Raw genomic sequence first — 72089 nt, forward strand, 5'->3', positions numbered from 1 at the left:
AAACGTATTCTCCTGTTATGGATGCAATTACGTTTCGATATTTGATTAGTTTGGTCGTGTCTGAAAATTTGGAAATGTGTCTTATGGATGTTGTTACAGCTTACTTATACGGATCACTTGATAGTGATATATACATGAAAATCCCTGAAGGATTTAAGATGTCTGAAACACAAAGTTCAAAACCCAGAGAATTTTATTCTGTAAAATTGCAAAGATCATTATATGGGTTGAAGCAATCCAGCCGAATGTGGTATAATCGGCTAAGTGAGCACTTGATGAAAAAGAGATATGTAAATGATCCAATATGCCCTTTTGTTTTCATCAAGAAAACAATATCCGGATGTGTAATTATTGTTGTATATGTTGATGATTTAAATATCATTGGAACGAATAAAGAAATTCAAGAAGTTATGATGTACTTGAAAGAAGAATTCGAAATGAAAGATCTTGGGAAAACAAAGTATTGCTTGGGTTTGCAAATTGAACAAAAAGAATGTGGAATTTTTGTTCACCAGGCAAATTATACAGAAAAGATCCTTAAACGTTTTAATATGGATAAATCAAATCCATTAAGTACTCCAATGGTTGTAAGATCATTAAACATAGAAAAGGATCCATTTCGTCCATGTGAAGATGATGAAGTTATTCTTGGTCCAGAAGTACCATATCTAAGTGTCATTGGTGCCCTTATGTATCTTGCAAATTGCACTAGACCTGATATATCTTTTGCTGTAAATTTATTAGCAAGATTCAGTTCATATCCAACAAAGAGGCACTGGAATGGAATTAAACATATATTCCGTTATCTACGAGGAACGACAGATTTGGAACTTTTGTACTCAAAAAACACCAATCAAAGTATCATTGGTTATGCTAATGCTGGATATTTATCTGATCCACATAAGACACGTTCCCAAATCGGATATGTATTTACTCGTGGAGGCACAACAATTTCTTGGCGTTCACAGAAACAAACAATAGTAACAACTTCATCAAATCACGCCGAGATTATTGCGCTACATGAAGCAAGTCGTGAATGTGTTTGGCTAAAATCAATGACACAACATATCCAAACTTCTTGTGGATTGTCAGTAAACAAGAATCCTGTGACGCTGTATGAAGATAATGCTGCATGTATTGCTCAAATGAAAGAAGGATACATCAAAAGTGACAGAACCAAACATATCCCCCCAAAGTTCTTTGCCTACACTCAAGAGCTTGAGAAGAATAAAGATATTGATATCTGTTACATTCAATCAAGTGAGAACTCATCAGATCTCTTCACAAAGGCGCTTCCTACGGCAATATTCAGAAAGCATATATATAATATTGGGATGCGAAATCTACAGCGTATGTGAAGAATCGATCGTATTAACATGAGGGAGAGTTTACGTGGCTGCACTCTTTTTTCCTTGCTATGGTTTTTATCCCACTGGGTTTTTCCTAGTAAGGTTTTTAACGAGGCAGTATACAAACACGTAATATCACGATCATCATCACAAGGGGGAGTATTGGAAATTATATATTAAAATTAGATTGAAAATTATTATGATGGTGATGTGATGATATTTTAATTTTTGATTATGTAATGGATGACATATTTATTTTTGGAAATTTCTCAATTGAGGATCTATAAATAGACCTCAACATTTGTGAAGAAATTACACAAGTTTAGAGAGAAGATTTTATAAGTGTTTGGTTTGATATATATTTTGAGTTTTAGAGTTTTTAGTTTTTACCATAAATTTTTACTTTTCACAACATACATATATATATATATATATATATATATATATATATATATATATATATATATATATATATTGTTATGTATATTGATTAATTAAATAAAGTCAAGTCAAGTACAACATTATATTGATGAAATTAGTCATTCATCAATCGATTTTTTTACAATATTAATTTTTTCATCACGAAAAGCTGATGTGATGTTGCTGACGTGAGAGCCATGTTGGATAAAAAAAAAACAATTGCAAAAAACAAAGAGATAGCCTATTAAAACTACTTGCTGTTCTGGAGGGGTGAAACTCGTTTATGTTAAAAACTTTCAAGATGTTTAGGTTGCTACGGATTTCTTATTAGCAGTGTAGACAGTCACAGCAAGTCAGGAAGATCTAGGATACCCAGGAGCATGTGCCACAGAGATCAAGAAAGGATGTGTAGAGTTAATATGTTGACTCATATTTGTTGACTAAATTGGAGGGGCTAGGATTATATCACAAGTTTTAGGCTCATCGAACGACATACATACAGTTTTAAATATATAGTAAGCATTGGCAGTTAGGTGAGTTGGTTAAGGGTGATTAAATTCCAGCCACTCGGTTATCTCTCTAATTCACTCATCTGATAATCAAGAAAGAAATCAAATATTCTGTGATTGGGAAAATTTGGAGATCCTCTGAGCTTGAAGAATGAAGATCTTGATACATACAGGCTCAAGAAGACATTGAAGAAAGCGGTTCAAGCTTGTACCTTCTTTTAATTTTGTTGATGAGTGTTTGTATTGGTTTGAATCCCAAAGAGGATTGATATGATTGTATAAAATTCTTGGTGATAGTAGATTCGATCCCTTGGGTGACATCCAAGAACCAAGTAAAGTCGACGTCTGGTGTTCTTCATAGCATTTTATTATTTATTATTGCAATTGGTTTTATTCTCAACAGGATGCAGGAGACTGCTATCTCGGATTTTTTCATGTGTATCGATCAGCTAATTTTGTAGCGCATCATATTGCTTGTTTTGCTTCTTTCCTCCCACACATCTTTTATTTAGATAAATAACGAGTTTTCCTCGTGGTTTGTTAAGCTTTTAACAGATGATTATCTATTATCTATTTCTATTATGTATAAAAAAAGTGGCACTTTAGTTGTGAATTTACATTTTTATCCTCATTTTATGTCATTTAATGGTTAATGTTTTTGTCATTTCCAAGACTTTTTGAGGGTTTTTATGTCATTTTATATCTTTATTCAATAAATATTTAATTTGTGAATATTTATTTATTCTAGATAAAATTAATTGCTAATATTTAATTCATGTCCTAAAATTAAAGTTTTATTTTTATTCTCAATTTATTTCATTTAATGGTTAATTTTTTGTCATTTCCAAAACTTTTTGAGGTTTTTTATGTCATTTTGTAGTAGTTTTATTCAATGAGTATTTAATTTATGACTATTTATTTATTTTAGGTAAAATTAATTGCTAATATTTAATTCATGTCGTAAAATCAATTTTTATTTATATCCTTAATTTATTTCATTTAATGGTTAATTTTTTGATATTTTCAAGGTTTTTTGAGGTTTTTATTTTTGTCATTTTGCAACTTTATTCAGTGAGTGTTTAATTTGTGTCTATTTATTTATTTCAAATAAATTTAATTGCTAATATTTAATTTATGTCCTAAAATTAAAGTTTTATTAATTGAAGGCTATATTAAAAATTTTTCTCTACATCAAAGAAATTTATTAATTTTGTGAAATTACTTTCAACATTTCTCTTCAACTCTATGTTTTTAGTCTTCATTCTTCTAAATTTTTTAACATAATATTTTGATTATTAAACTTTTAAAAACAACAAAAAATTAAATTGAATCATTAATTTTAATCATCTTATTCAAGACAAGTAAAATCATATCATAATCATAAATCGACATTATATTCCACTTATATAAGAAATGTATTCTCCTCTTCAATCAATTCGTTTATTTTTTGGAATTTGATAATTTAACTAAAATTTTTTGTATTCCAGTTTTTATGAAGGATAACTATAAAACTAGTAATGCCTAACTAAGTAATATTTTTTAAAATTTTTAGGGACAAAAAATATTTTAGTGATGAACTAAAAGTGTAATCAACAACATTTATACTTTTTTTTATTTTATCGAATGTAAACAAATATATGATTATAAGTAAGTTTAATATTGATGTTTGAACTACAAGATAATATATACTTACTTAAAATAATATATATATATATATATATATATATATATATATATAACTGACAATTTATCTATATCTATATGCATATCTATATAAAAGTAGCACTTTATTTATGAATTTACAGCTTTGTTTTCATTTAATAATTAGTTTTGTTATTTTTAATGTTTTTTGAGGTTTTTTTATTCATTGTATAGTTTTGTTCAATGAGTATTTAATTTGTGTCTATGTATTTATTGTAGGTAAAATTAATTGCTAATATTTAATCCATGTTCTAAACAAAAGTTTTATTAATTGAAATCTATATTTTTTCTTTGTCTATAAATCTAAAAAATTTATTAATTTTTTTAACTTACTTTCAAACTTTATCATCATCGCTATGTTTTAGGCTTTTAAATTTTTTAACATAATTTAGCATTAAACTTTTAGAAAATAAAAAATTCAATCGAGTTATTAACTTTTACCGTCTTGTTCAAGAAATAGAATCATATCATAAATCGATATTTTATTTCACTTATATAAGAAATGCATTCCCCTCTTTTATTCAATCAATTCGTTTATTTTTATTTTTTTGAATTTGATAATCTAACAAAAAAAAATTTGGTATTCCATTTTTTAAGGAGGACTAATGACTAATACTATGTAATATTTTCAAAAAATTTAGGGATTAAAAATATTTTAGTGTTGAACTAAAAGTGTAATCAACATTGATATTTTTTTGTCCAAGTTAAAAAAAAATATAATTATAAGTTATAACTAACTTTCATGTTGATGTTTTAACTACATTATAATATAATCTTTATCTATATAAAAGTGGTCATTTAGTTATGAATTTACAGTTTTGTCCTTATTTTATTTCATTTAATGATTAATCTAAAAAATATATTAATTTGTGAACTTACTTTTTAACCTTTATCTGTATCGCTATGTTTTAGTCTTCTAAACTTTTTAACATAATATTTTGGTTATTATACTTTCACAAAAAAAATAAATTGAATCATTAACTTAGCCATCTAGTTCGAGACAAGTAAAATCATATCATAAATAATCGAGACTAAATTTCGCATATATAAGAAAGATATTCTCCTCTTTAATTTATTCAATCAATTCATTTCAATTCGTTTATTTTAAAATTTAGTAATCTAACTAAAATTTTTGGTATTCCAAAATTTAGGAATAATGATTATAAAACTAATGGTGATGAGTATGTAATATAACTATGATAGTTTACTGAAAAAAAAATATTACAAGATTTGAACAAATAAAATTATAAAGAAAAAATTTACCTTGATTGTTGCATTTTTCCAAAAAAAGGAAGAGAGAGAGAGAGAGAGAGATTTTTACTAAATATTAATATTTTAGATTTTAAAATAAGATTATGACAAACTTATGAAATAATTATGTTTATCATTAATTAAATAAATAATTGTATGACTAAATTAATTTTTTGGCATAAATTTGTTAATACTTAAACATCAGAGCTTATATTAGAAAAATCTATTTTTGTATTTTATTTTTATTAGGACATTAATTATTTTATATGTTAAATTATTATTCAATGTATATTAAAATATTTGATCTTCAAAGCTAACGAAACAAAGTCATTCAATACGCTAGAAAATATACGCAAGAAAATTTTAATGTATTATGCATGAGCAAGATACTTGAGAATCAAAGCAAGTCATATGGTCAACATGTTTTATCAGACGTTAAATAAAATATGCTTTAGATACACTTTATAAATAAAAGATCAAATTTTATCTCCAACTGAAACTTTTGATAAAAAAAAATTATTAGTTTTCACTAACTTGCTTAATTTTAGGTTTTGGCCACTAATTTTTAAAAGTTTGTTTTTTGTACGCTAAATTTTATTTTCAGCTATTTAGACCTATGGTGACACTGGAGATTAAATGTTTTATTTTGCATCGAAAAATGCTGCCATAAGCATAATAATGATGATTCGAAATCAAAAATTATTGACCTGTCAGATGTCACGTCAGCAATTGGACTAAAAATAGTCGAAATTAAAATTCAGTGTATCAAAAATAAAATTTGACAAATCAATTGACTAAAAATCAAAATGTGATGAGTTAATGACCTAAAAAAATTTATTTTCTCTCAAATAAATTACAGTTTTAACTTACAAATCAATAGAAGTAAAATTATTATTTAACATATTGCTTTTTCTTAAGTGCGTAACTATTCATACCGAGTAGAACAATCAAAACATGATGTTAAATACAACATAGTTTAAAATATTGGATTAGTATTGTTACCAATGACTATAATTTTTTGAAAAAGCAATAAGCATTCGGTCATACAATTTGTATCAAAGTGAAGGTTATGAGTGCGATTCACATTGATTGAACCATAATTATTGAGAAGGAGATTATTGGGTACAATAATTAGCTTTTTGCTATGTAGAACAATCAAAATGTAGTGTTTGAACTCTTACATAGATTAAAATATTTGAATTGCATAATTATATATCATTAGCTTTTAGTAAAATGCAAAATGCGCAGTCCTACGGTTTATAACAAAAATCAATGTATTTTTTTTACATTTCTCGACAAATATATAACATATGTTATTGTTTTAAAGTCGTTGGTTAAAAAAATAAATTAAATCCAATGTATAAAACATAAAAGCATTGATTAGATATCACAAATCGATTGCAAAAGAGAAAAATTAATGACATAATGTTCTCACTTCAATAACTAATTAGATATCAAATCATTATAACTGAAATTTGAAATTGATAATAAAATATAGTAATTAAAAAAGCTAAAAAAAATATATAATATGATTACTTCGGTTTCATCTAATAAAATTATTGTCACGTGCAACGCACTTGCAATTTTTTAGTATGCAATAAATTTACAAGTTTTACCTCAAAAAAATCTGAAATTTGACAAAATAGACGACCAAATTTAGCTGTGTTTGAAATATTTATTCGCATATCACGTATGAATTATGTTAAGATTTTCGTCCAAGAGTTGCAAATTTTTTACGAAGTGCTGAAATGTGGATGAAGTATTGATGCATGTAAATACACTAGTGATCAGTTAGAATATATCAGAGAAGGTAGTGGAGAAGATCGATAACATATAAAATGTAGAAAAAAGCATTATTTTTTTTTTTTTACAGTTAAAAAAAGGCATTACTTTTTACAAAAACCATATCAATATCGTGCATCCAAATATTTACATCTGAATCGTTCAAATCACACAATCCAATGAGTGGGGCAGATAAATATATATCAATCTTTTTTAGAATCAAAACAAACCATGCATAACCAGAAATAAGAAACAATTACACCACAAATCGATTAAGGAAGGTGAAAGAATGATTCGGCCTTCCCGAAACATCAGTCTCAACTAATTATATATAAGCAGCTTGATTTCCTGATCGACGAACAAAAACAAAAGAACATGAGTGTATGTCACGCCTCGGAACCTGGTCTAGTTGACATCGGTGTTGTTTAACAATTTAACATTGAAACAACAAGTCTCGTAGTACAAATCTTTCCAAAAACCAGTCTATTTCATAAACCATAACTGTTTTTTTTACAGTGAAAAACACAAGTGCGGAAGCAATTAACGTAGTAAGAAATAAGACTAAAATAAATTCTTGAATTTTCATATCTTGAACTTGATCACCAACCCCAAAATGCGTGTTGTTCATCATCTTCCATCTCATCTTCGCCCACATCTGGGGAGGGAAGTAAGGGGGTGAGTGTTTTGGAAAACACTCGCAAGTGGAGGCCAATCGTACACACAAACATCGAATATATATAGATGATACGAATTCAATAGGAGTCAAGACAGGATACAAACAGAATACGAAACAAAGAATCAAGACATATCATAAATGAATCATAACTTATACATAGCACTGTTATTCATCTCGTTAATCCTGGCTACTGATCAGTCCCTAATTGTTACTTCTCTAAGGGGACGAGGCCTTAAACGGTTATTATAGCTCACCGCATCAAGGCCTTATAATATCATGTTTTCGGAATTTCCTTACCATTTCTTAAGTCCAATCCTAACAGTGCATTTCAAGATCTCATAGCATAACAGAGGAATCATACCGAATGACACATGAAACGAAATCAAAGGACATGAAATGAGGAATGTACGATCGATTTTTCAAAACAGGAACATCATTCTTTTAAAACATATATATATTCATATCTTATCATAATGACCATGGGCTTTTACTGGTTTTGGGCTCCCTCTGGGGCATTTTCCTATAAACGGGCTCCCTCTGGGGCCTTTTCCCACGCACGGGCTCCCTCTGGGGCCTTTTCCCACGCATGGGCTCCCTCTGGGGCCTTTTCCCATAGACAGGCTCCCTCTGGGACTTTTTCCCTCACAGGCTTTTCCCAATGCGCCATTATTCAAATCAGAATCATCACAAACGAACATATCACATGAGTATCAATTGGAACGAAAAGAACATAATGAATCTGAACAAATGCTTAGCAAAGGAATGCATAAAGAATCATAAGGTATTTCAAAATGAAGCATAACAAAGGATTCATGTGGAACGAAAAATATAAGGAATCAAAGGACATAAAACAAAAAAGTATACGATCAAAACTTGAAACGGATACTTGGTGATTTCAAACAAGAATAAGCCCAAACAAAGATTTCGATGGTTTCTTAGAATAATGCTTAGAGAATCAAAATGAACAAAAAGAGTCCAATAAAAACAAGACTCAATGATTTCCATCGAATTGAAACAAATATGGCTTAAAGAAACAAAAAACCCATTTACCTTATTTTCGGATTTGTATGCAACAAAATTTAGTCAACTTGCAGAAGTATTTTTGGAATATTAATCCGTCGGATCGACCTCAAATTTGGTCAGCGCGTTCATAAGGATGTGAAAAATATTATGAACGGTGAGATTGGCTTTGAAGGTCATTTGATACTGTTTCTGGTCGACGAACTGGAGTCGCTCCCTTCTCGCCTAGAATCTGCCACTTATTATTGCAAAGGTCTTTTACGTAAATCTAACCGTTGGATTGGGTTGAAACTTGGACATAACATTTATACCATAAAAAGGTATATTGTGAACGGTGGAGATTGGATTTACAACTCATATGGGGTGACGACAAAAATCAGTACAATGGACTTAGAAATGCTTCTTGGTTGTCATTTTTCACTCAACCTTTGGGAGTATTTATAGGCAAATTAGATCAGCTGAATGGTCATGGTTTAAGGCCATTATATCCCATTTTAATCTCATTATCAGCCATGAATTGAGCTGTTATAAACCTTGATCATGACTCTTCAATTTCTAAATTGATGTTGGCCTTTCAACTCCTTGTAATGTTACTAAAAAAAAAACTGAATCTTCACAGTGTAGATCTCCAGCCAAGATTCTACAATCTTCTAAAATCAAATCCAAACTAGATATATCAATTATTTATGTGATTTATTTGGCACCAAATTGATATGCATATATCTTAATGCATGTAGATTCAAGGAAAAACTTCAATAATAGAAACATATATATGCTAATGTAGGAGAAATGTTGTAGCGACTGAAGCCAACATTAAGAAACAACTTCTCCCATTCTTTCTCACTTTTTTCTTTTCCATTCATATAGGCCATCATCAGAATATCGAGGAAGAGTTTATTTTCTTTCAACGTATCATTTTGTTCGCCAAACCCCAAAACTATATCGATTACTATCACCTTTCCTCTCTTTTCTTTGCTGCAGGGAATTGCATCTTTGCACTTGTTCAATATTTTGATGCAGTCTTCATCGTTCCAATTGTGTAGCATGCCCTTTTCGATCATATAATATATTGCATGTTTGCGCCACATGAATGAATATTGTCAAAATATATAAGACACATCATTGAGAAAAAAAGAGAGAGAAAAAAAATATATACAGCATCAATCGTGCATAGCCTTTGAATTGATATATGTTTTGCATATGATTTCAACTGAAATTGCAAATTTGGTTTTGTATGTTTGTCACTTTGCAATTTTGGTCCCCTAATATTTTGACTTGACGCTGATGTTGTTTAATTTCTTTGTGAAAGCATCAGCCCCACCAGCTCTGCTACACCATGTGGACTTTCTTGCAGACAGGTACTACAAGTGTCGTACCAGCAGACAGGTACTATATATGTCGACCGACAATCCACTCGCCATTTGGCAGATATTCTCTCTGTCCCTATTATATTGTCTATGTTTCCTTTTTTATTTGTCCCAAATATATAGTCATATACCATATTTAGTAATATTTTTTTACACTTCTTTATTAATATATCTCTATTAACTACACCTTGAAAATTATGCATTCATTTTTTAATACATTAAATAGGGATAAAATAGGAATTTTATATAAAATTTGTTTTTTCAATATATTTTTCTTAATCCGTGTGAAAATTCAAAGAAGACAATATATATGACGGAGGGAATATAACATTTACCTTATGGCTTGTTCGAGGCTGCTAACAAGTTGTGGCCCTAATTAAATGTTGTGGTTGGATCGATGCATGGGTTTTTTTTTTAAAAGTCTTTTGCTTTGTTTTGATTTACATAACTCCAGTGTATTTCGAATTGATTCAATATCAAATTATACAATTTCAAATATTATTTACGTTGGATTTCATATAACTCTCTCTAGATCAACTCCATCGAATATCCAAACCTAATTTATATGAGTATGCTAACCAGTACTTCATCGATTTAAACGTAATTTATACGAGTATGCTAACCAGTATTTGTAGTGATCAGTACCGTGATCATCTACTCATTATAATCTTAAACATGCAATAATATTTTTTCCTATATATAAATAATTTCTCTCTTAGACACCATTTTTGTTTTGCCAAAATTGCCCTTATGTGATATCTTTCGTTATATATAAATAATCTTCCCCTTAGACATCATCTTTTGTTTTGCCAAAATTGATCTTATGTGATATAGATATTACCCTTTTGTTTTGTTTTATTTATTTTTTATATTTCAATATTTTAAATTACAGATTAGTCCCTAAATAATTTTTACAATTATGATATTTCTCCTATTTGAATATAAATCAAATTAATTACAAAAATATTATACACGTGTGCACCAATATACTAGTCTTAATTAAACATAATCAGATAAAACACAACGAACTAAAATAGTTATACAACCCAATTTAATAAATCTGCAATTACTAAATTACAACCAAATCGAACAATTACAATATCTAAAAACAAGTTTAATCTATAACCTCTGTTAACGAGCCCTGATAACCAAACAATCCCAAGTCCACGATAAACCACCTGCAACTGCGCCATCGAATGAGGTGTCCAATAAAACACAAAAACAGGGCGTGAGCGAACTACAAATACTATATGAGCATGAATGCAAATGTCTGGGATATCAAGGGTCAATCAAGAAACTTTGTTAAAATAGACTAAAGCCCAAGATATGTAACACCCTACGCAGAAACGGAGCTAGAGGGCAGGGGGGGCAGTGGGGGCGTCGCCCCCCCTCAAAATTTTTCAATTTTTTTTTGTATATATATATATCATGATATAATTAATTAAATAAACAACAATTAAAAATGAGTTTTTTTTATATTTGTAAGATCAATGTATATTTTTCATTAATGTCGCTAAAACAAACTTTGATACAAAAATTCGCATAATATGAATTATATTTAATTGAAAAAATATTGAAACAAATTAAATGTATTCGATGATTTAATAAATAAAAAACAGTTATCTATAAATAAACATATATATTTTTTAATTTGACTTTTTATACAATCATCAAATTTTGAATGTATCAAGCTACTAAAATTATAATTACTATTCTAAAAAACTGAAAAATAATTAGTATGTCATGGATATATTAATTAGATTAATTTAACTATTTCAGTTTTCATTGGGCGTGGATTTTTAGGTGTTAAAGTAATTAAACATGAGTTTATTAAATAAATTAGAAGATTTATGTTTTAACATGCATCTATTCATTGATATTACACTTATATATGCATTTTTTGTTCAAAATTTCATAATAAATTTAATCACTACTTAGTTTGAAATTGTATAAAAAATCGAGTATAATAATTTATCAAATATAATATACATGACTACATCTAAATAAAAAAATTATATATTATTTAAATTTTTAATCTATATGTTAAATATTTTCTTTGCAGTGATTAAAATTTTAATTTTAGTATTTTAAATATTGAAAAACTTTTTTTTAAGCTACTATTGAAAAACTTTAAAATAGTTGTTTTTAACTTTTACATAATTTAATATGAAACTACATGTTTAATTTTTTATTTTAAATTTCATTATAAGAAATTCAGTTTTTTTTTCAAAATTTAAATTTTTCCCAATGATACGAATAAAAAATTATTTATTTATATTATTATGTATTATATATATTTTAAATTTTTTAATAATCAATAATTATATAATACTAAATTCGCCCCCCTCACATCAAAATCCTAGCTCCGTCCCTGACCCCACGCCGTCGCACCAAGAGATGGTTCTCATACCAAACAGTGGATATGGGTGACCCGATCACGAGTCCACGTGTCCAACCATCCACTAACGCATAGGGTAAACACCATACTACAAGCTATCTTAAAAGATAAAAGCTCAATATGATAATGCATGTAGCGTAATATCATGTCATAATGTGCAGATAAATAATGCAACACATAATACACGCACACTCAGTTAGAGTATCTTGAACAGTACTTTCGTACCTTAACAATTGTCCAAGATGTCCAATCATCTACAGTCCAATCATTACAAGTCAATATAATATGCATGCATCACTAAGACTGATCTAAAAGTTATAACTAAGCTAATAGATACTCCCAAACTATTTATAGAAACTGGAGTATACCTCTGTCCGTCGTTAGCCCGTTGATGTTGAGAGTCTCACCTCGAAGGCAAAGCTCTTCAACAACTTCAATAGCACCTCCCTATCTCCCGACCCTCGATAACTAATGCTAAAAAGACCCTAAACCACTCAAGAAATGAGAGAGATTTGTAGTGAATTGGCAAAGAAAATGAATCTCAGATTATAGGCGGAGGTCGGACAACACATCGTACACCTCGCTGCTAGAGATCGGATCGTCCGATCTCTCCCAGACACTCTGTACTCAAAACCTAGCTTCCGAGTTTTTCGGACCCTCCGATATTTGGGTTCGGACCATCCGATCTACATGACAACTTGAAACCCTCTAGTCCATTTTCGAACGTTCTGAATTCAATTTTTCATTCTATTAACTCAATTGGAATTTCTTTAATCATTTAATCATAATAAATCAAATCTTGTAAAATGAGACTGAGTTACTACAGTATTCCGTCATACTTACGGAGTGTTTGTAATCTCTAAAAATAAGTTCTCATAGATTATTTATTTAAAAATTTGTTAAGAAAGTTTATCTTAGATTACTTAAGTTGTGTATAAGTTGAGAATACAATCAATCTAGTTAACTGCACCTAGATAGCGATGGGAAACCCCAATTTTTTTTTGTCGGTTGCATAAATAGATTGGTCACTGGTCAGCTGCTAGCTGCACCATGTGTCCATTAAATGCTATAACATAATTATCCTATGGTTAGGTTGAGTTGAATTAATGGATTAAAATATTTTAAATGCTATAAAATTTACCCTTTGGACAATCAATCTAATTATTTTGATTTACAAAATTCACGTGTATTTCAAAATGACTCAATATCAAGAGGATAATAATAATTTTAGTCTTATTATTTGTATTTTTTCACTTGTGTTTTTTGGACGTGAAAACTCGTAACCGCTACGTTTCGGGGCCGCACTGGAAAAAATCCCGTATTAATGCAATAGCTTGCAAAATACGCTACTCAAATAAACCGCACTAGGAAAGTCTTGTGCGATATGCTAGTCTAACCAAGTATTCACCTACTCCAACAACTATATTTTTGGTCCTTTTATTTTTTTATTTTTTTTTTTTTTTTGCACTTTTGGTCATATTAACGGTGAATTTATATTTTCAATCATGTAACTTGCATTTTTTTTTCATTTTTGGTCCTGTTATAGTGAATTTTCATTTTTAGTAATGTAATTTGTGTATTGTTTTCATTTTTTATCATTTAATTAATTGTGTTTTCTTTCAATTTCGATCATTTTATGACCGATAAAAAAAAAGATCAAATTAAGATAAAAAATCATTTAATTAATTGTGTTTTCTTTCAATTTCGATCATTTTATGACCGATAAAAAAAAAAGATCAAATTAAGATAAAAATAACTGTAAGTTAAAGGACAAAAACAATATACAAGTTACATCACTAAAAATGAAAATTTAATGTAACAGATCCAAAAATAAAAAATATATATAAGTTACATGACTGAAAATACAAATTCACCGTTAAGATAACCACATATATATATATATATAGTGCAAATAATATGACCAAAAAATGTCTTTCTCCCCAATATTAAGTTCTAAAATTTTAATAATAATTGTGAGCTATAAATTGAAAAAAGCGTGGGATCATATTAAACCTAGGTCAAATTACAAATCTAGCCTATAAAAATACTTATTCATCTCTAATTACAAAAGGCAAAAAATGTAGAAATCAAAATTATATTCACTCTCCTATCTTATAGAATTTATTATCACCTCTAATTTAAAATTTAAATCAACTTATTTCCACTCCATATGTTTTTTATTCATATTCTTCCACAATTTTTTATCTACGTAGTTTTTATTTATTATATTACACATGCATCACGTATACCTCGGTCACTGATTGCTTTAAAGTCGTGATATGCCTGGAAAATTGCCTATTAATTATTATCGCTTCTATTTCTTTTTCTAACATATTTAATTTGAAAATATATATTTCTCTCAAATTTGCAATAAACAGTTTTATAAAAGCAACTGTTGTGGTGCAATAATTGTCTCTGTTGAGCACATCGATCGAATCATGATGCTTGGACTGTTGTACGATTTAAAAGTTTGAGTTTCACCATTAATTATCACCAACTATAGGTTTTGGTAAAACGACAATCTTACAATTAATATCAAAATCAAGATCATGTGTTCGATTTTCATTGATTGCAAAGAATCCAATTATTTGTTTTGTTTTTATACTCGGCCTAAGCTTTTATTTATCAAATTTTGCAGCATGTATATCAGGTATACAGAACCCGCAAGAGTTAGGGTGGGCTTTAACCGAGCGTCACCCTAGGCCTATTATGGATGTATAATATGTAGTTGGACTACATACACAAATACAAATTCATAAATTGTAGTGGGCTAATATTTAATTCGTACATATAATGCACTCTTTTTGGTAACTATGTCCAAATTGATTTCACAATTTTTTAACAACAGTTTGGCCCTGCAGATTACCACCCAATCAGTTTATGTAATGTGATTTCAAAGATTGTGGCAAAGGCAATAGCTAATCGTCTCAAGCCTTGTCTTCATGTCATTATTGACCCGGAACAAATTTCATCTATCCAAAATCGGCTTATCTCCAATAATATTATGGTGGCATTTGAATGTCTCCATACCTTGCGAAGAAGAACTCGAGGTAGAAAGGGCCTCATGGCAGTAAATATAGATATGAATAAGGCCTATGATCGAGTAGAATGAGATTTTCTAGCCTCCATCATGAGTCGAATGAGATTTTCTAATCAATGTGTTGGCAGGGTTATGGATTTTGTTCGAAGTACTTGATTTTCAGTATTAATTAATGGGCAAACATATTTCAACGATCTCGGGCCTTAGACAAGGTTGTCCCCTATCACCTTATCTATTTTTGCTATGTGCCCAAGGACTTTCTTCGATCATCAAACGAAGGGTCAATGCTAGAGAGTTGACAGGAATCCATTGTCACCGAATTGCGCCTAATGTATCACATCTATTTTTCGCCGATGATACCCTTCTGTTTGGAAATCTTGACAAGGCTAATTGTGAAACTCTTAGAGAAAATCTCCAGCAATATAAAGAGGCATCAGGCCAACTCATCAATCTCAACAAGTCTAGCATCACTTTTAGTCCTAACTGCTCATCTCATATGAAAGATATGGCCTTCACCGTCTTGGGTATGCAACGAAATATCTCCCATGAAGTTTATCTAGGCCTTCCAGCATTCACAGGGCGTAACAAACAAAGGTTATCCGAAGGGATAAAGGAAAGAGTATGGTCTATATTGCAAGGTTGGAAAAGCAAGTTGTTCTCTAGTGGTTCAATAGATATTATAATGTATAGATAAAGTATATTGGGATTATTGAATTAATAGGATATGATTGAAATAAATAATGAAATGTTTGATTTGAATGATTAATATCAGGATTGAAATAATTCTCTGTCAACTTCCTCTAATTCTCTGTCAGCGTCTCCAAAGCATGATATAACCAATTTCTTGTGGGGTGCGAATAAGGAGAAAAGAAGAATTCATTGGCGTAAATGGCATTTCATGTGTTATCCCAAGTCCCAAGGTGGATTGGGATTCAGAGATCTCAATAAATTCAACCAAGATTTGTTAGCCAAACAAGCTTGGCGGCTTCTAACCCATCCAGATTCACTCGCAGAAAAACTATATAAAGCCAAGTACTTTCCCCGAGGCACTTTCTTGGATGCAAAAATAGGGCATAACCCCTCCTATGTTTGGCGAAGTGTATTATGGGGTAGAGAGCTCATGATGAAGGGCCTACGTTGGAGAATTAACAAAGAATCAAATGTTTCAGTCTTTCGGGATCCCTGGCTAATGCGTCCAAAGCTATTTGAACCTAGCTATTACAGCCCCAAACCCAAGTCAATCCAACTTGAAGGTTGTTGATCTTATGACTACTCATGGGACTTGGGATTGGAGTTAAGTGAATAACCATTTTTGGGCTGTAGACTGAAGCGTATTCCAATAAGCCGTGGATGCGAACCAGACAAACTTATTTGGCACTAAACTCCAAAACGCGAATACACGGTTAAATCTGGATATTTTCATCGCACTACATGCTCGCAAGTTATGGAAGATGACACATTTGTAGCCTGTTCCCAAAGGTTTTGATAGGGGATCTTTTGGTGATTTATTCTCGCATATTGTCGAACAGGATCATATCAAAGATCTCGAATCTTTTGCATTTTTTGGTGGACTTTATGGGGCTCTCGTAATATGATGACATTTCAAGGTAATTTTAAGCGTGAGTCTTATGATGCTATTCTTGCGCATGGGGAAAGAATGAGATCTACTTGTGGCCTCTTAATGCACATAACCAATTGCCTGAAATTCCAAAGACAGTACCTCATTCTCAATGGAAGCCTCCTCCATCTAATGCTCTTAAAATCAATGTAAATGCTGTCGTAATTGCAAGCAAGGATTATTTTGGTGTTGGGATAGTAGGCCGAGACTCATCAGGAATTGTTCACTTCGCAAAAGGATGTTGCTTTCCTGGAAATTTCACACCACTTTTAGCCGAAATCATTGCGATAAAGGAAAGAGTGGCAAAAGCTTTAAATTCGGGATGGACGGAATGAATTCTTGAAACTGATGCTCTCAATGCTCTTGCTGCAATAACAAAATCAGCTCCATTCGCAATGGAAGAGCCCATATCAGAAGTTATTCGGCACAGCTAGCTCGTATTAGCATCACCAGGGGTACTAACTTTGTGTATTCAAAAGCTATTCCAGTGTTTTTGAAATATGTTGTAAACATTGACTTGTTGACTGCTTAAATATATTAGTTTATGTTTTAAAAAAAAAAGAAAGAAAGAAAGAAATCTCATCGCTTTTTAATTTGTATAAAATTTAAAAGTTTTCAGTTAATTACCACTTCTTAATTTTTAGATGTTACAGTGATTTGTAATTTTTTTTTTTTTTTTATCTTTTTGCAAACTTTATTTGTATGGGCGTACCATGTGATATAATGCATATTCATTATGTATACATGCATCTTGACATATTGATTTTTTTTTTTTAATGACATGTAAAACCGACCGTTGTTCCTTTAGATAAGTATTTAGTAAAATTCCGGATTAACGTAATAACATGTAAATCATGCATGGAAGTCGGATAAACTGCATTGAGCAAACTCTGTAACAACAATTAGTTCGTTCGAGAAAGTTTTGGATCCTAAAGGAAAATCGAATTTATTATTATCCTTAATCAAACGTTCACATATTCTACTAATTCGAACATCAATATATCTCTCAAGGAAATTGATTTTCTTAATTATCGATAGATTTTTTTCACTTCAATTTTATGATTTGAAAATGGAATGTCAAATATGAAATCAAATTTTCGTCAAAGGGTTCCAAATCACGAAGAAGTGTTTGTTATATAAGAGTTGTTAATTAATTTAAGAGATAAGTTAAATTTTATCCAAGGAAACATGAAAGCCATCCAATTTTGAGTTTTGGTGTATTAAGTTTTCAAATTTTGGCTTTGAAACTAATTTTTAATTTTATGCTATTTTGATTCAATTAATGTTGACATGACATCTTACATATAAACAATTTTCAATTTTATGTCAACATTTTTCAATCTCATATCAGTTAATTAATTTAACCAAAATACCCAAATTTAAAAGTTAATATATCAATTTCAAAATTTGAAAACTTATTAAACCAAACTTAAAATTGAACAAGTAAATAGAAAAAAACCGTATACGAAATAAAAACATCATCACATTTAACACAGAGAACCATCCAACGAATCAAAGTTGCATGCGGCATATTAAATTGGAACTATGAGCCGACAAATATATATTACTTATTTATGCATGTACTTAGATTCAGGGAAAAACTTCAATAATAGATCTCACTCCTAATGTAGGAGTAATTTTGTAACTACTGAATCCAGCATCAAGAAACAATTTCTCCCACTCTTTCTCGCTTCTTTCTTTTCCATTCACAAAAACCATCATCGCGATGTCGTAGAAGATTTGATCTTCCTTTACTGTATCGTCTTCGTCTTCTTCGTTATATCCCAAAACTATGTCGATGACGATTACTTTTCCTCCCTTTTTCTTCTCAGGGATCACTTCTCTGCAATTCCTTAGTATTTTGATGCAATCTTCGTCTTTCCAATCGTGTAGTATCCACTGTTAATTGTTGTCGTAACACATGAATATTGTCGAAATATACATGACTATTCGGTCTAATATTCTTTAAAAAAAAAAACAGAAATCGAAGGGAATGTGATGTTTTAATTTGGTCCTGTTCGTCACATGTTGCACTTATAAACATTAGAAAACAGAAGATGTACAACACAAAATTCATCAGGGTATTAATTAATTTTAGCCTTTTAAATCATCAGTACTACTCGCTTTCATTTCTAGCCATATTTATTGATTGAGATCTCATCCAATCATTTGTAATTTTGATGATACCCCGCATGTTTGTTTTCAAATGAGATATTCGTCTGAACATCTGTTACGGACACTCTCATATTTATAATAGTATTGGCACATACCTTTAGTAAAACAACATCAGCAGCAGGAATCGCCTCGAACATGTCTCCCCCAACGTAGTTCAAGTTACTGCAGGACCCCTCCAAGCCAGAAACAACATGTGGAAGATCAAGAACCGTGCACTTCATCTCAGGGAATGCATCAGCAATAGCTTTAGCCATCATCCCCGTTCCGCCTCCTACATCGACCAAAGACTCGACTCCCTCAAACAACTTGTCACAATCTTTAAGCACCAAACCGCTCACGAACCGTGCATCACCAGCCATGGCTTCATTGAACAGCTCATTCAGGCTGGTAACTGTCTTCGCTTTCTCCCAGAACGTCACCCCGTGAGCCGTTTCAAATGCCGTTATGCGATCATCGGCCAACCACTCACTTATATTATTGCATGGATTCATCAGAACTGGGTCGAGTACGAGTAGCACAAGAGGTGCAACACACAAGGGTGAATCTTTGAGGAGGAGATTAGAGGAAGGTGTTAGCCAATAACCCTCGTTTCGTTCGTTTTCGCCCTCGATGTAAACTTTGTTAAAGAATTTAGAATGGACCAAAACACGCATTAAACGATGAATGTAATGGGATTTGGCCTTGTTGATGGGGAGAACACCGATTAATTCAGAAAGGGTCATTGGCTTGCCATGATTTTTGATGATATCTGGTATATTTAATTCGATCGCACATTTTAGGGACATGGGCAATATGAATTTGAAGATTTGATTCCAAACTTGAGCATGAGCATTAAGAAGCTCGTGTGTGGAGTACTCTTCTTCACAGGGCAAAGCCATTTTAGATATACTACTAATTGGTAAGGTCGTGTGTATTAGCTAGGGAGGATACATAGACTATATATAGTAATGTGAGTTCTAGGGATGTAAATGAGTCGAGCCAAACAGCATCAGGCTCAGGTTCGGGCTCGGCTCGTTTGATATATAGCAAGCTCGCTTTTAGGCTCATTAAGCATACAACGGAGCTTGAGTTTGAGTTTTTTTCGATTATAATTTCTCAATAAAATTGACTATAACTTGATTTAAAATTTTACCATGATCTAAAACTTTAACTTCCAACTCAGCTCAATTTCGAAAAAAAATCCACCGATTTCATTAATCAAAGTTTTCGATCTTTATGAATTCAACATCATTACTAACTGCTCAAGTCATAATATATCCTGAAATCTCTGAATTTATCTGAATTCACATATCAAATTCTAGATACAAATTAGCCTTAAATCTTCGAGTACTGCCTCCAAGTTACAAGTTCAAGGAGCACTCTTCTAAACGAAGCAAATTCGGGCTTGCAAGTTATATAAATTAAATGAACATATTCGTGAGTCACCTAAATGAGCCGAGCTCGAGATCGAGCTTGCGAGCCTCCTAAAAGAGCCGAGCCCGAGCTTGAGTTCCCGAGCCTATTAACGAACATGTTCGCAAGCTCACGAACCTAACATCCTTAAGCTCAAGTTCGGCTCGTGAAAATTGTCGAGCTCGAAATCAAGCTCAGGCTCAGCTCGATAAAATTAACGAACGAGCTTTTTACCGAGCTGAGTTCCGAATAGCTCGCGATTCGCAAACAGTTCGGTTTGTTTACGTCTCTATAAATAATGTCATGTAGAATATGCTAATTTATATTTGCTTACAATTCATATGTTTAATACTATAATAGTAATATTAATCATTTATTTTAACACTGTTTTTGTATTTGTGGAATCCCACGTGATGGATGTGGTTTTGTCCGGTTTCTGAAGTGTTGCTACTACTTGACATGTTAAGTTCATGAGGTCTCGAGTTGCTACGTTGTAATATCGCATATGGCAGTAGAATATGGTGGCAACTGGAATAAATTAAGGGAAAATGATTTTTTTTTTGGTTATTTAATTTGTCCATTTTTTTGTTTTGATCCATAATTTTTAAAAGTTTGGTTTTAATAAACTAACTTTTTTATTTTTTGTTATTTTGGTTTAATTGCTGACGTGACCGTTTGACATGTCATTATTTTCCAATATCACGTCAACATTTTCCGGTTTCACGTCATCTGTTGGACCAAAATAGCCAAAAATAAAAATTTAATGTACCAAAACTAAACTTTGAAAAGATAATTGAGTAAATCCAAAAAAAAAAAAAAATAGACAATTTAAGTCAAAATAAAATTCCCATAAATTTATATGGTTATGACAGAGTATTAGGGTATGCCGCCAATTAGGGTTTAGTTATATTTGTAAAATAATAATAGATATAAAATTTATAAGTTTTCTTCGTATCTCAACCACCCAGATATTCCTTGCTTAATATATATACTAGTGATCCTTACTATATATATATACTTGGTATTATTTGATATGCGTTACGTGTATATATTAAAAAAATTTGTGTTTGATAAATGATAAGTTTGTGTAAGAAATATTATTATTTTATTAAGATATGATATTTATGGTTTATATATTATTTTTTTAGAGATTGTGTGAACTTTGGGATATAAGAGAGAAGTTGGAGAAAAAATCGTAAGAAAAAAAATATGCATATATGTATGAAAATTACTAATAGCAAAGTCGGTTTGTATGAGGTGTTCAAGTTTAATAATATACTAATGTATTGGTGCACGCGATGCGTGCTTGTATATTGTTTTTTATTAATGTGATATAAAAATTATCGAGAGACTAAAATGCGATTTAAAATATTGAAATTTTAAAAAAAATAAATAAAGAAAGGGTAATTTTGATAAAACAAAAGATTGTGTCTAAGAAGGAGATTCTTTATATATAAAGAATAACATATTTAATAATATAATTTTATATTATTAGATTAATGAATGAACAAGCTAAGTTTCATTCTTGCACGGATAATGTGGGTTTAATTACTGATGTGGTATATTAAAAAAATATTGACATGGTATCACGTGTGTCAACAATTTGATCAAATTATAACCAGAAATTAAAAATTAGTGTACTACAACTAAAAACTGAAAACTTAATGAACCAAAACTAAAAATTGTGCAAATTAATAGGAAAAATGAAGTCATTTTCCTTAACACGAAGGAGATATAATTGTTATAAGGGTGTATTTCGAATTCTGAAAACTTATACGACAAACAACAACAAAAAACAGCAACTAGTCGAGGCGAGAGAATCTCTCTATTCGCAAGACGAAATTGTCCATTTAACAGTGCTCAACGTTGGCGGCAATCGTCTCTAAGATACAACGACTAACGATCGTGATATAGCAGCACTACAAATATTACGAACTTCAGCGAACGAAAATAAGTTGATACTTTTCTTTTCTTTTGAGAAAGTGATGGAGAGATTTTGCAGAAATCTGATGTATATGTTATCAGATGATTTTCTATCTTAATATACGTTATAACTGATCATATATATAGCCTAAGACTTCAAACAATACGTCTTATGGCCTAAGGATGCAACCCGTGACAGAAAAAGCTCAAAAACAGACACAAATTTTCGGAGCCCAGAAGGCGCGCTCGATCGGTCAAATTCAACCGCCCAGGCGCCCTACTTTGGCCACTCGGGCGCCCAACTTTTCTGAAGCTCGCTGTCTCGCAAGGTGAGGGCTGCGCTCGGTCGGTCATATGACCGCTCGGGCGCACTAAAAATAATAATAAATATTTATTATTTTTTTTTAAATTAAATTCTATCCAAAAATAATAATTGAAAATAAGATCTCGCCGAGCCGGCCGTGCGCGTGTGTTTGTTGCGTCTTGCCCCTTTACAAAACATTGGTGCCCTAAGCCCTAAGGGGTCAATCCCATAAACCAATATGTATTATTTAAGGTGAGCAACAAATTGGAGTTGCTCCAATATGGGACAATCAATTCCCTATTTTTCTCCAATTTATTTCACCAAATTCAAATTATTTGCAACACTTAGAACAAAGTTTTCAAGCATCCTTTCAAGCCCTTTCAAACTCATTTCTTCCAACAATCACAATTCATTTAATATTTCCAACAATAAATATGTTAAAATAGTCCAAATGTTTGAAGCCGTGTGATTGGTCTCTCAAATTGAGAACAATAATAATAGTTTTGCTTTGCAGTGTTTAATTTTCTTTCTTTAGTTTAAGAGATTCGCGAAATCTATCGAGGGAGTAAAATAATGATAAAATGGCAGACACGATTATTGCATAGCGATTTATAGCAATTTGACGATAGCACCATGAAAATAATGTTTTTTTATATGATCTATTATATTTCCCACTGATGACCAGTTGTGATCCATGATATATAGTACGTTGCTTTGTTCAAATAAAAAATATTAATTAATTTTAACGTGAAAAATTAAAACAAAGTCAATATGTTATATATATATATATATATATATATATATATGGTGTACCTCAAGTATTTTTATTTGGAAAATTTGTAATTTTATAGTTCCGTTAGTTGATATGTTTTGGGTTTTGATCATCTAGCTAACTTGTTATGTTTGGTTTTCATTCAATAATTCGAATCTTTTTTTTAAGTTTTGGTCTTTTTTTTTTACTAAAAAACTACAAACCACATTGAATATTGTTATTTGACACGCATGCTCTTCTATGTATGTCAGTATGTAGCTCCTATAGCAAGAATAAACATGTGCATTAAAATGAATCTAAAAAAAAATAAAGATGTAGCTCCTGTAGCAAGAATAAACATGTGCATTAAGCATTAAAATGAATCTAAAAAAAATAAAGATGTAGCTCCTGTAATCTAAACAAAAATAAAGGAGAAAATAAAGCAAATGATCCCTAATATTTCAAAATGAGATGAAAAAACTGGTGGTTTTCTTTTAGTTTTGCAGTTTTGCTTAGATATATTTTAATATGTATAGTATATGTTCTATTCTCCATATCTGACTCATGAAGGATAACATCGGTATTAAATAAGCAATATTTGATATTTTGATATATTTAATGGCTTTGAACGGAAAAAAAGACCGAAATAAAAAAATTCAAATTATTGGATGAAAACTTGTGTGTCGAGCTCCAAGTCGAATTTCTAAATTTCCTATAATGGGAGTCTGGGATGCATTATATTAGTATTTGGACATACAATTGTATGATATGATATAATTCACCGACGCATGCACGTATAAAAATATTTTAAGACGTATAAATAATAATATGATTAATTATGTGAATGAGTAGCACTGTTCGAGTCAACTAGACTACTTGATCATTTAGCTAGCTCGAGAATTGGTCTCGTTCTTTTCTCATTTATAATTATAATCATGATATAAATATTGCTGCTTAATTTTCATTTGGTTTTTATTTGTGTTTATTACACATGTGGTAAATATCATATTATTTTATTAATATTAAATTTATTGGATTGGTGATTTCATATCTAAATTTTTAGTACCCGGTAAATTTCAAATCCAAACTTGGATTTTATTTTTATGGGTTAAAATGATATTATAAAAAAAAAAATTCAAACACAATAAACAAAAAAAACAGGCAATCAAATCAATTTCAAAGGAAACTGGAACTATATAAAGTGAATTTATAGGATTGCATGCTTTATCTTTTTATTAAAAAATTATAGCTACTTGTAACCATGTAATTCAAAATTTAAAAGTTATAGTTCAATATTAGTGTTATCTGTCGACCACTCTCCAATTTTAGGAGGATAATTTCACCTGGCATTTCACGATAATACTCGAACACATACATCGGATCTGATATCAATTATACTATGACCGAACACTTATCGTTTTATCAAAATTATTTATAGTGATGTTGCTAAGCGCGCAATAATACAACTCGATACATCAACTCAAATACCACGTCTCAACCTCACTCCTAGCTAGTATAGACAATCTTACACTGAGATATAATTGATTTCTCAAATTAATTGGTACATTTTAGGTTAGGCATTAAGAGCATGATTGGTACATTAGAATAAAATAAAGTATGTATGGAATCAACTTTGGAATGTAATAAAAATGAAAATTGAATGATATTTGTATTTCATTCCAATTATTTGTATCGAAAAAAATAAAAAGGAAAGAAATTAAATTATATTTAATAATCAAATATTTTTTAAAAAAAAGAAAAAAAAAATAGCTACTCAAATGTGTTATTGTTGTTATTATTATTATTATTATTATTATTATTATTATTATTAAATAATAATTAATAATATTAAAATATTATTTATTTTAGTTTAATTTAACGTATATATTGATAAGAATAATTTTTATAATTATTTTTAATATAATAATATTAATTTTATGTTAGATTGTTATAAATAAACTAAAATTTAAGAAAATTTACAATAATAAGAAGGGAGGGTGGGAATTGACGTATTATTCTCGTCCAAAATGAATGGAATGATCATTATCATCCAAAATAAATGGAATGGTCATTTTCATGAACATAGAAATACTCATTCTAATGAGAATGATCATTCTCATTCCAAGGATCATACATAAGTGACACCTGACTTTCAAACTATTACTTGTCGGTACACTTTTGGCATATAACTCATCTAACTGGTCATGCACTTTGTGTGAGGTTAGATCTTGTTGATGCTTGATAACTCTGATTTGCTTAATTAATTATTTCTTAATCATATTTAAGTGTTTAAATACTCAAAACGAAACTCGTGTCACTATAATAGGCCTTTGTTAGACGGTGTTACGAATCAATATATGTGGGACCAGTCGATCTAGTTCACATCTCGTTCGGGTAGACTTTAAATCTTGGATCCGCCATTGTACACATTGTTATTGATCAAACAAAAAATGTTTCTTTTTTTTAATTACATATATATCATAACCTTCTTTTAGTGTTAGGAATTAAAAAAAAACAACTAATTAAGCAAATTTTTAGTTAAAAGAATTGGATATTATGCGTGAAAATAAATTTTTAATTAATTCAAAATGATGTGAGTGGATCTAATCATCTTGACATGTTTGTGAAAAATAAAAATATTTAAGAAAAAATACCCATTGACTTATCACTTATGGACCCCAAATTGTATCGCGAATGATCAACAATGAATCATCGAGCCATTAAAGAGAGCAACATTGAACGTGTCTCGGCCTTTAAATTCCAATTTGATTTCATCACAGAGACCTATTCCTTACAAAATTATGTGTGATTAAATCAATTAATGTACGTTCTCTCCTTCTCTATGACTATGACGGCATTCGAATTTTGATTAAACCAACTTATAATTTTTAGGGGGGTCGGAGCTGGACCTTTTAAAAAGAATTATATTATTTGAAAATATAAAAAAAAAATACAAGAATATTATTTACTTTGTCTATTTTTTATAAGCTCAAGAACAATTTAAATAAGCATTACGTCATTTAATTTAACACTGTTGCTCTCCTGAAATTCGAATAATGAATGAAAGATATCACTTACTATTTCACATAAAGTTGAATTTGGATTAAGTAATATTGAAATTCATTGATTTCAGTTTTTTTATTGTTAAATATATATCTTAAATAATGGAAACTCAAATAGTGTCGTACTTGTTTACAATCTATTTATATTAACCACAATGTATTTCAATTTACTACAATGTTTTTTTTTTTTGACCAATTTACTACAATGTTGTTAGTATAAATAGATTGTAAATAAGTAGGATATATATGGTTTTTAATTTGCATTGTTTAAGTTATTTAATAAGCGCAAAGGAATTCAAAATACACGAATTTTAATTGTCTCAATTCAAAAACATCATTATAGATTATCCAAATCAAAGGTTTTATATAATTACAAAATAAGCAAAGAATCTCTATTAAAGTGAAATCATATAAAAAGAAATTTGGGATTTTTATGATTCGAGAAAAAATAATGAAAGTGGGTTAAAGGGTCATGTTGAGCTGAAAATTTAGGGAAAATGTTTGTTTCAATATTTTATTATTATAAATTTTTATATAAAATTTTATAACTCTCTAAGAAAATGATGATTATAGTTTGGTAAATAAAATGAAACTAAGAATGTCTAACCCAATTTCACCCATCCTCCCCCAATTTATTAGGGTGGAATAAGCCTGGGGGGCGGCTGAAATGGCATGAGTGGGGGCGTCCCAATTTATTAGGGTGGACTATGGTTTTAAATTTAATATAAATTATCAAATTTCAATTTCAATTTGATATTTTCATTTTTTTTAAAAAAAAATAATTAGTCCTTTTTTCATATGTCGTCAATTTGGTACTGATATGCATAAATCACAATAGCACCCGCGGAATAGACAAAAAAAAAAATTGAATAAAACATGACTGAAATTTAAATTTTACGATAAACAAAATCGTGCACATCATTCCATTTGCAAAGGATAACAAATATAAACATAACACAAATATAATTTACCAAAATTGATATGGTCCTAACTTTTAATTCGATGGACATGGCATTAATTTGATTGATAACACCACAGAACATTTTTAAAATAAGAAAAATCGTGCACAGATCATTCCATTTGCAAAGCATATAATTGTAAAGTTAAGAGGCAACATTTGTTTATCAAAGTTAAATATTCTTTTGTCTCACTTATTTATGCTATATTTATTTTTCATTCGTCTCATATATATATTACAATTTTCATATTTAATATTATTTTTCCTTACTCTTTTATCAATTTATCCATATTAAATTAATATCATTATCTACTTATACAATTATTTTATTCTATTAAAATTTTCATTAAATAAAGGTAAAATAGCACTCTAAAAAAATAAGGGCAAAATAGAGAATTTCTTTCTAGAATTTATTTTTTCAAATACTTACTTAATTTATGTGAAAGCACACACTTTTTTTTATGAACGAGACGTAGAGAGTACGGTTTAACTCGTGTCACGGTTTAACTTGAGTTTCGTGCATGGAGATAGAATTCAAGTACTTGCAGTCAAGAATGCCTGCGATCGAGACGATGTGAATATTTATGGGAGCCATCGAATTAATGAGCATTAATTCAATTGATGTTTAATGGTGTAGTGCGTATCGTATCCCAAGATGCATGTTCCTCAATTATAATCTTTTGCCCAATGTTACACTTCATCGCGCATGCGAGCCAACAGAAAACGAAAGGGTTTACTTGTGAGAGTTGGTTTAATTATTAATATGAATTAGGTGAATTAACTTTCATCTTTACCAAACTAATTAGGGATGGCAATGACCCGACCCCGCATCAAACCCGTTTCGGTGGCGCGGGTCCACAAACGGGTCTGAGATGGGTCTCGAGTTTGGCCAAACTCGCCTCGGATCCGCCCGCCATGCATGTATATATGTATATATAAATTTAAAATGTACATATACATATATATATATAAATATAAAATATATATGTAATATTAATAATATATAATCATATTTTTATACTAAATATTCAATATTTCATCCATAATTTTAGTGTATAATATTATTGGATTGAAATCAATTTATTTTATTATGATATATTTAGTATAAAAATGTATTATTATAATATTTTTTGGTTAATAATTATTAATTAATTACAAATTGATCAATTTTAACTTGTGAGAATATATTTTTTTGTTTTAAATACTATCAATATATAATTGAAATTAAATTTAATTATTTTTGTTAATTTTATATTTTTTAATTTAATAAATTTAAAATTATTTAATTTTTGACGGGTCCAACGGGTCTAACCCGGATTGGATCATCGGGTTCGCGGGGCAGAGCGGGTCTTGGGTTCAGCCAAACCCGCCCCAGACCCGCCCCGTTGTCATCCCTAAAAATAATCTTCAAGTACTTTGGGTTTAAAATATATATAAACTATTTTTAAGGGAAAAAATATACCAACAATCATTATCAAGAATTAAACATACAATTAATTTTAATATTTGATTTGAAACTGATTGTAATAGAAGTGTGGAGATCGATCGACATAGGAAATGTGAAAATATATATGGATGAGAATTAGTAAGCTAATGTAGGCGAATAATCAACTCATCACAATTTAGTCATCAATGAAAATGAAATAGAAACTAAAATTGTGAAAACAAATAAAACAAAGACAGAGAGAGATAGGGGGAGAGAGAGAGTTCTTAATTTATATTAGTGATTCAAAGCACGCTTTTACAGTATTTTTTTAATAAAATTTGTTTTTTATTTTTGGTTTGGGAGAAAAGAACGTTCGTTTGGGAGACATGTGAAAGAAACACGGGAAGAAATTAGAATTATGAAAGTTGTCAAAATGTTATTTTGCCTTTTGCCTTAAAAAAAATGAAAGCTGTGCAGAGAAATATCAAAGAACAGGGGTAAAATGGAGAAAAAAATTGGTGTCATCTTGACACACCAAAACTAGTTATTAAAAGGTGCCCAAATTTTATATAATAGTATAGACGTTAAAGAGGAAAAATGACGAGAGTGTGTGTCACATTAACCACCATGAAACAAAAGAAGGCTCTATCGGTCTTTAAATGAAAATTTTGATCTTATATGTCTTTAAGAGACATGGAACACTGTATTTTTTAGCTAAATATTTATCTTTTTTTTACCCAATTTTGGCCTCTTAAATTTCACTTTTAATTCTACATGTATATTTCAATTTTTGGTATTTTTTTTTTATTTTTCATTGAAAAAGACTGACGTGACATTGAACAATTCAGCACTATATTTATGTCACATGAACACAGCTGCGTTCTTTTATATCAATGATATATTAAAAAAAAAAAACTAAAATTGACAACGCTAAAGACCAAATATATGACAAAAAAACACAGTTCTTCTAATTATAAACATGGGGGTTTGTAAAATTCGATCATACCCTTAAGGGTAACATCTTTTAAAGACTTGATGGTTCAAATTCTTCTAAATGTGAGATCGAGCTGCATGTTTTAATGCTCGAACCACATACGATGATAATTGATAAATACGGGCGTTGAAAATTCATCAATACGCCAAAAACCTCTTGTGTTGAAGGGGTCTCGCAGTCGAAAATTTATGACACACAAATACAACTAATTCAGATATCGGTATGAACGTAAGATAGTAATAAGGAATGAATTAACTACGCCACCTTAATTTATGGCAACGGTGCCAGTTCTTACAGCAAAAACTATTATGTCCTCTGTGGCCCATGCTACCCACTTCTGTTGACTATTTCTAGCTAGCCTAGCTCCGATCCCCTTATATGGCACCTTCGTACGTATGTATGTGCATCATGTTTGTGTTATAAAAAGCCGTCCCATGCTCAAAGCAATTAAACTTATAATTCGAAGTGATCTTTCACTAATAACTTACCTTTAATTTTTTTAAGACAAAAAATTTGATAGGATTGTAGATCGAGGAGAATCATGTCGGTGAAGAATATGGAGTTCGAGGATGAGGATACATTTGCGCCCATGAGCCCGAGTGCGCAATACTTGAAAAGCTCGGCATTGTCTCTGTCTATTCTCGGAGTTTTGGAGTTTCAGTTACCCATCGATGATTCCATGACCATGCAGCTTCTTAAAGAGGTGTTTTTGCCCATAAATCCAAGATTTTCTTCAATCATGGTTAGTAATTTTTACATCTATATATGTTTGAATCCAACGCACTTGGCTAGCTAAGACAAAGCCAGTAAATTATATTATATATAGCTAATGAATGGTCTTGATTCGGAAACAGGTTACGGATGATAAAGGAGTAAAGAAATGGAAAAAAGTCGACGTGCATCTCAAAGAGCACGTACATGTGCCCACTTCTGGTGATAACTCAGTCGTTTTCTACGACGAATTCTTAACCAATTACCTGTCAAAGCTCGCTACGGAAGAGTTCCCACCGAGCAGGCCTTTGTGGGAAATCCACATAATCAAATACCCAACCACCAATGCAGCTGGGAGTATAATTTTCAAGCTACACCATTCGTTAGGCGATGGCTACTCTTTGATGGGAGCCCTTTTATCTTGTCTACAAAGAGTGGACAACCCTGTGATGCCTCTAACGTTCCCTTCCCAGAAATCCAACGCCAAGGATCGCGATACTACTCGTGGCTACGGGTTTTTACGACGCCTCCCAAAGGTCTTCTCCGGGTTATCTTACACACTTCACGATTTCGGCTGGAACATTTTCAAGAGCAATTTGATCCAAGACGACAAGTCTCCTGTCCGATCGGGTGTCGAAGGAGTCGAATTTCGACCCATTGTCACGTGTACTTCCACTTTTTCCATTGATAGTCTCAGGCAAATCAAGAGCAAACTCAATGTGGTGAGATAGCTAGCTAGTCTTAATTTATAAGTTACGTATCCCACTAAGTATATATTATATGCTTATAGCTTTTATTATAAAAAAAATTTACAGACGCTTAATGATGTGATTACGGGAATAATCATATTCGGGACCCGTCTATACATGCAAAAGACAAGCCAAGAAAGTGGCGGCGAAGCAAAATGTACGTCACTGGTGTTGTTCAACACAAGGGCCATCGGGGGCTACAAATCAGTGAACGAAATGATCAAGCCCGAATCACAAACCCCTTGGGGTAATCGTTTCGCCTTCTTGCTAGTTTCAATCCCGAAACTGACGAAAAACGAGTCCGACGATCCTCTGATATTCGTCGAAAAAGCACATCGAATGATCAAGAGACAGAAGAACTCCGCCGCGGTTCATTTAACTGGCCAGCTCCTCGGTCTCATAACAAAGATCCGAGGCCCCGAGGTATATATGCATATGCCCGATTCCGCGATCAAACCCGCGTGCTCTAATTTTACGACATATGTTATAAGTTTATGTTTGATTAATCAATACAGGCTACAGCTCGATACATCCATGGAACGTTGAAGAACACGAGCATGGCGATTTCCAGCTTGATAGGACCTGTAGAACAAATGGCCTTGGCTGGTCAGCCTATCAATGGATTGTATTTTGCCGTGGCTGGTCCGCCTCAGGTAAAATTAATTAAATCATTTTTGTAAAATGATGACAACAAATGTGATAGACGATATTTAGTCGATAATCATGTAATATATATTTGCAGAGTTTGTCTGTGACGATGGTGAGCTATGTGGGGAAGCTGAGGATTGCAATGACGATGGAGAAAGGTTTCATGGATCCGAATAAGTTCAAATCATGTATAGAATACGCCTTTGAATCAATCTACAGCGCCGCACTCAACGCTACTCCCACAAAACAATGAATCACGTTCACTGGTCCCCAATATATATATATATGGGACTCGTTTGTTTTATATAAAAATATTATTACGTTGTTTCGATTTTGGTTTTATTTAGACAGATGGAGTTTGAATGTATTTTTTTGGACAAGTTGTTTTCTAAAATTATAAACAAGAAAAGATATGTATTTTAGTCACGTTGACTTGTTATTTGGGCAAGGTGTTTTAGTCGGTGAGAATTAGGATATATATTGTTGAAAATGGAAAAATGACGTAATCGATCGTAAATTTGTTTAAAGTTTCATCAAATTAATTTTTTTAAAAAAATGATTACTATAACTTTTAATCTAATCCGCTTGGATTTATATCCACGGCCTACTTAACCTGTTGACTTCAATATGGTTGGCACAACATTTAATTTTTCATGCGATTGGTTTTAGTTTTCATATCTCTTGTTGCGTAATAAATTTTATTTAATCAAGTGGTTATAATGTCCGTTGGGGGCATACTTACATTATTACAATCAGATTCCCGACATGCGCGTGAAATTATAAAATGGATCTATTTAATTGTAAAATTATATTTTTAATTGTGAATTTGTGATCAATCTCAAAGCAAGAAATATTCAAAAATAAAATAAAATTATCAATGAATAAGCTAAAAGGAAATTAACTTTTTTATTACTCTGTTCCATATATTTTTTTTTTTCTTTTTTACACATATTAAGAAAAAGTTATTGGAAAAATAAATTTTATATAAACTTTCTATTTTATCCCTATTTAATGTATTAAAAAATAATTGTATAATTTTGAAAGTGTAGTTAATAGGGGTATATTAGTAAAGAAATGTAAAAAAATATTACTAAATGACTATATATTTAGGACAAACAAAAAAGAAAATATGAATAATATAATTGAAACGGAAAAAATATTTTTCAATCCATATATTTTATATTTGATCGGCAAATTCCTTAACCCAAGAAATTTGTAACTTTAATATTTTTATTAATTAAATATCATAGGTGGTAGACATTAGACTCGAGTCCATTTCTCGGTGTTGGTATAATGGCTTGTGATCGCATGGGCATGAATATTCGCGCAATCTCTCCCCGGTCGAACTAGTTTGATCAAGATCATTTATTAAAATATTTACTACCTTCTCTCAATATCTACTTAGACTTTTAGTTACCGTTTAGTATAATGAATGTGATGTACGATAGATGATTAAAAATATGATGAAATGTGGATAAGCAAGACATAGATATGAATAATATGTTGGTTTGTATGTTTTTGATTTTGTAGGATTATTGTGTTTGTTTTCTTAATTATCATTGTCAATTTCACACAATTTCACTTATATGACACTCATCCTCCACTAATACCATGAGTTGAAAGGTATTTGTCATCAAGCCTACATCTAATGACATATTGGGCCGTGAGATATCATTGGGTTAACCAAAAAATGAAAAAAAACATGAGATGAGTAAAAATTTGTGTCTCATCTCACTTTCGTCTCATGTACTACTGAGATGCTATATTTAAGATAATACCTTTAAATCATCATTTACCTCGTAGAATAAATGGTGAAACATGCACACGAATGATAAATCAACGTATTATGATAAATAATGATACGTGACACTACTCATATGTTTGTTTATATATATATATATATATATATATATATATCATCTAAAGCTAATATAAATGTTATTATTCTAAAATAAATAAATAAATAACCATCGTATTGTTATATATATTAACAAAAACTATATATTGCAATAAAAAAAATAAAAAAAAAAAGGAGATGCAATGCATTTTCTGTCCTTTAAGGGCTAATTTTCCCACAAAATTCTCATTTCATAAAACGTTCGAAAAATCCAACTAATTTTCTACATCGCAATTGCAAGTTTCCCCGTTCGTTCGATACTCAGATTCGACTTTTTTTCCTCCTATGGGGGTGTAAGGGCTGATTCATACAAGTCCACGCATTATCCGCCACCGAAACAGTGTAAATTGCTAAAATTTTGTGATTGTGCCAATTTGTCTGTCTTTTACGTTTATTACTGTTTGTTTGTGAATCTGTTATTCTCATTGAGTATTTCTATTCGTTTGTATCAACTACTCTGTTTTGATTAGTTAATGAAGCTAAGCTCAATGTAAGAGTTTGATTCGGTTTTAGCTGCCTTACACTGAATAACTTTGACAGTGGTAATTGCTTTTCAGCTTAATTTCCCTGCACGCCACCTATCCACCAACGATATGGAGAGAATAAAATTTGAATCTTGTTTGAGCTGCTGCTTAAGAACTTGATTACTGGGTTGAATTTTTTCTTTCCTTCTATGATGTGTTTATGATGTGAATATCTTGAAATACTATTTATCCATGAGCTTCATGACAACTTCTTATGCTATAATGTTTTTTTAGTAACTAGCTGTGTAACAGGCACCGGATAACATATCTGGACTAAATAAATTCATAATTCAATTGTAACAACATTTAATTTATTTTTTTTAATGCAGGCCTCATCACGGTGCTATGAATTTGTTCCCTTGTTGTTGATTCATGTTCAGCTGTGGATTATTCTTCAAAGGATTATTGAGTCTTTGGACATCAATGTGACACTATTTCCTGTTAGCCATCAACTTCTGTGGGCAGGGGCCTTTGCTAGCCCCAATCTTCCATCCGATTCAAAGGGTAACCTTAGGTGGTGTTTGGAAGAGCTTTTAGAAGCACTTCTCAGCTTTTCCGTTAACAAAAATTTGAAATTTTGTAAACTTTTGTTAATGAAAAACTGGGAAGTGCTTCTTAGAAGCTCTCCCAAACACTACCTTAGTATGTTGTTTCATGCTAGAAGTAGTTTTTATTTTTGCTAATTTACTCAGTGGGTGATAATTAAATTTGAGTGGTCTTGGCCATAATGCTTGGTTGATATTGTACTGTATGTGACAGGGATTTTGATCATGCCTCGCAAAGTGAACTATGGAGTTGATTATGATGATGACTATGGTGATGGTTTCGGTGATGACTATGACTATGACTACGAGGATGATTATGAAGAATTGCTGGAAAAAGATGAGACTAAGTTTGTGTCTGGTTAGAGAAAAGTTGGCCTGATCAGTTATTGATTGATATTATTTATTTGTTTTGCAAGTTAAGAGTTTTCTTTTTCTTTTTTCCCCCCACCACATCCATTTTTATTCTCCCATTGACTCTAACTAAGCGGCTGAAGGCAGATTGCCTTGCAGCGGCAGTCCGGAAACTGCTGGCCGCCTTATCTTAAAGCTTATGATTATTAATTATGATTGACTCTCAATGGAGGTAGATGTGCAGAAAAAAGGAAATCACAGACGATATTTTTGGTGCTGAACTTTTTCTTCACTGGGCTGAGGCCTTATTTATGTTAAACTTCAAACATCATATTTAGTTCCTTGTCAAGCAAATATATGGTTCATATTAAACTGACATCGGTAAAGGATTTCTTGAATCTGTTGTTACTTCATTTCAGTAAGTATCCTCCATTGATGTAAAATTATGGGGTCTGCTTTCCCTCCTTAAGTTACTTATCTGCAGAAAGACAGGGATCAGTATACCATAGTAATGCTACAGTATGTCAAGGTAGTTTCTGAATTGAAGTTCATTAGTGTTTGGTGTGAGGTTAATCCCTAAAAGCTTATGGAAAATCGATTCCTTAGGGGTCAGTTCAATCAGTAATGAGAGAAACCATGAGGTTGTCTAGAACGAGCCGCAATGTGCATCGAAAGCACTGTGTTAAGGCATTATCCTAAAAGCCAAGACCCGTACCGAAACTAGTCCATGATTGAGCTAGTTTTGAGAGCTATTCCCCAAAATTTCTCATTGAATAAATGAAGATTCACAAAAAAATCATTTGGGCTTCATGTTGACCATATCTTGAAGAAGGAATGAGAGCTTGTCGGCTGAAATGAAGTCATATCTTTTAAACCACAATGGTTGTTAATCTCATTGCCTCAGGAATTTTCTGACGACCATACCCATGGAGAAGTAATACTAGAACTTCTACTTAATCTTTGTGTTCTCTTCTTTGTTTCCTTGAGTCTTTAACAAAAATGTATGCAGTTATTCCAATATATTCTCATTTTCTTGATTGTTTTTATGCGACAGGTACCCCTGACATAAAGGCTAAACAGGAACTCCTCCAGACAGAGGTGTGGCTTTGCCCAATATGTGCTTTTGATAATGAAGATAGCATGTCTTCATGTTACATATGTGGAGTTTTACGTAATCCCTTGAGAAAAATTAATAGCAGCTGTATTCCTGCAGGTATATCTGTTCATTACAGATCTCTCTTTTTTTCTTATCCAAATCTCTCCTGGTGCATAGTGCATGTCAGACATTAACATTTTGCTCTATCTTGTGTCTCATGCACTGCCTTTTCATGGTCATGTACTTATCAAAGCATCAATTCTCCTGCTCATGCTTCTCAAAGGATTTCTTGGAATTACCATATTTCTTTTATTTAACGAGTCTTCTGATTTTCATGGGCTACCCTCTGATGGTTGCATTTTGGCCCTCGTACTTATTTTCAGTTTTTGTCAGCGGTGCTTTATTTCCTGAAAATACTTTTTAGGGTATATCATTTCCATGTAGTCAATGGCAACATGCAAAGATGGCAGAGCATCAATTGTGGCCAAGTCTCTTTTTTGGATAGTTTCCACCAAAACCACCACTATATATACTCTTTGAATCACAAGATAATGTTGTTCTGCTGACGATGACCTTAACTATCCATGAGCATGGAAATAAATGTGTTGATTTTCTTGATTTTGCAGTGGTTTGGCTGTTAGATTTGTTACGGAGCTAATTAAGGTCATAACTTGTTCTGTAGCTGATTGACATCGACTGTTAGACCACAGATTAAGAACTGAATTTATATTGCTAACTGAATAGAAATATTTTCCCAGAGATAAACCTCTTTACATAAACCCTAGCCAAAGCTAGTATTTCACTATAACTCTGGGTTTATAATTATAGAGGTCATCATTGGATGAGTTTATGGATAAATTAGCCAAAAACACGTGATGTTATATTTATGGCAGACTAATACCCAAAGGTTTGAGCCTGGGAGTGATTCATTGATTGTGGAGTCCTAGTGACCAGCAGTTACATTCCCTGAATATTTCGTTTCATATTTTGTGTTAAGATTGTTGGTCGCAGATGGTGGCAGTTGTTATTTAGTTATATATATATATATATATATATATAATTTAATATTTGGTCACAGTATCAACAAAAGAAACTGGGACATAGTAACCTGTGAAATTCTATTGTACAATGGCTTGGTTTTTTTTTTTTTTTGGTGAGTGATACAATGGCTTGTTTTGGTTCCTCTTTGGTTGGTCTTCTTAGATACATTTACATTTGCCTTTAATCATCTGTAGAGAAGAATAATAACCAAAATTTCCACCTGTTAGTGTTTTAGATAAATAATCCTTGGACCTTAGATGATCCAGTAAATGTGAATTTTGGGTTTATTTCTACTCTGCAAACAGCTTTTTTATTTGTTTTATGAGTTGGAAGAAGTTGCTTTACCATTTTGTTTTGTGCTATATATATTTAATTTGGGCAATTTTACATTCTAAACTGTGCCGCTATTATTATGCTTGGTTGGATAATATTTGAACTAGATCTACTGGTTTATGCTCCTTTGGGGTTTTTGATAGCTTTGTGATTCAACTTTCTTTTGCTTCCATCAAATATTAATTTGTCTTTACGTGTCTCTAGATCTCGTCTCAAGTGAAAAAGAGATAAAGACGCTGTCTCAATTGGCTGCTGAAGCGCCGGACACCTCTCCAGCTTTAGTGTCAAAAGGGAGATTTAGTGCGGAGAAAGAGAAACAATCTGCTTCAGGCAGTGGGAACTATCCTAATAATTCTTTTAGTAGTAAGAACATTGTGTCTAGATCTGGAAACACTGACATTATCAATGAGCAAAACCTGGCATCAATTCTAGAATATAAGCCAGAGACATGGATGATTCCTGACAAAGTAGATGATGGGTTGAGCCAACTTAATCTCGCAATCGTGAGCTCTCCCCCACCCCAAACCCCTCTTCCTCTATATAAATTTTTTCCTTAGCAACTTGTTTATGTGCAACCATTGTTTATATTTCTTCGTAAATGCTTAGGTTGGCCATGTTGATTCTGGGAAATCAACACTTTCGGGAAGGTTGCTTCATCTTTTGGGGCAAATATCCCAGAAGGAAATGCGCAAATATGAAATGGAAGCCAAACAACAGGTAATATAACAAGTTTTTCCCTTATTCTTATCATGCTTCTGGTTTGGGTAGCTGAAATACATCGTTTTTTTGTTATTTGACCAGGGAAAAGGGTCTTTCGCTTATGCATGGGCACTAGATGAAAGTGTTGAAGAAAGGGAGAGGGGTATAACTATGACTGTGGCTGTTGCTTTTTTCAAATCTAGAAGATATCGTGTTGTACTACTTGATTCTCCTGGCCATAGAGACTTTGTTCCGAACATGATATCTGGAGCAACCCAAGCAGATGCTGCAGTTCTTGTAATAGATGCTTCCATGGGTTCATTTGAAGCTGGCCTGGATGCTAATGGAGGGCAAACGAGGGAACATGCACTGCTAATTAGAAGCTTTGGAGTGGATCAGATAATAGTTGCAGTCAACAAAATGGACGTTGTGCAATACTCTATGGAACGATTTGATGTTGTTAAGCATAAACTAGGAACGGTTCTTCGCTCTTGTGGGTTCAAGGATTCTTCTATATCATGGATCCCACTAAGTGCCATGGAAAACCAAAACTTGGTGGCTAATCCTTCTGATGTACGGTTCTCTTGGTTAGTAGCTTGTATTGCTTCCTTTTCTATTTGCTTAATATTTAATAAATTATCTCACTCTTGATCTTCATGCACTTTAGTTGAGGAAACAATTAATTTGATAGATTAATTTCTGCTGCTGTGACCATGTACATGGAAAATAAATATTTATAGCTTACCGTGCTTTTACTATGACGATGAGTATAACATCAAGACGTGCATGAGATCTGCAAGTTACCATTCTAACTGCTGTAATATGTGTCTTAGTGAAGAAAGAAGTTTTTCTTGTTCTTTGTTTCTTGTCGTAAGGATTTGCAGCAGTCCGTGTTGAGTTCATTGAATATACTTGCACGTGTACTGTTCTCAAAATTTTCGTGTTTGTCTATATCAATAAAAAAACTCTCCGCCCCCTCCCTGTTCTGTTTCAGGTTTAAGGGGCATTTTTTGTTGGATGCAATAGATTCCCTCCAACTGCCTGCGAGAGATTACTTCAAGCCTCTTGTTATGCCTATATGTGATGTTATGAAATCACAGTCACAAGGTCAGGTCTCTGCAAGTGGTAAATTAGAGAGTGGAGCTATTCGAACTGGTTTCAAGGTACAGGATGTTGTGGCTCCTTAGTTCCAATTCAATTTTTTGGTAGACATCAAAAGTCGACAATGATTTTTTCCTTTCTATTTGGAGGATTTTGAATTCAATAACAAATGGAGGATTTTGAATTCAGCAGCAGAAACTTTTGCATCTCACTACAGAAATACTGTGGTAGTCCATCGTGTGTTGCACATTTCTACTCCATATCGACATAATTGTGATTGCATGTTCAGCCCTACTTTCAGTCAAATACCCTTTGGTTTTGCTGTTTAAACCTACCTGCCATTTCTTGGTTTCCAACCTGTGCCAAATTTATTAATCCAGAGACTATGTTGGTTAAAATCACACAAACTATTAGGAAATATGGGACTTCAAAACCCTCACGATTGCACACAAACCTGAAATACAAAGTGTGCTTTAAGCTGAGATTAAGTGTGATATTTTCATACCGAGATCCATTGTTAGAGACTTGCATCTGAAAAGCTCACTTCCATTGTACTTTAAAATACCTAACAGTTTACGTTTGTAGGGTTTATATGTGAAGGCGTCTTATTTGCGTATTGATATTAAATTTATTATTAACTATCGTAATTCTATGGATTCTAAAGCATCTGATGATGTAGCTTGTGTAAATTGTGAAGTAAGAGCATTTTACTACATGTGCCGTTTTTGGTTGTTTAGTTTGCAAAATAATTAAGATGTGCTTGGTATTACCGCTCTCTGGCAGTCCACTTGTATGTATGCTTTTAAATGGATTTAGGTCGATTCGTCAAGTTTGATGCTTCTTTTTTGGGGGATAAGTTTAACTCTGGAATTCTCCATCTGTTTATTTGATGTGGGTTGCATAATTGGATGGATAATCCCAATTGTTTCCCTTCCTGCAGAATATATTATATAACATTGTTGTTGGCTACAGGTACTTGTTATGCCTTCAAGAAATTTAGCAACTGTCCGTTCTTTGGAACACAATTCTCAGATCTGTGATGTCGCAAGAGCCGGTGATAATGTTACTATAAATTTGCATGGTATTGAGGGCAGTCGCGTGGCAGCTGGAGGTGTTATCTGCCACCCTGATTTCCCAGTTCCTGTTGCAAATCACCTGGAACTCAAAATTCTTGTGCTGGATATATCTACTCCAATCTTAATTGGTTCCCAGGTTGCACCACAAATGCAGCACATGCTAATCTTTCTCGAGGTAATAAATTATTTCAATGTGATGTTCACACATTTTTATGGATATTTTTTGCAGTTGGAAATTCACATACACCATGCAAAAGAGGCTGCTCGGGTGGTGAAGATATTGACACTGCTAGATCCAAAGACTGGGAAAGAGACAAAGAAATCCCCAAGATGTTTATTAGCTAAGCAGAATGCAGTAATTGAGGTTAGTACATAAATGCTCAGCCCCATAACTACCACCCCTGTGCCCCTACTCAATGGCGTTCAAGTCCCTTCTTTCATGCATTTATGTGATTTACATGAATGAACAAAATGTGTTTTAATAAACGTGTGTCAATTACCTAAACACATCCATGGAACATGAGATTGGAATAGGACTTGCTGCTACGCCCAGGGGGTCTATCTACTCTTTGCAAAGAAAAAGTTCATAAATCACAGAAAAGGCCTTCCTCTTTGGTTTCTAGATTAGATTTTCCGGAGGAAAAGTTGAGAAAACAGAGCACATTATTTACTAGTTCTGTTTTCAAATGTACAGGTGGTTCTGCAGGAATCCGTTTGTGTGGATGAGTACAGTAACCGTAGAGCTCTGGGAAGGGTGTCCCTAAGAGCATTAGGAAGGACTATTGCTCTTGGTGTTGTAACTCAAATTATTAAGAGGGAAGAATAGTTTGATGTTAGATAAATGAGTGCATACATATATTTTTGAAGAACTAATGTGTAATCCAAGTTCATTTACGAGGCATGTCTTACTTAACTCACCATTTTTCAGTGCTGGTGGGAATATTGATTGATTCTTTGCGTGAGATGGAATTTTATCTTCACAAGAATTTGGTTTGCCACGGATGAAGACTGAAAAAATACTCGGAAAATTTGAAAAAATGATCTTGATCGAATTTCTTTTTCTTGTTTTTAAAACACTAGTTAAAGGCGCGTGTGGTGCACATGGGAACACACTTTCATTATCGACAAGTGTTGTAATACAAGTAAATTAGTTGAGATGAAAAGATATTAATGTGCAACTAATTAATGATTTTCATGGTATTTTAGCAAATAGTAAAATTCGATATAATATAATATGTACAACATTTATTATAAAATAAGCGCAAAAAATCTTTGTCCAAAAATTTTATATGTTACAAATCTGATTGAACCTATAGTTGTTGAAAATCATAGTTTTAATGAATATAATAATTTTGTATAAATTAAACATTGGAAAAAATATATAATTTGATGTCATGACATATTTAATAAAATAAGATTTGAGAAACAATATAATAATAAATAATAATATAAATAATGCATTCTAAACTTTAAATTAAATTATTGTGTCAAATGTTTTATTTATTTATATTTTGGACTTTTCTTTTTTCCCCATTTTTTCGTTTTCCATCCGTTTTTTTTTTTCTTTGTAAAAAACATAATTTAATCATCATCTTCAATAGTAATTATTGTGGTGCTATTTTCATCAATTATTTGCAAATTTATATTTTATTCTTTGGTTATTTTGTTGAACGAATACTTTTTTTATGCTGAAAATATTTCTTTGCAAGAGTAGATATAATTTCATTGTCTTCGATCTCCATTCTTGTGTTATTATCTTCTATTACTTGTAAGTCAATATCGTTAATGGTTAATGATGTTATTGGACGTTCTCTTTTATTTTTAATTTCTTGTGTTCGAAATTTACTGTTGTAATGATTGCATTAATCTATCTCATTTATGTATGCGTTGAAACAATATGATTTGTTGTGTATTTGTTAATGAGTGATATACGTTAATCAAATTAAATTAAATATTGATTTTGTAATTTTCTATTGATTACCTTTTTTTATAACTATTGACTTATGGAAAAAAATTGTAATATAAATAATGCATTCTAAATCTTAATTTAAATTATCGTGACAAATGTTTTTTTTTTATATTTTGAATTTTTCTCTATTTCACGATATTTTTTCATTTACCATCTGTTTTTTTTTTCTCTATGAAATAATTAATATTCTCGTTATCTTTATAATAATTCCACTCCATCAATCATTTGAATTTTTCAATATTTTTATTATTATTATTATTTTATTTTGTTGGACGACCTTTTTTTTTATGCTAAAAATATGTGAGACTCATGTCCCACATGAAAAAAATAAAAGCTTTAAAATGAGTTTAAAATGAGCTACAATTGACTTCTATAGCAACTTGGGTTAATCATTTTCGTAAAGCGAGGACGAATACGAAGTAGTTGCTGTAGTGGCCCATTGTGTGCAGTCGCGCCGGCGCGGGCCTGGGCTCAGGGCGTGACAGAATGGTATCAGAGACAGGTTACCAGCCGGCAGACTCCGGGAAAAAGTGCTATGCGGGGCAAAGTGCTACGTGCATGGGAGCCACCTCTTGAACCTGCGGGGCAAAGTGCTACATGACGGGAGCCACCTCTTGAACCCGTAAGAGCCACCTCTAGATTCCCGGTGCTGGTAGATCTAGAGTTCAGGTCGTGACGAGGACGTCGTGTTCTGAAGGAAGGGTGATTGTGAGACTCATGTCCTACATGGAAAAAATAAAAGCTTTAAAATGAGTTTAAAATGAGCTACAATGGACTTCTGTAGGAACTTGGGTTAATCATTTTCGTAAAGCGCGGACGAATACGAAGTAGTTGCTGTAGTGGCCCATTGTGTGCAGTTGCGCAGGCGCGGGCCTGAGCCGGGGGAGTGACAAAATATGTCCTTAAAATAATAAAAATAATTTTTGCATCCCCGATCTACATTTTGATATGTTATCGTCTTTTATTATTTGTGTGTCAATATCGTTAACAATCAATGTCTTTGGACATATTTTTTTTCTTTTTAATTTCTTGTTTTGCGAAATCTACTGATCTCTTTTTGCGTGTAATGTTTTGTTGCTGAAATTTTTATTGTATTCTGAATGTATTTAATTAAAAATGCTAACATTCCATCTTTTTATTTCAAATGTCTTGTATATTTTGAAAATAAATGTATATTATTCTTTATTTGATGTATCTAAATGGTTGTGGTATATTTAAGTATTGTCGTCCTATATATAAAGTAGAATTTATTAATAATTGCTAGGGATGTCAAAACGGGCCAGTGGGACGGGCCAATCCACAACCCGTCGCAACCCACTATTAGGCGGGGCGGCCCACCTTTTAGGCGAGTTGAGAAAACACCATTCAATCCACCTATTTTAAGTAGCGGGGCGGGCCAACCCAACGGGCCTAATTGTAATTTGGCGGATTTTGGCGGGCCAACCCGCAACCCACCCTAACCTACCATTAGGCGGGGCGGGGCGGCCCACCTCTAGGCGGGTTGGTAAAATGACAACCCAACCCACCTATTTTGTATGGCGGGGCGGGTCAATCCGACGGGCCTAGCCCATTTTGACACCTTTAATAACTGCTAATCAGTGTTTTCATAATCGGACCGGTGATTGAACCAGTCGACCACTAAAAAACGGTTCAACCGGATTAATAAAAATTAATATTATCATTTTATATAGTAAATAAAGTTTTTAAAAATTTATTATTAATTTTTTCATAGGTTTTACTAAAATTTTGAAGTGAAAATTTCAACAAATATCCAATTAAAAATCACATTTCAGATTCTAAAGTCCAAAACTCTAAATTACATAACATATAACCAAATGCTAATTATCAAATTTAAATTTCGAACAAATAAACAAATAAAAAAACAATGCAAGACCCGTATGCATCCATACCTCCAAATCAGCAATATATAAATTCATAAATTTATCCATTTCTTACAAAATTCAACATATAAATTGTAGATGGCAGTGATAGAAAGTAGGCATCAAAATTTGTCCAAATATAATGTCAATTTACCATCCTGGTTGACGGAAGGCGGTGTATCTGGCGGCGAAAGTGGCGGTCTTGAATTGGCATAGTTGGGGATCGAGAGAAAATAGAAAAAAAAAGACAAAAAAAAAAAAGACGGCTGCAAGTTGAATGTTGAAATCTGAAATTTGAATAAACGAAACCCTACCCTTTTTTAGTTTTTTATATATTTTTTTAAAAATATAAAAACCGGCTGGTTTTGGCCGGTTTTACCAGTTCGATATGATTTTTACCGGTTTAACCATTTTTCTAGGTTTTTAAATACGTCCGGACCGGTCAGCCCCCCCGGTTCCTGGTTGAAACGATTGAACCGGCCGGTCCGGTTCTATAAACACTGCTGCTAATAATTATATAATCTTTGTAAGAAAAAATTATTTACATACTTCAGTGATGAATCGAATCGATATAATCTTCAACACTGCAACCAATAAAAATATATGTAACATTTTGGAACAATGTAACTCTTGCAGTTTCAGTGTCGTTATTTATGATCATCGTTTTTCTATATCTACTGATCTACATTAACAATTTAAGATAAAACATTTCGATAACTCATGTAAGCTTATAAATATAATTTTAAATATAATTTTACATTGACACAATATTGATATCGAAATTTAATCAATTATTAAAGCTCGGATTTTCCATTGTTTTGTTGATTGAGCTTGAACAATTAATACATGCTTCGTGACATGGATTCATCTTATTCTTTTTATCGCATGTATGTATGCCTTGAAGCAATATAATTTGTTCTATATTTAATTTGTTAATCAACGTTAAATAAAATTAAATCCTGATTTTAGAGGTGTCAAAATGGCGAGCAGGGCGGGTCGGCCCACAGGCCACAACCCATCGCAACCCACCATTAGGCGGGCCGGCCCACCTTTTAGGCAAGTTGGAAAAACACCAACTCAACCCACCTATTTTAAGTGGCGGGACGACTCAACTAAGTGGGCTTACGTGTAATTTGACGGGCTTTGGCGGGTCAACCCGCAACCCACCACAACCCACCAATAAGCGGGGCGGTCCACCTTTAAGCGGGTTGAGAAATTGTCAACCCAACCCACCTATTTTGTATGGAGAGACGAGCCAACCCGACGGGTCTAACCCATTTTGACACCTCTACCTGATTTTGTAATTTTCTATTTCATGTTTTATAAATGTCATTTATAAAATATTTGCTCAAATGATAAAATATTCAAAATTTTGCTCGTGAAATAATAAAAATAAATTGAATGATAAATAATATTGTATATTTTGTAAATTATTTATCTAAAGAATTTGCATCAAGGTAATCTGTTTCAGGATATTTAATGTGTCATTCATATTAATTTTTCTAGATTTTTTTCTTTGAAGTTATTACCTAGCCTGCAACAATAGATGAGATTGATTAATATAGATATATTCGCAAACTTTAATAATTAAAGGAAATGATGTAAATCTTATAGTTTTCCTAAAAACAATTGAAAATATCCATATCATATATTTGTTGTTTCTTTTTCAATGTCAGACGAGTTTGAAAACGTCATTATTATTTTAAGTTGAACTTTTCCTACTAATAGTCATAAAGTGAAGTAGTGAGTAATGTAAATAAATAATTTTTGTAAAGATTTATTTACAAAAAATTACAAAATTTATGTTTGAGTTACATAAAGTAATCGGTTTAACCATCTCCATCTCTTCTAAAAATATTCATTCATTAATTGCAAAATCATCTCATAAAATAATTGTTGTAGTTTTTAGCCTTTATGAGAATGAAAAAATAGTTAATTTTTTAAATTTCAACATTTATATATATGATATGTGTGTGTTGGTGTCTTCTTTATCTATTATTTTGTATTAAAACTTGATTTCATTTAAATTGATATATTTCAACGCCGGTATGTAATTTAATTTATATATATTAACAACATTTATAAATGTGATAATTTTTAATATATATTTATAAACTCACGATTTAATATTTAGCTCAATAGGTTCTTACACAAATTAAAATAAATAAAAAAAATTTTTGAAAAAAATATGTTTTTTCCATCTACAAACAAATAAAAACCAAAGTATTTTGGTATTTCAATCTTTTATGAAACTGAATGAGTATTTAATTAAGAATTTTGTAAAAAAAATCTTTAAATTTTTTGTGAAAAAAAATCTGTTCACTTTATCTACATGTAAATAAAAACAAAATTGGTATTTCAATCTTTTAAGAAACTGAATTCTTATCTAATATTCACAAATTTTGTCAATTTTGACATCATCGTAATAATTGATTTTACAAAAAAAACATCCTCACATAATTTATCAAGTGTTTACAAACCAATGATGGAGTTGACAATACACCATGAAAAATTTTGACTTTAATTCACATTAGTATAAATTTTCCGAATGTATTTGAGTTTATTGAAATTCACATAGGCGTGTTTTTTTTTTTTTTTTTAAACATATAATTTGACCAAGGCTGTTTGATTAACTATCCCGAATTTTCCTCTTGCAAATATGTCTCCCTCTTAAAATCCCATCTGACAGAGAAACATATTCTGTTGGTTTTTTTCTGGTAAATGTTTTCCCACGGAGTATCGCGTTTTGAATTATAATTGCGTGCGTAATTCAACCCAATAAAGCCAAGCCCCCCATGTTTATTGGTGCGTATATTTTAAGTGCCGACAATTCTTGAACGTCGCATATTTTTGTGTATTAATAGGGAAAATCTAATATTTATCATGATTTCAGTCCTTTTTTTTATGAACTTTGCGTTACCTTTCGAGTTAAATAAAATAAATAGTAATATATTTAGTAATTAAATCAGAATGCTAAAGTTTAGATTACGAATTTTTAAATCAGAAATATGTGAAATGTAATTTTAAAATAAAAATTAGCAGTATCCAAAAAATTATAATTTATAGATGACATCAACATAGAATAAAACATAATAATAATATGTAATAATTAAAATATTTTAGTGTATAGAAATTATAAATAGAAACAACAGAAAATGGAGTTCGCTTGATGGAGATTTTTTTTTATGTCGGCACAGAAAATAAATATATTTATTGGGCACTAAGATATTAATTCTAAATACTACCAAGTACCAAGGAAACTAGCCCTACTCGGTTTGTAAGCGGAAAAGACTGGAAGTTAATTGTACCCGCTGACATTTCCATATAGGGACATTGAAAAGACATGAAGTTAATTATACCAACGGTCCACATAGGGGCATTACGGTAGTGTTTGAAAATATTTTTGGGAGGTAATTTTGATTTCATCACGGTTATTGTAAAAATACTTATTCGTTAATTATAATATTATTCAATAAAGTGACTGTTATAGTTTCTATTCTTTAAAAAGAGGAAAAAATATTTAAAATTGGTAAAATTATATTTATTCAATAATATATCATTAAATTTTAATAATAAAATATGACTTTGAAAAATATTAGTTGGTTTTTTTATAAAGAAACATAGACAGAATAAATACTCACATAATATTCACAAGAACTATCTCTCTTCTATATTTGATAATGCTCGTTCTTTATGATACCAATCATGATAACACATGGCTTCAATATTTTAATTCATTGTTCTAAAATAATTAATCTTAACTAATGTCAATTAATTAATGTTATTTAACATCAGAGATCAAATACTTGAGCTCTACTTCAGATATTATTTCATTTGTTCATGCATGCTAGGAGGAAGGTCAATAAAGTGACTCATGCCTTAGTAAAATTTGTTGTTTCCTCCCTTGCATTTTTTTTGGGTATTTGAGAGTTTTTTTAGTTGGCTGGTTAATATTGGAACAAAAGACATTATTATGCATCAATGTTACAAGTTTCCTTGTTAAAAAAATAATAATAACAATAGATAGATTATTGTTGATAAAATATAATTGAAAGTTTATAAAATTTAAAAACAACGAGTAAATCTTAAAGTAATGAATTCTTACAAACAATTTATGAAGCATTAGATAACTAAACGTGTGGTAATTAAAATTTTTTTCTCATTCAAGTTGGCTCGAAGACGATGATCTAATTGACTACCGTAGTTCGCAAACGTTTTTTGAAGGTATTGTTTGGATGGAGCCCTGAAATTTTTTTTTAAAAAAAAAAATAAAAGAAAAAAAAGCCGTTGAACAATGACAAAATTAACATTTATTTTGATTTTTTTAAAAATTCAAACAACCATCGTTAAAGTATTAAAATTAAATTTCTTCTTTTTTAAAACACAGGAACGGGAGCTCTCATGTCTTTCACTGTTACATATTGGAGCTCCCTCCCACTACTCGGATGATGTTCATGTACCTTAAAAACTCTCTTTTTAATTATTTCGAATTAAATAAAATAAAATAATATATACAAAAGAATACATTTAATTATAAGACGAAGTGCTTATATACGCTTTCTATTCGAAATTTCAAATGTTTAAAATTTATTTTACCAAATAGTTTATTCGTTTTTCATAATATTATTAACGCTAGCTTTATTTAAAAAAATAACAAACAAACAAATTAGCATGACCAGTCAAAAACTTACTGATGAATGGGTCTCAAATTTATCAGTATGGTGCATATTCGTACGGACCAACGGCGCCTGCCTTTCATAATTAAGCGACAAATTTGCAAGATATTTTGAGCCATAATATTCCCATTTCCCATTAATTTCCCATTCCATACATCTGGTCATGAATGTGACAGGTTCCTTTGAAAACAAAATTCAAAAAAAATTGTCTGCTTCTTTGAAAATGAAAAAAAAATATTGAAATGAAAAAAAAAATAATAATAATAATATTTACATCATCTCACATTCTCACTCGTTAGTTTCAAACTCTATATATCCAACTTGACACCAGTATAAATAGCACGTTCCCAAAATTAATGTTTTCAAGAAAAAATTAAAAATGGAGAATATTGCCTCATCCCGGAGGATTAATTATAATGCTCCCAGAATTGAGAGGAAAGACAGAGAGAAAAATAGGAGAACTGATATGAAGATTCTTTGCTCCCACCTTCTTTCTCTTCTTCCAGATTATACTTCCAAGGTACGTATAATATATATTCATTAATTTCCAATTACCCCGAATATTAATTGCATATTAATTTTGACAAGCTAGCTATATATGGTGAATTTATATAAATATAATGAATATTGCAGGAGAGGTCATCAACACTCGCAGATAACATAGGCCACGCGGCGGAATACATCGAGTCCATGAAGCTCAAACTCGAGAATATGAAGCAAAAGAAGGAATCCCTTTCGCGAAGAAAGCGAACTCAGCCGTCTAGTACCAGCAATAATGGATCCCCTCTTCTTGAAGTTCAAGAAATGGGACCAAATCTTGATTTAGTTATAGCGAATGAATTAGTTGATGGCTACTCCATGTTTCATGGGCTCATTAGGTTGCTTCATCTCCATAGATTCGAAGTGGCCAACGCCAACTTTTCTATCTATGGGAATTCCACTGTTCAGATTCTGCATGATCACAACAAGGTTATGACTCAAGCTGTTAGGTTATAAAGTATCCATGTCAAAAAACTTATTTATTGAGTAAGTTACCTCAAAGGTTTATAACTTTTTTTTTTTTATTCAACGTGGAACTATTGTTAGTTATAACATTGCCGACCCTTTGACAAGCCGACGTCCGCGGCGACCCACTCTAGACGGCTTTCACTCATCTTTCATCTGGTGGTAGTCCTGTTCTAGGTCGTCCCTTCCGTTAGACTAGCTTTCAACGAGAGCACCAATGCTATAAAGTTATAAACCCGGCCATGAGTTGTCCATTCCAAAAGGCTTTGTCTATTGGGTGGGGTTATATCTCAAGGTTTATGGATCACTCTTTGTTAGTTTTATTATTCAATCTTTGTTAGTTTTATTATTCAATGTGTGACAATTGTAACATAGGCCTCATCGTCACCTATGGGGCATTTTTTAATTTCTTTTTTTTACATTCATTTATGGGAGAGAGAGCTCCATGTTCAAATCTCGACTTCTCTCACCAAAGAGGATTATGTCACTACATCAAGAGTTCGTGGAATATTTATAATGCTTTTATGGTATCTTAAAAGGGTTTTCTCTATGCTTGAATGAAGGTTGGGGATTCTAAATTGAGTGCAACAATGATGTCAAGAAAGATGAAGGAAATGATTTGTGAAAGTTCAAACAGGGTAATATTGGAGCCACAATGAAACTCATGATCATCTGACAATGCACTAGAATCTTTTTATGATTTTCCCACGCGGAAATGTAAAATTTTTGTGTAGAAATATTCCATACGCTGGCATATCAGTTGGAGTGCTTGCTTGGCGAGTCTTGCTCATGATTTAGCCATGAACTAGCTATATGGCATTCATACATGTGTGTGTACGTGTGTGTTGGTTGTCTTAATATAGTAATAAAGTATTTTCTTTTTTGGCGCGATCTTAATAAACAAAAAGGAATTTGGATGACAAATTAATGATGATTATGTCTTGAGATATTTATATAAGAAAAATGAAGAAAAAATGAAAATGGGGTTGTATGAGTAATTGAAATAAAGAAAGAAACTTATATAAAAGTGATTCAAGATGAAAGTGAATAAATATTCAATAATAATTTTAAGTCAATTAATGCATAATTTCCAAATATATTTGAATGCAATAAAATCTCTATAAATTAATACTTGATAAATTAATAATCTCTATAAAATGATAACTTTTCACAGTCTCGAATTTGGCCAATATTATAACAATAATTTTCATAAATTAATAAAGTAATAATTTTTTGGAAGACTAGAAATATGGACAGATATTATGCTACACCGGGTAAAAATCACCCGGTGCAGCGCATTCCGCCCAATGAATGGCAAATGTCCCATGCCCAATGAATGGCAGATGCTGCACTGGGTAATCTTTACCCAATGTAGCATAGCTCGGGCCAGATATATGGTTTGCACATTAATAAATATTAAAAAAATACAAATAAAACTAGGATATAATAGTAAAATATGATTGATTATATTGTTATATTTTTCTTGAAATTTAAATATCGTTAATTTCGTTTCTACCTTTTCTCATTAAACCATATATACAAGTGAATTTTATGGTGAGAATCATACAAAACCATATATATATAAGTGAATTTTATGGTGAGAATCATAGAAGTGGTTAAAAAATTATTTTTATATCTGATGTGTTTGGATATAATATATTTGTTTATGTGAATTTATTTGGTGATTACTGTATAGAATTTAGTACCACGCAATATCTTAATGTTAATTCATTATATTAATTTTATCACAACTATAGATTCTAAGAGCTATAAAACTGGTGGCAAATAATCTTATTTGAATGTGTATTTGATTACATACGTTTGATTATTTATTATTATTGCAAAATTTTATTTAGCAAAAAAATAATTCATCAATATTATTAGTTCACAAAATATCGATCTCAATATATAGAATTCTAAAAACAAGGTAAAAACTCGGTAGGAGAGTAAATATTGCATTTAATATTATCGGTTATATTTTGATATCAATATTATTATTTCATTAGTTTTGAGATTTTTTTTCAGTTATTTACGAGAATTTTAAATTGCTAATTACTAGTGCTTAGGTAGCTTTATTTATGTAACTTATCATTTAAGTATTGATAAAATCCATAACTTATTAGTTGATTTTGTAGGTTATTCACTTACTCAGTTATTCTGTCTTGTCCGTGGTGTCTACGGTTTGGATAGACAAACCCTTTTTTTCCCTGATTTGTTTCAGTTCATGTCATTCTATATATTCATTATCAAAAACTGTATAGCATAAATTCAATGGCTTGAATTTTAATTTAATAGTAAGTTATATAAGTTTCACATCATTTTATTCCTCTTATATAAGAAGAATTAAAACAAGCTAAATAGCAAATTTCTTGAAATCACTTTTTTTTAAAAAAAAAAAAAAATTATTTTTATTGAGAAAAACTGCAATTTTAGTCTTGTATTTTGTTACTTTACGATTTCGACCTCTATGTTTTCATATTTTAGTTTTATTCATGCATGTTTCGATTTTTGATAATTTTAGTCATTTTTCTTCAAAAATGCTTACGTGACACTATACATATCAGTTCCACATCAACACTGCACTGGTGCCACATCAACACCACCTCAAAAAAATGACTAAAATTGTCAAAAAAATAAAGATAGTGAACTAAAGATTGTATATAACTGATATTTACGCGCATCGCACATATTTCATGCTAATAAAACTAAGTTAATGTTTGATAGAGTTTTTAGGAAGCACTTCTCAATTTTTTATTCACAAAATTTTGAAATTTTGTGAAGGAAAAGTCGAGAAATGATTTCTAATAGCTATCTCAAAGACTACCTAAGGTTGCAAAACTTCTACAAATACAAGACCAAAATTGTAATTACATATCGATTCCATTTCATGCAAAGATTTGATGATGAATCTGATAATTTTGAAACATTAATCCTCACTGAGAAAAAACTCTACATTACCATATATATACATGGGAGGAAACCTTCCTCTCTATTTTGAATTTAGTTATAATCCTGATAAAAGCTGGATGAAACTTCAAACGCGCGCCTCCTGAGGTCGGGATCTACCAGTTTTAGCTTTTTCGTGCCTCAAGCGTCGCGCGACTTCTTGGATCCGGCGATCATGCTCCTTGAGAACCTGGTCTATATTATTTGAAGGGACAAGTATTGGACCCGAGAAATGATATTTTCTCTCTTTGTTGCCATGTCCATCCTGAGGAGAGAATACAAGAAATCAACCCTTAAATCTATTAAATCAACCCTCCCCCCAATTCCTGGACGACACTGACGACTCTAAATTAGAGCGTACGCGAAAACGAGATTATCAGTTGGGGCAGCTGGAGAAAGATGTTGAAATTACAAGACAAAAACAAGCAAATATGCAAGTTGAGCGCTGAAACTTACCATTACTGGTTCTTTAGTGCTAGCTCTTCCGTTTTCTATTTGTCGGGTGCCAGAAAAAATGCGCATGGGATGTTTTCGATCCTGCTTCCTGCCTGGATCTCCAAATGATTCGGAAAGCCTGCCTACTTGACTTGTGGCTTCTGCATGTGAAGAAGCCAACTTGTCTCGGGATTCAGCTGTTGAAAAAGCCCTGGATGCCACCAAACCTGATAGTGCGGATAGATCACTTCTAGTAGATCCAGAGGAAATATCGTCGTTTTTCCTCCCTGAGTATGTCCACCCCACTCCTGGGGCAAGTGGCCCTGAATTAGAATATCTTTCCGGACGTTTCTGTGGTTGATCGTTTCTCGTTTCTATCATACCATGTACAGGTTGTGGGGGATCGATTGGAAAACCTGAAGCGACTTCTTCCCCCTGAGAGTTGAACAACTCGCTTCGGCTCTTTGAATTCGGATGGCCTTGCCTCCTCTGAGAAGAAAATAAAGCATAGAAAAATGCCAGATTCCGATTTATCAGGCCACAGAAAAGAATGAGGAAAAAATGGGATTGGGGTAGAGTAGACCAGAAGACACAAGCATAAACATAATATCGAATTCCAGTATGTGCCATCTAAAAACTATTGAAGCTTCCTATATCATGAATTCACGATAACAGATAGAGCTAAGAATGAATACTAAAAAGCTCGTTGGAAAAAGATTCACGCTTTCATCATAAAGGTGATGGATTTACATTTGATAAAAAAAAAAAAACCATACCAAAGCTCATTAATCCATACAATATTATTTAATGGTCAGACCGTTAAAGTACATATTATTGGTCTCCATTACTACCAATTTTTGCCCAACAATCAATACCTCTCCATACCATTATTTTTATGAAAATTAAAATAAGATAAAAATAAAATGAAACTTGAGTTTAACATCTGATGGGAGATTGAAATATAATGCACAAGTATATATATATGCACGTATTATGTGCCAAGGCCCAAGAGGACTAGTTGTAATTATATGTTCAGGAGGAAGCTGCAGTATTTTGAATTATCCACAACAAAGCATGAAGATTGATTTGGGAAGGGAAAATTAAAGCAGCAGTGTTAGCATCCAAAACAAAGCTTCAGATTCGGACACAAAATTAAATATGGTTTCAAATCTGAGGAACGATTTATGAGTTTCCAGCAGATCTAATAACATAAGACAAAGTTGTCGATCGAGTTTAAGACTGGATCTACCAAATACCTGCATCGATCTTGCTAACTCGGCATTAGCATCAGGTACTGGAGCAGCTTGCAATTCCTTCATTCTTTTGGATTCATTTGCACCCTTTGGTCCCTTAACTCCATGGGGTCCTTGCCTGTAAAGTCAAAGTTCAAAAAACAAGCCAAAAAGCAAGCAAAATTAAGTATCAATGTCCTTGCACCCCTTTCTCACTTAATTAGGTTCCCATTTAGTGCAAATGTATCTTCAGAAGGCTTATTTGCAGTAGGTGAAAAGTTCTAAACAAAAGAAACTCATTTATACAAATAAGTAGTCAATGGAAAAAACGCAACGACAGCACGTCACACACCTTCTTGCTTCCTCTTCCCGTAGTTTTGCATCAATTTCTTTGCTTGGAGGGTACTTTGGTAAACTTGATGGAGAGCAAGAATATGGCTTTGTTGAGAAGAACTGTAAGGAAAGGATAAACATAAGAACATAGAGCACAATCCGATTCCTTGATAAAAGACTTTACCCTAGGGGCATCGGCCAAGTAGTATCTCAACCCTCATAGATAATTCTAGGACAGTGGCAAATATATACACACACAGATACATAGATATATATATATACACAGTTACACACACATATATACATATATTTATATAGAGGGAGAGGGAGAGGGACTAACCTCACTTTTGAGAGCATCAGCGGCAGTACATCGACCAGAAGGATCAATTGAGAGTAAGGTCTCCATGAGGCTCACAGCAGCAGCAGGAAGATCCTTGAATGTCTCAGCAATTCGCCGTCTATATGGCTGAACTGGCTTAAACACAGTCGAATGAGGTAATTTTGACTTCCTCCAGTAATCCTCGGATGGAGAGCCACAAAGCTTGAATATCTTATGTAATTGCTCCACCTAAAAAATTAAAAGACTAGTCTTATGAAAAGAACTGCCGAAGGAATGAGCCGTATTAACTATACATAAGTATCCTGATATTATGAGTTCACTTGATAAAAGCCCTGTTCAAAATAATACCTCTGTCCTGCCAGGCATGATGGGCTTGCCGACACATAATTCTCCAAGGATACAGCCAGTACTCCATAAATCCACAGCAACTCCATATTGAGTTGCTCCAAGCAACAGTTCCGGTGGCCGATACCACAATGTCACAACACGGCTAGTTAATGGAGCACTTTGATGACTATCAAAACAACATGCCAAGCCAAAATCTGCGATCTTCAAGATGCCATTGTTATCGATTAAAAGATTTGAACCCTTAATATCTCGATGCAGGACACCATGATTATGACAATAATCTAATCCAGACAACAGCTGCTGCATGTAGCACTTCACCTAAAAAATAAACCAAAAACCAAAGTTACAATCTTCCCAATTATTGTTGCATTTAAGGCAAAGAACAAGATAGAAGAGTTCGCAAAATAAATTACCTGTGCTTCGGTAAACTTAACTCCAGGGAGTGAAGCAAGTCCGGTGAGATCATGTTCCATATATTCGAAAACGAGATATAAACTGGATGATGTTCTTGAAGTGACCAAGCCTTCCAGTTTAATTATATTTGGATGATCAAGGCTTCTCAAAATAAGAATCTCCCTTGCCATAAACTTGACACTTTCTGAATCCATATTATCAAAGCGAACTTTTTTAAGAGCAACAACTTTGTTTTGCAGGAGATCACGACCCTTGTACACGCTACTGTAAGTTCCCTGGCCAATCTGCAATCACAAATGCTATTACAAAACAACCAAATAAATCACATAAAGAAACAACACAGATACCCTTATTAGTCCCTTGAATATGAATGGAAGGGAAATTTTTTGCCACGAACAAGATGAAAAGTTACAACACAAATTCCCTGGCCAGTCCCTTATATATGTATGAATGGAAGAGATATTTTTTTGCCACAAAAAGATGAAAACTTTGGTAATATGCGCGCTATTTTCATTCTGGGATGCAGCCTTTAGATATACTTACTTTTCTGCAGCAGTCCTAGGTAACCATGAACTAATGGAACAAGACCAGCATACATCAGAAACAGTTTAGTTGGTGAGACCTTTAATCACTCGAATTTCTGCTTAAACTACATGCTTTAGTTTGATTTAGAAAAAACATTCAAATCATACTTTTACACTATAAAAGGTACACATCTTATAATGAATTCGACAAGAATACCCAAAAAATACCTTATCAAGCTTTTCAAAAGTGTCAGCTTTCCGTGGTATCCATCCCCGAATAGCTTCACCTGCACCTGCAACGAGCCAAGATGGCCATCCAGCTGCAACCTGTTCTCCTTCTACAGCTTTAGGAATATTTGCCACTAGAGGAAAATTGTTCACAGCCTCAGGGGCCTCTCTTTTCTTGTCATAGTAATCATCTCTCACCCTTCTTGATCCGTTTACTTTTTTATCAATCAATCCAATTCTTACACTACGATTCTCCAAGTTCTCCTTCAGACGAAAGCTCTCTTCTCTTTTCGAGGAAATCGCTCGAGCCACACGTAATTCTGATGTTTTCCTAATCAATTCTTTCTGCTTTGGGCTCTCCTCACCGTCTTTGGGTACGGAAGAAGCTTTACCACACACACAACCCATAGTTTTTCACCAATAACAAACAAAACCCCTCTTCCAAATTCGTAAATAACAGTCAATCCACTCTGTAATCACTTCAGAACTTCTTACTTTCGACAACCCATGACGAAAATAGCATCATACGAAGTGAATCCAATCACACGAACCAAGACCCAATTCAGTACAGAATTCAATACTCTCATGCAACGCCGCCCGGATTTTGAAACCAAAAAACTCAGCTTCTTCAACAATTCAAAACCACAAACCAAGGAACCATATTAATTTACCCGATAGCTGTACGCAAAACAGTGCATCGAAAAAGAATCAAATTTTAGTGCCGGATCAAAGAAGATCAATTACCAGATTCTCGAAATTCAAATCTTGAACAAATTTGAAACAAGCCCAGAAACAGTCTGCGCTGATTGAGGAATTGTTGATTATCTGCCACAAAATTCTTCAAAGAACGATGAAAAAGACTGGGTCTTGAATAAAATTAATGAGCTGGGCAATTGACTATTCAACACGCTTAATAAAAATTAACTAAAATAATGAAGCTCTAGAAATACAAATCCTATCTCTTTTTTTAGAGAGAAACGATGAATGCCGGCAAATTTTCTTCTCTCTGATATATATAAACTGTAACAGTTTCACGGTCAAAACTCGAAGACGGCGTGGGACTCTCCTTTTTTCCAACGACAGATTGGTAATTTTCTTTATTTTATTTTTTTTTATACTTTCCCTTTCTTTTTCTTTTTCCTTTTTGTTTTGGATTGTTCAATTTATTGTTTGTTATCAAATTAATAGATTTAACAGAAAATTTTGAGTGTCGTATTAAAATAAAATATTTAATATTATATATAACCGGTTTTTTTTCTATGACTTCGGAACCACATATATGTATTTAACAATTTTTTTGTAAAAATTAATTATAAAAATATTTTTTATAACAACTGGTTAATAAATCATAACAAGGAAAAATGAGAAAAAAAACTATAATTAACGATTTTTTATAAAATAATTATGCAAACAAATTCTTAATTATTTTAAATTGAAAAATATTTTTTTATAATAGTTATTCAAACGCATATTTATTTCTAAAATGATTTTTTAAAATCTTTTATAAGTTTTTATAAATAAATAATTTTAGAAAAATATTTTATATTTAAACGGAGCCTTAGCCTTTTCTTTTTTTCCTCACTATTTTTTTTTAAAAGTATTCTCTCACTAATTGAAACTCCTTCCAATTTGGATTTTAAAATATTAAGAAAGTGTTTGGATAAACTTATTAAAAACAGCTTATAAGCTTTATGAACTTCTAAGTTATTTTAGAAGCTTATAAGCTCTTAGGTCTTATTTTAAAAATAAACGATTAAAATGTTTGGATTAACTTATTTTAAACAACTTAGGCATAGTTTGGTACACTTGATAAGTGGGTGATTAATAAATGAGTAACACTCCTGTGAGACGGTCTTATCCGTGAGACGTATTAACCATACTCATATTTATAATAATAAATAATATTTTTGGCATAAAATGTAATACTTTTTAATGGATAACTCATATAAGAGACCCGTCTTAAAAAATGACACTTGAGACCGTCTCATATGAGTTTTTCTCTTAATAAATTATCTTCTCTCATCTCATGCTTGGTACATTTTTAAAGAGCTCATGATAAGTCAATGAGCCCGTGATAAATGCTTCTACAAGTGGACTATGTATTTCTTTAATTTGGTGTGATAAATTTAATACAAGCAAAAAAATACTACAAAAATCCAAATTTAATTATTACATTTATGCAGGTGCAAGATCTTGAATAACAATGAAATATAAAATTTATCATGTTAACGTTAATTTCGTCATTACAATCCAATGTATAAATTTAATCACTTTTGTTAAAACCATACCAAACATTTAATATAGTATCATACCATTTTACTTATTCTTAATTTATCTTTATATTATATATCATATACTTATCATATCCTATGTACCAAACTATGTCTTAAAGATATTGATGTGTTTGATATTATAAGATCTTTTTATTGTAAAAATTATAAAAAAGAGTATAATACAATGAAAGTAATATAAATATTAATATACATACAAAAATAGTTTTAAATTTATCATAAATGTTAAACATACAGTAAAAAAAATAAAACTATTTTTTATTTTAATTTAGAAAAAAATTTGATAAATTATCTAAAAAAAAATAAGCAGAAGGTGTGGTGAAAATTTAATAAAATATATAAGGATAATATAAAAAAAATAAAATATCAAAATAAGATCTTTTCTAAAAACGTAGAGGTAACTTTACTTTTTTAAAAACAACTTATAAGCTGTCAAGTTTGACAAAAAATTTGCCAAAAAAATTGGAAGAACTGTTTCATAGCTTATAAGCTCAGCCAAACACCTTCGTATACGTGCTCATATATAATTTTGCCACATTATGGCACATGTAGTATGTCTGCGTTGGTGACTGTTTTAATATTTGTGTTTGTTATTGATCTTTCAACAGCATGCACGCAGCAACACAGTATATAGCGAGCCGAGTGTTTACCTCTCTATCTTTAAGACAAATTTGCCCGTCTAGGTGCTTACGGGTTGATCAAAGTGTCTCCCAAGATAGAACGCTATCTCCAACTTCGATTAGTAGCACTACAAAATCGAAGCACTACGAACACTTTCAAGTGTTTAAGAAACTCAGACTCGATATGAGTATGCAAGAGAAGAAAAAAGAATTCAGAAATGAGCGAGTTGGAATGAATGGGGAGAGGTCTATTTACGTTGGAAGGCTGCCTTGATGGGTTGCATCACTTCAGACGCACTGGTTCAGTCGAAGTGGTGCACTGGTTCAGACGAAGAGACGCACTGATTCAGGCCGAAGAGATGCACACGTTCAGCTGAAAGGACGCACTGGTTAGGACCCAAATTGCACTGATTCGGGCTGACACTGATTCTGAAGCAAAAAAATAAAATACTTATTTAATTTTTGTCCAAAAAAGTTATATCATGTCAAAGCCCAGCCCAGCCCACGCCCAGCCCAGCCCACGCCCACGCCCGTGTCCGTGTCCGTGCCATGCCATGCCGAGCCGATCAGTCGGACGGACGGCGGCGGCGGAGGCGCGCGCGCGTGTGGCTAATGATTCGAACCTAGCATAGTCTAGGTCCACTCCCTTTAACAAACATGGGTACCCCTTGGGACCCCAACCCATTGTCTCAATTTAGGCTATATATGTAAATATTTATTGCCACATTTTACCAATGTGGAACTATGAGCATCAATGTCTCATTCACCACCTTTATTTCAACAACAATTGTCAAACAATTTTTCCAACAATCCCCCACATGAATGTGATTTATGCGAATATGTATGCATATGCTAAAACAGAGTTTCTTACGAAAAATTATTGCATGGGGAGAGGTAGCTTGCGGCTTTGAACCTTTTTTAGTGAAATACTATCGGATTTACTAGGCTGCCTAGTGAACGTGATGTCTTGAACTATTCAGCTGTTGATGTAAACCAAGACAACAATATTCACACAATAATTTTTCTCACACTTTATTTGTTCTCATGGTTTTGTCCATTTTGGCCCTGGACAACATCTTGGATTCTTAAGTGTTTCATTGAAACGGCCCGTCTTCACACTTAAATAGGTGACCTCCTATTATGTGAGTATCTTGTCATACTCTATTTCTTATAGAAATATAGGAATCATTAAAAGTTTGTTAAAACTTAACCTCACTACTTGCACAGGTTGCATTTTATCCTAGGAATGAGAATAGAACGAAGTTCTAAGTGCACACGAACATTCATAACTTGATTTTCCCATTGAACCAAGATCTTGGGATCTCCAATCTACAAGGTTGGGTTTCCGCTATGAATTATCTTTAAATTTTGTAGGTTTTAATCTCATTTCTCTTGACAAGCAGTTTACTTAATCTCCCCCTAAACCTTTTGTCAACGGATCCACTAAGTTATCTTTTGATTTTACATAATCTACTGCGATAACTCCATTTGAGATCAACTGCCTAATGGTATTATGTCTTCGACGTATGTGTCTTGACTTACCATTATACATATTACTTTGTGCCCTACCTATAGCCAACTGACTATCGCAATGTATTAGTATTGCTGGCATTGGTTTCGTCCAACACGGAATATCTTCTAGGAAATTACGGAGTCATTCCGCTTCTTCTCTCGCTTTGTCTAAAGCTATGAATTTCGATTCCATTGTTGAACGAGCTATACACGTTTGTTTAGAAGATTTCCATGACACAGCTCCTCCACCGATGGTGAATACATATCCACTTGTGGACTTAGAGTCTTTTGTGTCGGATATCAAATTTGCATCACAGTATCCTTCTAGTACGGAAGGATATGTGCTATAATGTAATCCATAGTCCATTGAGTACTTTAAGTATTTAAATACTCTTTCTAACGCTTGCCAATGATCATGACTAGGATTACTTATAAATCTACCCAATTTATTTATTGAGTATGCAATATCAGGACGAGTACAATTTGTAATATACATTAGACTCCCAATTATCCTTGCATATTTTTGTTGAGATACGGGTTCACCTCGATTTTTGGATAAATGTAAACTTAAATCCACGGGTGATCTTAACGGCGTAACATCATACGCGTTGAATTTCCTAAGTACTTTCTCAATATAATGAGATTGTGTTAGGATAATGCCTTCAGGCGCTTTTACAATCTTAATTCCTAAGATAACGTCTGTTTTTCCTATATCTTTCATATCAAAATTTTTTGTCAACATTTTCTTAATTTTCATGATGATATCATGATTACTACCCATTATGAGCATGTCGTCTACATATAGACAAACAATTACATACGAGTCATGTGTGCCTTTTATATAAACACATTTATCATACTCATTAATCTTGAATCCATTTGACATCATTGTTTTGTCAAATTTTTCATGCCATTGTTTAGGAGCTTGTTTTAGCCCATACAATAATTTAATGAGTCGACACACTTTCCGTTCTTGACCGGGAGCAATGAATCCTTCAGGTTGTGCCATATATATTTCTTCCTCTAACTCACCATTTAAAAAAGCCGTTTTAACATCCATTTGATGAATTTCGAGATTAATTAAAGCAGCAATTGCTATAAGTACTCGAATAGACGTTATTCTCGTAACATGTGAATATGTGTCGAAGAAATCCAACCCTTCTTTTTGTCTAAATCCTTTGGCCACTAACCTTGCTTTGTATTTCCACTGTTCCATCAGCTTTGTATTTCCTTTTTAAGATCCATTTGCATTCTAAAGGTTTGCTTCCCGGTGGGAGATCTACTAACTCCCAAGTATGATTTTGCATGATGAAATCTATTTCGCTTTCTATGGCCTCTTTCCAAAGTGGAGCATCAGGACTGGATAGCGCTTCACTTAAAGTCCTTGGATCATTTTCTATAGCATAACTAAGAAAATCATGACCAAATGTTTTAGCTATCTTAGCTCTTTTTCTACGCCTTGGTTCTTCGTTTTCATTAGTTTCCTCATTTGTGGATTTATGACCTCTTTTAATAGAGCTCTTTTCTTTTCCTTCCTTACAAGGAAAGAAGTTCTCAAAAAATGCAGCATTCCTTGATTCAATAATCGTATTTTCATGTATATCAGAAATCACTGACTAGTGCACTAGGAATTTATATGCACTACTGTTATTTGCATATCCAATGAAGATGCAATCTACAATCTTAGGTCCAATCTTCACTTGTTTTGGCTTTGGTATTTCTACTTTCGTCAAACACCCACACACTTTCAAGTATTTGTATGAGGGCTTATGTCCTTTCCACAATTCGTAAGAAGTTTCATTCTTTTTTTTTATGTGGAATTTTGTTAAGAATATGATTTGCCGAAAGTATTGCTTCCCCCCACAAGTTTTGGGGTAATCCAGAACTTATTATCATGACATTCATCATCTCCTTAAGAGTACGGTTTTTTCTTTCCGCAACACCATTAGATTGTGGTGAATAAGGAGCAGTTGTTTGATGAATAATGCCAGATTCATTGCAAAATTCTTCAAACGGAGCAACATATTCATCTTCTCTATCACTACGAATTTTCTTGATTCGTTTGCATAATTGATTTTCAACTTCATTCTTATAGGTCTTAAATGCTTCAAGAGCTTCATATTTGCTTCTTAAAAGAAACACATAACAGAATCTTGTGCAATCATCTATGAATGTAATAAAGTATTTTTTCCCACCTCTAGTTTGTACAAACTTTAAATCACAAACATCGGTGTGAATTAGTTCTAGAGGTATTGTACTTCTTTCCACATTGTGAAAATGTATTTTTGTTAATTTAGCTTCAATACATACTTCACATTTGTAGTTTGAATCAATCTTAGTCCTTGGAATAAGATTTAGTTTTCCAAGTTTTCTCAAAGTGTTGAAGTTAACATATCCTAATCTAGTATGCCATAAATTAGATCATTCAACCAAGTAATTCAAAGCATTAACTTTATTACTTTCAAAATCACGAAGTACAGTCATTACATTCATCTTGAACAGTCCCTTTTCTATATATTCTTTTCCTAGGAACTATCCATTTTTCATGATTACAACTTTTCCAGCTTCAAAAACTATTCTAAATCCGGCCTTAACCAGCCTAGAACCGGATACAAGATTCTTCCTTATGTCCGGAACATGAAGGACATCAATAAGAGTAAGCTCTTTTCCCGAAGTCATCGTGATCACCACTTTGCCTAAGCCAACGATCTTAGAAGTCGCATTGTTACCCATATAGAGCTCTCTTCCACTTATAGGAGTATACTTCAACAATAACTCCTTGTCAGCACAGACATGTCGTGTGACGACCTGGTTCTTAATCTCTCGAATCAAATAATAATCTAAGGTTCATGAATTAAAGCCAAGCATCAAAGCCAAAACCAAAAGAATTTTTTTTTTTTTTTAAACCAATGTGGCTCGCTCGAGCGAGAGCTGCTCGGGTCCAAAACCTCCCCCTTGGCTCGCTCGAGCGAGCCTCGAGTTCCGCTCGAGCGAGCTGCACTCTATCCAGCTGCTAAAAACTCTGATTTTCTACTGTACAATGAAGATTTATACTATATAACCTCTTTCAACAAAACCAAATGTACAAGAGAAGGTGATAACATCAAAAACTCAAACCCAACAAGATCATGTGTTATACATCTCAAAGTAGTAGAATCTCTAGATTAAAAGTTCAAGTCTAACAACTACAAGATCAATGTTCTTGTACCAACAAAGTTTGACAGCAACTAACAACTACACCGGATCATCACTTTAATCTCTCAAGTTTTGACTCGTCAAGCCCGTCTTTGCCCTGTTCCTGAACCACCTATTGTCATGCACACATACAAACATGACAACAGCCGGATAACTCCGGTGAGAAACATATTTCCCATTAAAAGCAACTAACATGCATTTCAAATTATATCAATCAAGCTCAAGATATAAAATAGAAGACAATGCATGCTTTAAAACAGGCTTTTCTCAAGAACTCTATTATTTCATCGGTTGGGATCCCGAGAAGAAGATATCGTAACTAAACCACCGACACTCCCGATCGAGGTGGGGCTACTTATCTTGCTTTCTAGAGTTTGAATCCACCATACATGTAATTCAGACGCTAGGCTAATAAAACCACCCAGGCCATACATATATAGTTCCTCAAATCGTCTAATCAAACGACTCCGTTCATTTCAAAAATCAAAGGATAGGTCTCACAAGATGAATGCAATATAAAACATCATATATTCATTCAACAATATCATAGACACATTCAATAATTCACATAAGAGCAAATAATCAATTAAGTATGTGATTTAGGGAACTCGATACAAACCATCTCGAGTTTTAATCTCATTCAAAAAGTAGTCCACTTTTACCTTTCGATTGTGAGGTTTATGGTGTCTTCTAGCTGTCCAAATCTGTACAATAAATAACCACAAGCCTTGTCTCAAAATCTGCACTTAAAACTATTCAAACTCCATTGTAGAATAACTTCAAACCTTGCTTCAATCTATATCGGTTCGAAGGCGATGTTCTCGAGCTCGATGGTCTTTAAACAAAATCTGAAATGAAGTTATATAAGCTAAGATCTTCAGCCAAGAATTCATGGAAAAGCAGCTCAATACACACTAGCAAAACAGTCTCGAATCATAAGTTTGGCGGCGTAACGGTTAAAGTCGGCAACCGAAACTCAAAGCTATCAATACTAACAATAAAATACACCATATATCAGTTGTATATCAATCAAAACCCAGCATATCAGCAATTATATAACTCGAATAATCAGCTGGAATCATAAGAACATAATCGATAGCCATTCTTCAGCCCGACTTCAACATAACAAAGAATACAAGCTCATCAACCTCAATACAAAACAAATCTGATCTCTGCCATTTTCGAATTCTTAAACCATGATGAATCAAAATAAAACTTACATCAATTCAAAGGCCTCGTCGCGAGGATTCCAAAACATTTTTCGGAATCAAAATCGGATAACCGAAACTCAAGATATTGCGATTTGAAGATGAAGAAGATATTGAAGTTCCTTTGTTCTTGCTCTCGGTTCCTTTTCTGAAAAATTCTGATGGAATGAGTTGAATCACACGTGAATAATTAGAATAATAACAAGTGTCCAACAAATTTCCCACTATTTGCACTTTGGCCCCTCAAGTCTTCAATAAATGCAATTTGGTCCTAAATTTTCCATTTCATTCCATTTCAATCCTAAATAATTTAAGAATATTAGAATTTAAATCAAAACTCTAAATATTCCCAAATTAAATATTCTCGAATTAAAATTAAATAATTCCGGGCGTTACAATTCTCCTCCACTAAGATACAATTTCGTCCTCGAAATCTCAAGTACTATCAGCATATCATATAAAACATATAACAGAAAGACTGAAGAAGATACTCACATCAGAGAAACATTTCTGGAAATCGTTGTCGCATGTCTGATTCCGTCTCCCAGGTTGCTTCTTCAATACCATGACGACTCCACTGAACCTTCACAAGCGGAATAGTCTTCGTTCGAAGTTGCTTCTCCTTACGATCAAGAATCTGAATTGGCTTTTCAAAATAACTCAAGGTTTCGTCGAGTTCAGCCTCATCAGATTGAAGCACATGAGATTCATCAGCTAGATATTTTCGAAGCATCGATACATGAAAGACATCATGTATTACAGATAAGGATGGAGGAAGAGCTAATCGATAGGCAAGATTGCCTATTTTTTCAAGAACTTCATACGGACCAATATAGCGTGGAGACAACTTCCCTCGCTTGCCAAATCGTACAGTGCCTCTGAACGGAAAAATCTTCAGAAACACCCTATCCCCCTGTTCAAATGACAAAGGTCGACGTCGAACATTGGCATACTTCGCTTGTCTGTCCTGAGCTGTCTTCATTCTTTTCTGAATAATCTTCACTTGTTCAGTCATATCTCGAATCATGTCAGGCTCAATATCAGGTACCTCTGAAATATCATTCCAGTACAGAGGTGATCGACACTTTCTTCCATACAAAGCTTCAAATGAAGCCATTTCAATACTCGATTGATAGCTGTTGTTGTACGAGAATTCACAAAGTGGTAGTGAATCTTGCCAACTAGTGCCAAAATCAAGCACTACAGCTCTCAACATGTCCTCCAAGGTCTGAATGGTACGCTCAGATTGTCCGTCTGTCTGTGGATGATAGGCTGTGCTCAAGTGTAACTGAGTACCTAAAGCACTCTGTATACTGTTCCAGAAGTGAGATGTAAATCGTGGATCACGATCTGATACAATAGACTTCGGCACTCCATGAAACCTGACAACTTCTCGGACATAAATCTCTGTCATCTGGTCGTGTCTATATGTCATGCGATAAGGAATAAAACACGCTGATTTCGTCAATCTATCGATAATCACCTAGATAGCATCGCAACCTCTGGAAGATTGGGGCAACTTCGTCACAAAGTCCATGGAAATATGATCCCATTTTCATTCAGGCACTGATAAACTCTGCAATAAACCAGACGGTTTCTTCCTTTCAGCCTTCACTTGTTGACAATTAAGACATCGAGAAACAAAATCAGTGATATCTGACTTCATTGGTTTCCACCAATATTGAGCCTTCAAATCATTGTACATCTTCCTACCACCAGGATGAATGCTATAACGGCTACAATGCGCCTCTTTCAGTAGTTGTTGTCGCACATCAGAAATATCAGGCACTATAAGGCGATTGTTTACATATAAAAGATCATCTCGAACCTGGTATTCATATACATGCCCTGATCGGACTTTCTCAATCGAATTCTGCACATTCTGATCAAGTTTCTGAGCATCTTTAATTCGCAACAATAATGTTGGTTCAACTTGAATTTGGAAAAGTCGAAGAGGCTGACAATTCGTGTCAAATACTAATCCAGAAAAACAACAGTCTTCAATCAAATGGGATACACCAATCGTCGATAGAGATAAAGAACATACCTTTCGACTCAGTGCATCAGCAGCTGCATTTGATTTTTTCGGATAATATTTAATCTCACAATCAAAATCTTTAAGCAAATCAAGCCATCTACGTTGCCTCATATTCAATTATGACTGTGAAAACAAATATTTCAGACTCTTGTGATCAGAATAAATCTCAAACTGTTCCCCGTACAGATAATGTCGCCAAATCTTCAAAGCAAATACAACGGCGGCCAATTCAAGATCATGAATCGGATATCTGATCTCGTGAGGCTTCAACTGTCTCGAGGCATAAGCAATCACATGCCCTCATTGCATCAATACACATCCCAAGCCTCGATGAGATGCATCACAATAAACAGTAAAACCACCAGTACCTGAAGGAATCGTCAAGACTGGTGCACTGGTCAGTCGTTTCTTCAATTCAAGAAAACTGGATTCACAAGCTTCAGACCAGATAAATGGAGCATTCTTCTGAGTTAACTGAGTAATCGGCTTCGCAATACTGGAAAAATCTTTAATAAAACGTCGATAATACCCAGCCAAACCCATGAAACTACGTATCTCAGGAACAGATGTTGGTCTAGACCAGTTAATCACAGCCTCGACTTTACTTGGATCAACAGATATACCATCTCCAGATATGATATGTCCAAGAAAAACAACCTGTTTCAGCCAAAACTCACATTTCGACAGTTTAGCATATAGTTTCTCGGCTATCAAGGTTTTTAACACAGTTCTCAAGTGCTCTGAATGATCAATCAAATTCTTCGAATAAATAAGAATATTATCACGAAGTCATCAAGATATTTTTGAAAAACACGGTTCATCAAAGCCATAAACATAGTTGGAGCATTCGTCAGACCAAACGGCATAACTATAAACTCATAGTGGCCATACCTGGTTCTGAAAGCAGTTTTCGGAATATCAGAATCTCTAACTCTCAGCTGATGGTACCCAGATCTCAGATCGATCTTGGAATAAACAGAAGAACCCTGCAACTGATCAAATAAATCATCAATACGAGGCAAAGGGTATTTGTTCTTTATCGTTGCCTTGTTTAGTTGCCGGTAGTCGATACAAAGTCTCATGGAACCGTCTTTCTTTCTGACAAATAATACTGAAGCTCCCCAAGAAGAAACACTGGGTCGAATATATCCATTGGCCAGTAAATCTTCCAACTGATCTTTCAACTCTTTCAATTCCACTGGTGCCATTCGATAAGGTGCTTTAGAAATCGGTGCAGTACCTGGGATCAGTTCTATGTTGAAATCAATCTCACGATACGGAGGTAATCCCGGAATTTCATCAGGGAAAACATCTGCAAATTCACTAACCACTGGCAAGTCAGCCAGGTTCGGGCTAGTTTTCAGCACATCAACTGTATATACAATAAATCCCTCTGCTTCTTTCTGCAAAAGTCGAGTCATAGATAATACTGAAATCAGAGGAATCTTAGCACGAAAATCCTTACCATAGAATTTCCATTCTCCAGCCATCTCAGGTCTGAACCTCACTACTTTCTAAAAACAGTCTACGATAGCTCTGTACTTGGTTAGCATATCAATCCCGATAATGCAGTCAAAATCAGACAAACCAAGCACAATACAATCTATCTCTATCTCATTACCATCATACTGTAGCAAACAATTCTTAACTATCTGTATGGATATAAGACTTCTCCCCAAAGGTGAAGAGACAGATACTACAACAGGTAATGATTCAACAGGCAAAGCATGTAATAATGCAAATCGTTCAGAGATAAACGTATGAGATGCACCAGTATCTATCAATACATAGGCAGGATAACCACAAAAAGAACAGTTACCTGCAATAACATCATCTGGTGCTCCCCGTGCCTGTTCCTCCATCAGTGCAAAGACATGAGCCTGTTGTCTCAAAGGCTGACTACCTGTCTGACTCCCTCCTGGCCTTGGTTGTTGCTGTGGATGTGATTTTTGGAAGGAATGGACAGAGGAGGCTTGTCTCGCAGGTTGAGCCACTGATCGTGATGACTCTGTACCTTGTGACTGTCCAGAACCTCTTTGAGGACACACCCTCGCAAAATGGCCCGGCTGATGGCATATATGGCAACTTCCAAATATACCTCGGCACTGATCGGTCGGATGACTTCCACCACAACTGTTACAAAACATTCTAGACTTCGATTTTGAACCACTAGAACTCGATGAACTGCTCTCTGATCTCTTAAACTGTTTTCCTCGAGCTTGCCAAAATTTATTCTTACCACTGCTGCTACCACCACTATCAAATCGAGGAGGTTGTTGTGAAGTTGGTGCTGGGGGTTGTGACTGTCTCAGAGGCTGAGCGGTATACGAAGCTCCTCGCTGCTGTATCAATCCAGCTTCTGCTCCTTTAGCATTATTCAAAGCCTCAGCAAAATTATTTGGTCTCTTTGTGTTCACCAAAGTAAAGACGTCTGGATTCAGTCCATTAATGAACTGATCAGCCATTGCCTCCTCACTATCAGCAACATATGGAGCAAAACGTAGCAAGGTAGAAAATTTTGCAACATACTCTTCAATGTTTAAATTTCCCTACTTCAAATTAGCAAATTCAGCACCCTTGTCTTTGCGGTAAGACACCGAAAAGAAGCGTTGGTAAAACTCAGTTTTGAAGATTGTCCAAGTAAGTACAGTTCCTCTACGCTCCAAAGCTTTCTTGGTTGTGAACCACCAGCTCTTTGCAACCTCATGCAACTGATGTCCAATGAGTCTGACTCTCCGCTCATCCCCATAATCAAGTGAATCAAATAACATCTCCATATCATCGAGCCATCCTTCACATTCAACTGCATTCTCCGTACCTTTTAGGGTTGGCGTCTTGTAGGATTGAAATCGTTTCAGCAATGTTTCCATCGGATTAGCAGTCATATCTGTCATATCTCTCGAGGTACTCCCTTGCTCATTGCTCGGAATTTCTGTAGTTGGTGGCACTGTCGGTGCTACAACTATCTGTTCTGGCAGAGGAGTAGGAACTTGTGGTCTAAGAGGTGGTCGTCCTGGTCGTCGAGACATATCTGATTATCAAAATGGTTAGGATATCAAATATATCTCAGTCCTCCTCTGATCATCTTACCTCTGATCAAGACTCGGTTCTGATTCAATCTTAAATAAAGAATCAATATACGGATATCAAACATGCTTCCAATCAATTAAGATAGTCGGGTAAGCATGTCAAAAACAACAGAACACATGCCTTAATCGTGTCAGATAGTCCAAGAAGCATGTGTTTTAAACAATCATAAAACATACTTTCAAATACCATTACAAAATCAACTAATTACATACTTGAAAGTAAAACATGCTAGCATTTACAACATGTAATTCAATCATGTAATAAATCATATCATGCTAACAAACACAAGCAAGGAAGATGACTCGATCTACCCCACCCGCTATCTAACTCAGTCCAGAATTTTATCGCTCTGATACCACCTGTTGTGACAACCCGGTTCTTAATCTCTCGAATCAAATAATAATCTAAGGTTCATGAATTAAGGCCAAGCATCAAAGCCAAAACCAAAAGAAATTTTTTTTTTTTTAAACCAATGTGGCTCGCTCGAGCGAGCCTCACCCCTCGCTCGAGCGAGAGCTGCTCGGGTCCAAGACCCCCCCCCCCCCACCCTTGGCTCGCTCGAGCGAGCTGCACTCTGTCCAGCTGCTAAAAACTCTGATTTTCTGCTGTACAATGAAGATTTATACTATATAACCTCTTCCAATAAAACCAAATGTACAAGAAAAGGTGATAACATCAAAAACTCAAACCCAACAAGATCATGTGTTATACATCTCAAAGTAGTAGAATCTCTAGACTAAAAGTTCAAGTCTATCAACTACAAGATCAATGTTCTTGTACCAACAAAGTTTGACAGCAACTAACAACTCACCGGATCATCACTTTAATCTCTCAAGTTTTGACTCGGCAAGCCCGTCTTTGCCCTGTTCCTGAACCACCTGTTGCCATGCACACATACAAACACGACAACAGCCGGAT

The 72089-nt window shown here is 32.9% G+C and overlaps 5 protein-coding genes across 9 annotated transcripts; 3 read left to right on the forward strand and 2 right to left on the reverse strand.

The window, feature by feature from the left end:
* Nucleotides 1-18721: 18721 nt before the first annotated feature.
* LOC140860421 (trans-resveratrol di-O-methyltransferase-like) lies at nt 18722-20184 on the reverse strand. Its single transcript, XM_073263437.1, has 2 exons — nt 19402-20184; nt 18722-19030 (listed from the first exon to the last, which is right to left on the reverse strand). The coding sequence occupies exons 1-2, from the start codon at nt 20182-20184 to the stop codon at nt 18722-18724; spliced, it is 1092 nt and encodes a 363-aa protein (XP_073119538.1).
* Nucleotides 20185-30544: 10360 nt separating this feature from the next.
* On the forward strand, nt 30545-32623 carry LOC140866322 (wax ester synthase/diacylglycerol acyltransferase 4-like). The gene is made up of 5 exons (XM_073271295.1): nt 30545-30858; nt 30971-31549; nt 31643-31999; nt 32092-32229; nt 32319-32623. The coding sequence occupies exons 1-5, from the start codon at nt 30658-30660 to the stop codon at nt 32475-32477; spliced, it is 1434 nt and encodes a 477-aa protein (XP_073127396.1). The 5' UTR covers nt 30545-30657; the 3' UTR covers nt 32478-32623.
* A 1650-nt stretch (nt 32624-34273) lies between these two features.
* On the forward strand, nt 34274-41840 carry LOC140860184 (uncharacterized). 3 transcript variants are annotated; one of them, XM_073263040.1, is made up of 11 exons: nt 34274-34463; nt 34975-35149; nt 35405-35537; nt 36596-36754; nt 38216-38514; nt 38618-38728; nt 38813-39297; nt 39705-39873; nt 40784-41023; nt 41117-41251; nt 41582-41840. In XM_073263040.1, exons 3-11 carry the CDS (start codon nt 35435-35437, stop codon nt 41711-41713), a joined length of 1833 nt encoding a protein of 610 aa, XP_073119141.1. In that variant the 5' UTR covers nt 34274-34463; nt 34975-35149; nt 35405-35434; the 3' UTR covers nt 41714-41840. The 3 variants fall into 3 exon arrangements, with proteins under 3 accessions (XP_073119141.1, XP_073119140.1, XP_073119142.1); XM_073263039.1 differs by having other exon boundaries at nt 34274-34461; nt 35405-35548; XM_073263041.1 differs by lacking the exons at nt 34274-34463; nt 34975-35149; nt 35405-35537 and adding an exon at nt 35552-36475.
* Nucleotides 41841-49765: 7925 nt separating this feature from the next.
* On the forward strand, nt 49766-51300 carry LOC140864869 (transcription factor bHLH162-like). 2 transcript variants are annotated; one of them, XM_073269261.1, is made up of 3 exons: nt 49766-49932; nt 50046-50381; nt 50981-51300. In XM_073269261.1, the coding sequence occupies exons 1-3, from the start codon at nt 49792-49794 to the stop codon at nt 51074-51076; spliced, it is 573 nt and encodes a 190-aa protein (XP_073125362.1). In that variant the 5' UTR covers nt 49766-49791; the 3' UTR covers nt 51077-51300. The 2 variants fall into 2 exon arrangements, with proteins under 2 accessions (XP_073125362.1, XP_073125363.1); XM_073269262.1 differs by having other exon boundaries at nt 50049-50381.
* Nucleotides 51301-53256: 1956 nt separating this feature from the next.
* Nucleotides 53257-58205, reverse strand: LOC140864868 (probable serine/threonine-protein kinase At1g54610). 2 transcript variants are annotated; one of them, XM_073269260.1, is made up of 9 exons: nt 57962-58205; nt 57218-57843; nt 56465-56749; nt 56052-56369; nt 55704-55931; nt 55383-55483; nt 55055-55169; nt 53820-54287; nt 53257-53628 (listed from the first exon to the last, which is right to left on the reverse strand). In XM_073269260.1, exons 2-9 carry the CDS (start codon nt 57623-57625, stop codon nt 53452-53454), a joined length of 2100 nt encoding a protein of 699 aa, XP_073125361.1. In that variant the 5' UTR covers nt 57626-57843; nt 57962-58205; the 3' UTR covers nt 53257-53451. The 2 variants fall into 2 exon arrangements, with proteins under 2 accessions (XP_073125361.1, XP_073125360.1); XM_073269259.1 differs by having other exon boundaries at nt 57218-58205.
* Nucleotides 58206-72089: the final 13884 nt, after the last annotated feature.

Source organism: Henckelia pumila, chromosome 4 (genome assembly GCF_033568475.1).
Source record: "Henckelia pumila isolate YLH828 chromosome 4, ASM3356847v2, whole genome shotgun sequence".
NCBI classification, from domain to species: Eukaryota; Viridiplantae; Streptophyta; class Magnoliopsida; order Lamiales; family Gesneriaceae; genus Henckelia; species Henckelia pumila.

Coding starts and splice junctions, on each gene's coding strand:
- LOC140864868 (XM_073269260.1), bottom strand. CDS start 57,625: ATGGGTTGTGTGTGTGGTAAAGCTTCTTCCGTACCCAAAGACGGTGAG. Junction 55,932..56,051: donor TCATGCCTGGCAGGACAGAG/GTATTATTTTGA, acceptor TTAATTTTTTAG/GTGGAGCAATTACATAAGAT. Junction 55,484..55,703: donor CTGATGCTCTCAAAAGTGAG/GTTAGTCCCTCT, acceptor CTTTCCTTACAG/TTCTTCTCAACAAAGCCATA.
- LOC140864869 (XM_073269261.1), top strand. CDS start 49,792: ATGGAGAATATTGCCTCATCCCGGAGGATTAATTATAATGCTCCCAGA. Junction 49,933..50,045: donor TTCCAGATTATACTTCCAAG/GTACGTATAATA, acceptor TGAATATTGCAG/GAGAGGTCATCAACACTCGC. Junction 50,382..50,980: donor TTCTGCATGATCACAACAAG/GTTATGACTCAA, acceptor GCTTGAATGAAG/GTTGGGGATTCTAAATTGAG.
- LOC140860421 (XM_073263437.1), bottom strand. CDS start 20,184: ATGGCTTTGCCCTGTGAAGAAGAGTACTCCACACACGAGCTTCTTAAT. Junction 19,031..19,401: donor CTGATGTTGTTTTACTAAAG/GTATGTGCCAAT, acceptor AACAATTAACAG/TGGATACTACACGATTGGAA.
- LOC140866322 (XM_073271295.1), top strand. CDS start 30,658: ATGTCGGTGAAGAATATGGAGTTCGAGGATGAGGATACATTTGCGCCC. Junction 30,859..30,970: donor CAAGATTTTCTTCAATCATG/GTTAGTAATTTT, acceptor ATTCGGAAACAG/GTTACGGATGATAAAGGAGT. Junction 32,000..32,091: donor CAAAGATCCGAGGCCCCGAG/GTATATATGCAT, acceptor TAATCAATACAG/GCTACAGCTCGATACATCCA.
- LOC140860184 (XM_073263039.1), top strand. CDS start 35,416: ATGCCTCGCAAAGTGAACTATGGAGTTGATTATGATGATGACTATGGT. Junction 38,515..38,617: donor GCCAACTTAATCTCGCAATC/GTGAGCTCTCCC, acceptor GTAAATGCTTAG/GTTGGCCATGTTGATTCTGG. Junction 41,252..41,581: donor AGCAGAATGCAGTAATTGAG/GTTAGTACATAA, acceptor TCAAATGTACAG/GTGGTTCTGCAGGAATCCGT.